General features: G+C 50.4%; 3 protein-coding genes and 1 pseudogene across 5 annotated transcripts in view; 2 read left to right on the plus strand and 2 right to left on the minus strand.

Moving 5' to 3' along the window:
* Window positions 1-11,950: 11,950 nt before the first annotated feature.
* LOC119624186 (uncharacterized) lies at window positions 11,951-14,585 on the minus strand (annotated as a pseudogene).
* Window positions 14,327-17,421, plus strand: FTH1 (ferritin heavy chain 1). Its single transcript, XM_037999208.2, has 4 exons — window positions 14,327-14,697; window positions 16,472-16,618; window positions 16,878-17,003; window positions 17,095-17,421. Exons 1-4 carry the CDS (start codon window positions 14,584-14,586, stop codon window positions 17,257-17,259), a joined length of 552 nt encoding a protein of 183 aa, XP_037855136.1. The 5' UTR covers window positions 14,327-14,583; the 3' UTR covers window positions 17,260-17,421.
* Window positions 17,422-17,517: 96 nt separating this feature from the next.
* On the minus strand, window positions 17,518-33,697 carry BEST1 (bestrophin 1). The gene is made up of 11 exons (XM_007995772.3): window positions 33,085-33,697; window positions 31,531-31,718; window positions 27,289-27,383; window positions 26,534-26,767; window positions 25,467-25,621; window positions 25,002-25,079; window positions 24,125-24,277; window positions 22,380-22,460; window positions 21,917-22,068; window positions 19,073-19,711; window positions 17,518-17,889 (listed from the first exon to the last, which is right to left on the minus strand). Exons 2-11 carry the CDS (start codon window positions 31,680-31,682, stop codon window positions 17,871-17,873), a joined length of 1,758 nt encoding a protein of 585 aa, XP_007993963.1. The 5' UTR covers window positions 31,683-31,718; window positions 33,085-33,697; the 3' UTR covers window positions 17,518-17,870.
* A 24,665-nt stretch (window positions 33,698-58,362) lies between these two features.
* Window positions 58,363-69,190, plus strand: part of RAB3IL1 (RAB3A interacting protein like 1) — a 22,776-nt gene continuing 11,948 nt past the window's right edge. The window contains exon 1 of one of the 3 annotated variants that reach the window (XM_007995800.3): window positions 58,363-58,574. In XM_007995800.3, the coding sequence (XP_007993991.2) occupies window positions 58,423-58,574 (152 nt within the window). In that variant the 5' untranslated portion in view covers window positions 58,363-58,422. Of the gene's footprint in view, window positions 58,575-61,352; window positions 61,572-69,190 lie in introns of those variants that run through there. The other 2 variants (XM_007995790.3, XM_007995819.3) reach the window with 2 other exon arrangements.

A 69,190-nucleotide genomic window follows, 5' to 3' on the forward strand; every position in this document is an offset into this window, starting at 1 on the left:
CGCCAACTCGCCAACTCGGCCACCTGGTAGATAAGGCACCAAAGCAAGTACACAGCCCCCCACCTGCCTGCTTCCTCCCCTGTGTGCCATCCATGTCTGTGTGCCAGGCCCCCTTTAAAAGCACCCACTTTCCACCCCAAAAGCAAAGTGGTACTCTTTTTTTTTTTTTTTTAAGAAGGAGTCTTGCTCTGTCATCCAGACTGGAGTGCAGTGGTGCGATCTCAGCTCACAGCAGCCTCTGCTTGCTGGGTTCAAGTGATTCTCCTGCCTCAGCCTCCCAGGTAGCTGGGATTACAGGTGCCCGCCGCCACGCCTGGCTAATTTTTATATTTTTAGTAGAGAGAGCATTTCGCCATGTTGGCCAGGCTGGTCTCGAACTCCTGACCTCAGGTGATCTGCCTGCCTCTGCCTCCCAAAGTGCTGGGATTACAGGCATGAGCCACTGCACCCAGCCCAAAGTGGTAGTCTTTTTTGTTTTTGTTTTGATTGTTTTTGTTTTTGAAATAGTTTTTCTCTTGTGGCCCAGGCTGGAGTGCAATGGTGTGATCTCAGCTCACCACAACCTCCGCCTCCCGGGTTCAAGCGATTCTCCTGCCTCAGCCTCCCAAGTAGCTGGTATTACAAGCATGTGCTACTACGCCTGGCTAATTTTGTCTTTTTAGTAGAGAAGGGGTTTCTCCATGTTGGTCGGGCTGGTCTTGAACTCCCGACCTCAGGTGATCCACCCGCCTTGGCTTCCCAAAGTGCTGGGATTACAGGCTTGAGCCACCGCGCCCAGCCCCAAGGTGGTACTCTTAAGGCAAGAAGCCTGTACCTCTTCCCCTAAGCTAGCTTTGAAATAAAAAGTCACTTGACTTATACCAGGACCTCACTGTTGTTACTTGGACTCTACAAGTGGCAAGCAACTGAACCTGTGTTTTGGTTACAATGCTGCATGCGGAATGTGGGCATGTTTTAACGTGTTTGCCCTGATGTGCAGTAGGGCCTCCCAAATCTGAGTGCTGGGCTCCTAGAGGTCTTCACACAGATCCGCAAACAGCTCTGAACTCTGAATGGTGCAGGCCTGAGGGTCCCAGCTGAGGTCACCATACTCTGGTAAAATCAGACACGGCAAGCGGCAGGCAAGCGAGAGCAGAGAGCAATTGGTAAAAACTCTTCCTGTCTCCAGTGAGCCCTGGGGCCCAATGCCATTCAGAAGTGGTCATCAACTCCATTTCCTTAATTTGCTTGAACAACCATTTAGAATCAGACACTCCAAGAGGCAGTACTGGCTCAAGCGAGATCCAGTCAGATAAAGCTCAAGACCTTTTCACAATGCTTGTGAGATGGGGCAGGGCAGGGTGTCCTCACTTTCCCCTGGAAGAAGGAAGCCTGCAACTGTGGATGCTGCTGGAAGATAGCCGGAGGATGAAGCCCTGTGGATGGGAGCAGATCTGAATCACAGAGAAACGGGGCCCAAGCCCTGATGGAACCATGTCTAAAGTCCACCTCCTCTGGGCTTTTCAACTCCACCAGCCAATAAATCCCTTGTTGCTTAATCTATTGTGGGTTGGGTTTTGTTGCTTGAAATCAAAATCATCCTGACTGATGTGAGACCTCCCAGGTGTCTCCTCCATCCACCCAGGGCACCATCTCAGAAGCCACGTTCCCTCCAGAGTGATTTTCCCTGGAGTATTTTTCACAGGGGCTGGTCTGGAGGCAACTGCGCTCAGTCCTTCCATCCTAACACTGACAGTGATGAGAGCCCATCTGAAATTCAGGACCTTTTCAGAAATATATCCTCCTTCCCTGGGAACGGCAGAGAGTAAGGGCATGCAAGAAGCCTGGCTTGGGTGGGATGTCTGTGCCAAGGACTGATCCCACAGCAAGACAGAGATGCAGCATCCAGCATTTTTATTTATTTTTTTGAGACAGAGTTTTGCTCTTTTTGCCCAGGCTGGAGTGCAATGGTGCAATCTCAGCTCACCGCAACCTCTGCCTCCTGGGTTCAAGCGATTCTCCTGCCTCAGCCTCCCGTGTAGCTGGCATTATAGGCGCATACCACCACATCTAATTTTGTATTTTTAGTAGAAACGGGGTTTCACCATGTTGGCCAGGCTGGTCTCGAACTCCTGACCTCAGGTGATCCATCCGCCTCAGCCTCCCAAAGTGCTGGGATTACAGGCGTGAGCCACCGTGCCCCGCCCAGCATCCAGCATTTTTGCATCCAGCATTTTTGTTGTTCCCTCTTATTCCCTCCATGCCTTGCTAGGGATAACCTGGTAAACAAACAGAAATCTCAAATTCAATAAGCACCCATATAATAACCATTTACTAAACCCCCATATGGGAGCCGCCATACTAGGTCCTGGGCAAACAGTGGAATGACAAGTGGATGACAGGATGGAGCCCAATGATCTGGACAGTGGGTGGGGACGAGGAGCGGTTCAGAGTGTGGGCTCTGGATTGGAACTGCAGGTGTGTGTCCTTGGGCAAGTTACTTTGTAGTTCTGTGCATCAATTTCCTCATCTGTCAAATGACGTTTGGCCTATGTAGTAAGGGGTCAAGAAGTATCTGCTTTTATTAATAAGTATTAGTTTTTATTCTTACTTGATTCATTTTAAGAAAAGAGTCTGAGTCTAACCCACCTAGCTGGGTGGAGCTTGGGCCTGAGGACCCCTGCCCTTGGAATACAGGAGTTTTGGGCTAAAGAGCTGACCAAGCTGGTTGGGCTTAAGGCAAACTCCAGAGACCAGTTCTAACTCCCGAGGCTCCCACTCCAGGCTCTTAAGGGGAAACTGCAGGACCAGCCCTCCCTTACCTGGAGTTAAGTGCAGAGAACCATCTCTCAAGGAATGAAGAGGCAGTACTGGCTCAAGCAAGACCCAGTCAGACAAAGCTCAAGACCTTTTCACAATGCCTGTGAGATGGGGCAGGGCAGGGGGTCCAAACTTTACCCCCTGCTTTGCCCTGCAGCAGGGCAAGGATTCCCCTTTCTCACAATGATTCAATCACATCCAACCAGAGTCTTAGCTGAGGCTCTGCCAGGTGCCAGGGCCTGGTCCCATTCCTGGGAGCAGAGATGAAGACCAGCTTCCTGTGAGTCTTCTATGATGCCTTCCTATGAGCCTCCCCCGTGGTGATGCAATGGCACAGGGCCTCCTGTCAGTCAGTAAAGGCCGAAGGAATAAACATTAGCAGGAATAAGAGACAAGCTCTGAATCCAGGAAGACTTCTCGGCAGAGGCAGGACCTGGACTGCAGCTTGGAGAAAGGGTGGGCCTTTGATAGATAAAAGTGAACAGCGAGGGGAGGAAAGACTTCAGCAAAGGACAGAGGCGGGGGACCAGGGGTGCTGTGGGGCACCCCAGGGGCTGGTGTGGATGAAGCAGAGGGCTGACAGGGCCCAGAGGAGGGACACCAGCGGACGAGCCCTCAGGCAGCCTCGCGAGCCTGTTTCGCCCCCGCCAGAGAGCTGAGTCTCGCACGCAGGGGTGAGTGAAGCTCCTTTGTCCTTCTCCTCTCTCTTTCTCTGCAACCCTGCCCACAAAACCAATGATAGCTGCTTGGCACAGAGCTCCCTGTGTTTTTTCATAATCACATAACCGTATGTGAGCGCTGCCAGAAGAATTTAATCTCAGGAAGCAGAGAAGCGTGAGGAAAGAAGGCTGGTGTGGGAGTCAGAAGGCCTAGGTTTTGGTCCTTGGCTCAGCCACTGACTTTCCCTGTAACCCTGATCTGGTCCCCCAATCCCTGGCCCCAGATATCATTTTCTTCATCTAACCCCAGGGGCTGGCACAGAGCTGACATTTTAAAATGTTTGAAGCCAGGTGCAGTGGCTCAGGCCTGTAATCACAAGCTTTGAGGAGGCTGAGGCAGGAGGATCTTTGGAGGTCAGGAGTTCAGGACCTGGGCAATATAGTGAGACCCCATCAAAAATTGCTTTAATTAGCCAGGTGTGGTGGCATGCACCTGTAATCCCAGCTACTCAGGAGGCTGAGGTGGGAGGACTACTTGAGCCCAGGAGTTGGTGGCTGCAGTGAGCTACAATTGTGCTACTGCACTCCAGCCTGGGTGACAGAGTTGAGATCCTGTCTCTATTTTTAAAAGAGTAATAATAAAATAAAAACATTAGTTGAGTGATTGAAAGTATTAGATAGTCTCAAAGGCTCCTTCCTGTCTTGAAAATTCTGTGACTCATGTAAGAATCAGTTGCCATTTACATGATGTAAAACAGTGGTCCCAACCTTTCTGGCACCAGGGACCGGTTTTGTGGAAGACAATTTTTTCCACAGACAAGGGGTGTGGGAGGGAGATGGTTTCAGGATGAAACTGCTCCACCTCAGATCATCAGGCATTAGTTAGATTCTCATAAGGAGCGCACAACCTAGATCCCTGTCATGGCAGTTCACCATAGGGTTCACACTCCTACGAGAAGCTAATGCCGCTGCTGATCTGACAGGAGGCAGAGCTCGGGTAGGCAGCAGGCAGAGCTCGGAGGTAATGTTCATTCGCCCGCTGCTCACCTCCTGCTGTGCAGCCTGGTCCCTAACAGGCTACGAACCGAACCGGTACCAGTCTACAGACCGGGGGTTGGAGACCCCCTGACGTAAAAGGTAAGTTGACTGAAAAATTTGTTGCAAGTGAAACAAAACACGTCTATCCCTGAATCTAGGGATGGAGGCAGTTTCCATCATAGCACATCACAGAGGTTGGAAGGAAGGAAATAGATCCCCAGAGGAAAATCTGGATCTAGTGTCCAGAAGGGAGATGGATATTGGGAAGTAGGTATGGATCTGGAGAAATCAATTCCAGAAAAAAGCAAAAAGCAAAACATCCGGATTCCTGCCACTCCATATACACAACCCCGTCCACCCACATACACACCCATGATCCCAAAAGGGCAGCTGGATAGGTGAGTAAATAGTAGGAAAAGAACGAGAGCCCCTTGGTTCCATCTAATGCTTTCAAATCACAGAAGGCAGGGATGTTTGACAGGGGGTTAGAATATCATCCGTGCAGCTGGAAACAGACGAGAAAGGTAATAGCATGTAAAGCCCCTTCCCATGGGAAGGCTCTCCTGGCTCTGACTCAGGCCAACTGGCTCCTGAGCATCAGAAGCTTTGTCAGAAAGGTGGGTGAGCCCTCCACACAGAAAACCAAGGATGGGCTAAGGCCCCAGGGGAGGAGCTGGTGTTGCCCCAGTTTGGAAGTGGGTCATCCTATGCTTCCTGGCATGTGAACAGCTTCAGCTCCAGAGGCCCCGAGACTCTTTCAGGCAAGTTTATATGGTTCTCAGATCCTACACGGGAATGAGGCACCATGAAACCCTCAGGAAAGCATCTCCCACCGCTCCCTAATATGGTGTGTCTTGTGGCTGAGCAGAGGCTGCCAACCCCTGGGAGGACCAGCCAAGCACAGTGGGAGTACTGAGGCTCTGAGGAGCCAGCCATGTTCCCTGGAAATTACATGCTCCAGAAATACACTTAGCTCTCCGGTGTGGGCCTAAGGTGTGGGACTGCCCTGCTTGAAATGCCACTGGACAGCCACCAGTCTTCAGGCTGCCCAGGCATCTCCTGGGCCTGCCAGCCATTAGCACCAAGTCCAGATAACTCAAGACCAAGTCCAATACTCTAAGCCCTACCATGAGATCCCCTGTGCCTTCCAAAGAACCACAAAACTCTCACCAAGCAAACAGACTTCAGTTACTAATCAAATCAGCCTATTAATTTCAAAGATCACCCATGATAACTTTGCTGCTAGTAGAAACACAGCAACTACTTTGAAAGCGCCCTCCGCCAACTCTGGTGGCTTGAAGCTGGCCGAAGTTGGGTGCTGGCTCGCCTTCAGGATTCAGGACTGCGGGAAGTGCTCTCCAGCTGCAGGAATATTTCAGAAGCCTAAGCAAGTAGAATCTTGGAGTTCTTCCTCCTGCATGCCTCGAGATTAAGGGTAATGTACGTGCTGAGTTTCAGAATTGCCATCATGGCTGTGTCAGGGCACCAGATTTAGAAAACTGCGCCACAATCAGAGTCCAGGTTCCCGTCAGAGCCCTGTCTCTTACCAGCTGCGCAATCTTAGGCAAGGCCGTCTCTTAACCTCTCTGACTTCCGGTTTCCTCACTGAATAAAGGGAACCTCTGCTGCCAGCACGGGCTACCTGCCCTACTTACTCAGAGGGGCTGTCAGTGTCAGTGCCAAAGGTGTCAACTTACTTTATGTAAAAATCTCCGTTATGTTTATAGAATGACAATTCCAACAATGCACTGGCCCGCTGCCAGGAAGGATAGGACGTTGTTTCGTAGTAGCAAGCCGGTTTTATACCAACCCTTCTTGCCTTCCTTCCCCATTGGTCCCTAGTGACAGCCCACAGATTCCTGCAGTTGAGGAAACACTCTGTGGCCACAAAAGCAAGCCACGGGGATTGGACCTCAGAGCCACTGAGCCTGTGACTGTGACATCGCCATCCCCGTGGCTGCGCCGGTCCCAGCCCCGACTGCCTCACAGTGGCTTCAGGTCTCTGCCTAGGAATAATCCTGAAACCCCAGAAGGACTCACTGATTCCCAGCATCTTCCACTGATTCCCAGCATCTTCCATACGGGAGGCAGAAACAGCTGGTAGTCTTAATTAAGTAAAGATGGAAAAACCAAACCTGGCCGGGCCCAGTGGCTCACGGAAGCATTTTGGGAGGCTGAGGTGGGCAGATTGCTCGAGGCCCGGAGTTCGAGACCAGCATGGGCAACATGGCAAAACCCTGTTCTACTGAAAATACAAAAATGAGCTGAGCATGGTGCTGTGTGCCTGTAGTCCCAGCTACTCAGGAGGCTGAGGTAGGAGAATCACTTGAACCTGGGAGGCAGAGGTTGCAGTGAGCTGAGATGGTGCCGCTGCACTCCAGCCTGGGCAACAGAGCAAGACTCTGTCAAAAAACCAGAAAACCTATGAGGCCTGGGGTAGTGGTGGCGCAGCCTAACACTCAGTAACAGAAAAGATGAGTAAGAGTTGGGCGAAGAGCTAAGACACTCAGTAACAGAAAAGATGAGTAAGAGTTGGGCGAAGAGCTAAGTCCAACTTAAATCCAGCCCGTATTTATCGGTAGTCTGGGAGCCTATGAAACTCTGAGTGCTTTGCCAGGTGCCGAGGTGGGAAAGACAAAGGCATGGCCAAGATAAACAGGGCAGAAGTTCCCTTGCAGTGGGGGAGACGGGTACGGAGCAGGCCACTGCAGTACTGCGTGGCAGTGGAGACGACGCGCTCGGAGCGCTGGAGGGCATAAAGAATGGAAATTCTCAGCTCCGCAGGGCCGTGCAGGGAGCTTCGGGAGGGTATTTGAGCTGGGTCTTGAAGGCTGGGTACTTTTTCATGCAGAAGAGTGAGGGGCAGGCCATCTGGGCAGGTAGACCAGCTGCGCCAAGTCCCAAGGTGTGAGGGGAACCCTGGAGGGTTAGAGAGGAGCCTGGGGGTGAGTGGCCAGGCCACACCCAGGAATTGCAATTCTATCCCAAGGGCAGTGGGGAGCACTTAAGAAGTTTTATTTTTTATTTTTTTAGAGACAAGGTTTGGCTCTGTCACCCAGGCTGGAGTGCAATGACACAACCATTGCTGACTACAGCTTCAAACTCCTGGGCTCAAGCAATCCTCCTGCCTCAGCCTCCTGAATAGCTGGGAGTATAGGCCTGTGCCATCATACCTGGCTTATTTTTGTGTTTTTTTTGTTTTGTTTTGTTTTTGTTTTTTGTAGAGAGGGGGACTCACTATGTTACCCAGGCTGGTCTCAAACTCCTGGGCAAGCAATCTGCCTGCCGCGGCCTCCAAAGTGCTGGGATTACAGGTGTGAGCCACTGTACCCGCCTCCTTTAAGAAGCTGTAACCACAAAGTGCTTATCTTTGCATTTCATAATGCTGGGACAGACGGAAAAGAGACAAGTTAGAGAGAGTGGGACTGCAGGAGGTGGTTCAGGCAGGAAATAAGGAGCCTGGGACAGTGGGAACAGCCAGAGGCTGGAGGGAGGCCTCATCCATGCTGAGGGTGAGATCTTTTGGGTCCTGACCCTCTCACAGGACACTCAGGATCTGCTGGCCCAGCGAGACTCACTAGCTGTCCTGGACTGTGCTTCTTCTCTGGGGGCAGGAAAGCCCTAGCCGCTCCTTCCGACTGCCTCTTTCTGCTGCCTCCCAGCTGGGTTAGTCCCTGGCTGCTGATCTCTCAGACCCTCTTGATCCCTACTCCCTCCACCCCGGTGCCCAAGGGACTGTGCTGTGCAGCCTTCGTTCCCCTCCACCATAGTGAGTGTCTACAAGGTGAAAACTCCTGAGGCACAGTACCCATTTCCACGAGGAGCCACTCCCAGCCCCTGGCTGCCCAGGCCTCTGGCTGCTGAGGTCCCTGCCCAGACATGCAAGACTTTTTTCTGTTTTTTCACTCTCCTCCCAAGGCTGCTAGCCATGGCTCCCACCTGTCCCCTGCGCTGAGCTGGGCCTCCCGATTTGGCCAGGGTGAGCACAACTGAGCCTGGATGTGGTGATGTGGGGATGCCGTGTGGCTGGGTCCCAGCTGACGGGGTGCAATGGGAACTGTGGTGAAGAGGGTGCCCAGAGCGGGTGCTCAAGGTAGCATGGGAGAAGGCTATCATCAGATACCGTAAATAATACAGGAATCAAAGTTCAGAGAGGCCACCTGGCCTCTTCACCATGTGCAGATCCCAGGGGCTCACGGGGAAGGATACAGCTGGGTACTGTTAAAGGCAAGACCCTTGATCTCCAGGAGCCGCTAGTCCAAAGGTAGAGAGCAGATGTTCTGCTGGGCATGACCATTCCAGAGAAGAGGCACAGAGCTGCAAACCGCTAGAACTGGAAGGACCCCTGGGCTGTACCAGGGTTGGGGACACAGCTTAAAGTTAAGTTCAAAGTCCAGCCAGAAGAGGTAAACACATAGCTGGGGCCCCATGTGATAAAGTCTCTGGCAGAAGTCTGGAGTGCAGTGAGGCCTGAGTTAGCGTTCAACAATGGGCCTTGCCTTCCATTCACAGTTGTCCTCACACATCGCAGGCTGTGGCTCTCGTTAACCTTCTGGAAGCGGGGGATTCCGAATACCTAGACTCTGAGTCTGAATGGCCTCAAGGGTTTTCAAGAAATGATTTAAGGACAAGCTCTGTGAGTATGATTGCATCATCCAGAAATGTACCAGAATACTGATTTAGTATTGTTTTTCCTTGTTCGGAATTTCAAAACTTGAATTTCTTGCTTTACTTCACTTCAGGGGAAATCCCAGACATTTAAAACATGAGCTCTTCAGTTAAAATACCACGTAACCGATTCTCTCTCAATCCTCATCTATGTCTCCAGCCCTGAGGTTTTCCTTTGCTGCAATCAGTCTGTGGAACGGTTTGGGGTCTGCCTTTTCACATAGCATTCCCGCACACACACATTAAACACACTTATTAAACACACTTACTGTATTTAATGGCCACGTGGGGTTCCGTCATGTGCCCTGTCCTAGTTTTCAGCTTGTGTTTCAGCCAGTGACTCTATGGCTAAGCCTAACCTTCTTCTGAGGCTACAGATAAGCCTCACCTTATCTGTAAAACACGATGATTTGGAAGCTCTAACGTCCTTTCCAAGCCTTAAAATTTGTGGGGGTCTATGATTTCCTAGCTGTAGATCCTAAATTGTGACCACACAATAACAATCCCTAGAAGGGAAAGAGACTCAACATCTATTGAAAATTCCCCATACAGCGGGAAGGCACTGAGTAGGAGATAGGTAGGAAAAGTGACACCGCGGCTTGCCAGCAAAAACACCATCAGAGGCCCCGCTAGGTGATCTCAGACCCCTTTGTTCCCAGTCCGGCCTCTGGGCTTTGTCCCATTAGGAAATGAGGGGAGGGGGACACTCTCCCTCCCTCCCTCCCTCCACAGTGAAGCTACAGCCCTCCAGGTCTTATGACTGCTCCTCTCCTCCATGACAAAGCACTTTTTGAGCCCAAGCCCAGCCTAGCAGAGTGCTGAGTCACGGTGGGACAGCAACTCTCCACTGCAACCCCCACCGCCGCCCCCTCCTGCTCCAGGATGTGCTGAACCTCCAGAAACCACCGGCTTGGCTCTTCTCTCATCCGAGGTCCCTCCCGCTACTCCTGGCCCTGGGAGGCGGCTGTCCTGGGAGACCAGCCAAACTCTCTGGCGCCTCCAAGTCACGAGGCGCAGGGTTGAACGAGGGTGGGGGAGGTAGAACCCTGGTCAACAAAGGTCCAAAGACCAGGCCACAGCTTCGGAAGAATCGAAAGGCTTGGAGATTGCAGTTCTGACACCTCAAGTTACCAGAAAGTAGGGGAAACAAGCAATCATATAAACACACACACACACTCACACTCCCCCACCAATAGATGCCCCTTCCATTGTTCCCAGCCAGCCTCCTCCCAGTGACCTTCTACAGCACAAGCTGTCCCTCAGTCTTGCTGCGATGTTCACTGCAGCTACATGCGTGTTTAGCCAAGCATGGAGCCAACACTGATTCAGGAAACCTACTCCCTGCAGTAGACCGACTGCCCTCCAGTGGGTCCAAAACTTCACGCTGGCTTTGTCCCTCTGAACAGCCCAGAAGCCTGGAAACTCAGCACATCTAGTTCAAAACCAAGCTGGCCTTCCCCCAAACCTGCATTTCCTCCTGCACTCCTTGGCTAAGGGAATGGCAGCAGCAGCCAGGACTACCAAATCAGAAAGCTGGGAGATCTCTTACCCACTGCCCACCCCTGGCCCCCCACTTTCGCCAATCAGTCTGTTCATTTGATCTTCTCCAGATCTGTCAAATCTGTGTTCTATCGCCTCTGCTCACTAAGAACTAAGGCTGCTGCCTCCCGACTGGTGCCCAGCCCTCTAGCCTCACTCTCAGCCATCCTCCACATTCAGTCATGAATCCATCTGTTCATGGAACAGATACTGGGCACCAAGTAACAAGCACCTTGCAAAAAGCTGGGAGTGCAGAGACAAGACAGAAACAATGCCTGCCTTCCAGGAGCTTACCATCTACAGCACCAATGCAGGGAATCAAAAGGGTCTCATAACGCCAGGTGGGGTGGGTCATGCCTGTTATCCCAGCAATTTGGGAGGTCGAGGCAGGCGGATCACTTGAGGTCAGGAGTTCGAGACCAGCCTGGCCAACATGGTGAAACCCTGTCGCTATTAAAAACACAAAAATCAGTCAGGCGTGGTGGCAGGTGCCTGTAGTCCCAGCTACTTGGGAGGCTGTGACAGAAGGATCGCTTGAACCCAGGACGTGGAGGGTGCAGTGAGCTGAGATCAAGCCACTGCACTCCAGCCTGGGCGACAAGAGTGAAACTCCGTTTCAAAAAAAAAAAAAAAGTGTGATACATATATAGCATTTCATTAAACATACAAATATATATTACAGTTCCTAATCTTCATCACTTATATGAGTTACAAATATCAACCGAATTTGTCATCTCTGTTTTACCCTTGTTGACAACATCTTTTGTCTTACAGCTTTTCATTTTTAAGTAGGCAAATCTGCCAACTGTACTTTTATGGCTTCTGACAGCCTCAGAAGAACATTCCCTACCCCAAAATTATAAAAAAAAAATCTTCTATACATTCTCCTCAAAACTTTATACTTTTTTTAAGACTTGGATTTTTAATCTATCTGGAATGTATTTTTAAATACTGAGTGAGTCATTTTTCTCCACATGACTGTCAATTGTTTCAACATAATTTGTTAAACCCATTCTTTCTTCCCTAATTTGACACAACAGTTTAGCATATCCCAACTTCTCATACATAGGTGGGCAGGACTATTTTGTCACATTAATCTAGTCATCTCTTCCTGTGCCAGTACCATACTGCTTATAGCACTTTACTGTACTTTTATTATAGCACTAAATGCAAATCTATCAACACACTGACTCCTCCAAATGAACTTTAGAGCCATTTTGTGAAGTTTCAAAAAAAAAAAAAAAAAAAAAAATACTGTCCCAGAGACAGTAATGGCTGAGGAAAAACAAAAACAAAAAACTGCCTTTTATGGAAATTGCAGTGAATTTACATTTATTTGGGAAAAACTGACATCTTTACAAAATGAAGGCTGATCAACCATTTGGGAATATGGTACCTCTTCATTTATGCTAGGCTTTTTGGATTTTTTTGGTCCAGCAGTAAGCATTTATAGTTTTCTCTATATATTTCTTGTTGACTTTATTCCAAGGTACTTTAAGCTGTTGTTGTCAATGTAACCGAAAAACACTGTTTTTTTCCATTTTTTCCCCCTATTTTCTAACTGGTGGTTACTGCTATCAAGGAAAGCTTTGGATCCTATATATGGTGACTTTGCTACACTCTTATTCTAAGAGATTTCCAGTGTAAGGTTTCTAAAAACAAAGCTAATGCGGTGTCTCTATGTTGTCTCCAGGATCAAGTTTAACCTCTTTTCATGGAACACAACCCTGCCCGACCTTGCCCCTATTCTCCACCCTATCCAGTATCCCCCAACATGCACTGTACTTTCCAGGCCAACATTCTTTCTTTCTTTTTTTTTTTTTTTGACACGGAGTTTTGCTTTGTCTTCCAGGCTGGAGTGCAATGGCGCGATCTCGGCTCACTGCAACCCCCGCCTCCCAGGTTCAAGCGATTCTCCCGCCTCACCCTCCAGAGTAGCTAGGATTACAGGTGCATGCCACCACACCCGGCTAATTTTTGTATTTTTAGTAGAGAGGGTTTTCGCCATGTTAGTTAGCCAGGCCTATCTCCAACTCCTGACCTCAAGTGATCCGCCCGCCTTGGCCTCCCAAAGTGTTGGGATTACAGGCATGAGCCACAGTGCCCAGACCCAGGCAACATACTTTCTTAAGGCAGCTTGAACAGGTCATGCATTTCCACATTGCCACACCTTTGCATATGCTCTTCACTCTGCTCTAAATTCCCTTCCCTGTTTCCCTCCTGCACTTCACCTTGCTTTTAACTTTTTCTGCAAACTTAGCTCAGGGGTCTTGCTCAGGGAAGGCTTCCCCGACCTCCTCCTATCCCAGACTGGGTAAGGTACTCCTGGTCTAGGAACATCCTTCTGTTTACCTTATTCTTGTAGCTCTAGCACCACGAAAATTTTTTTCCTGTAAGTAACATAGGTGCATTTTTTAATGAAACCGTGAAAAAGAAATCACCCTAATTCCGTCGGCAATTTGTTTTTAATATTTCAGTAGAGTTGTTTTTTTAAAGTAAGGTTTGGAAGTCTAGCTTCCAGCTGCAGGTTTGTGAGCATCCTGAAATTAATAGTTCTTCCACCGATGCGTCAAAAGATGCAACACAACAGTGGACCTCGAAGCCAGGACCTACGTAGGGGCAGGGCCTAGCTCCAGCTCTGCCACCCATAAATTCACATCCACCCTGTGCCTGGGACTCAACTGCAAGCCACACACACCGGCCCCGCCCATCCGGGGTCTCTTTCACCTGTCACCCGCCATCAACCCCGTCAGCTTTTCTCCAATGACACCCTGGGGTTGTTCTACAGGGCCGCCGAAGCCTGAAGCTCCTGTGAGTGTGACTGGTAAGAGGCCATTTTGAAAAGGCCTCAGCATGGGCTTCGCCTTTAGATCCACGTCGCTTCTCCTTTCTAACCCAAGATGTGTCCCGTGGGTGCGAAGCGACTCCAGCGATTCTCTCGGAAGCCCCGGTGGCTCACTCCCAAGACCCCCGGGGGAGGCGGTCCCCATCCCTAGGGAAACCCGGCCCGCCCAGCCTTTGTTGTAGAAACTGCACTCGGAGCCATATTTGCTTTCAGCCAAAGGCAGACGTGGTCGCCGGAATCAGAAGGGCAGGGGCGGACCCGAAACCCGCCGTGAGCCCACTTCTCCATCGCGCTCCTTCCTGGACTCCTGAGGAAGAGAAAGTGCGCTCGACCACCTAAGGCCCGCGTCTCCACCTTCCACCTTCTCAATCTGCAGCAAGATGTCACAAGGGCTTCCTCGCAGCTATGATTTTTAACACCATGCCCCGGGCCAGGAGCCTCAGGGTGCTCGTTCGGGAAAATGGGAGCCAAATCAGGATCACCCCATGCGCCCCCCCACCCCGCCCCCGCCGGTTTAAAGGCCCGGGCACACCTAGAGCGAGGGGCTCTGAGGTGGACTTCCTGCGCCTCCTCGCAGCTTCCCTCCAACTCCACTAAACGGGCCCCAGGGGCACAGAGACGACACCACTGTCCCCGAGGCAGTCCGGTACCGGTCCCCGCTCCCGAGCTCCGCCAGGGCGCGCGAGGGCCTCCAGCGGCCGCCCCTCCCCCACCGCAGGGGCGGGGCCCCGCGCCCACCGGAAGGAGCGGGCGCGGGGCGGGCGGTGCTGATTGGCCGGGGCGGGCCTGACGCCGCCGCCGCTATAAGAGACCGCAAGCTACCCGCTGCGCCAAACGTTCTTCGCCGAGAGTCGTCGGGGTTTCCTGCTTCAACAGTGCTTGGACGGAACCCGGCGCTCGTCCCCCATCCCGGCCGGCCGCCCATAGCCAGCCTTCCGTCTCCTCTTCACCGCGTCCTCGGACCGCCCCAAGGCCCCCGCCGCCGCTCCAGCGCCGCGCAGCCACCGCCGCCGCCGCCTGTCCTTAGCCTCCGCCATGACGACCGCGTCCACCTCGCAGGTGCGCCAGAACTACCACCAGGACTCAGAGGCCGCCATCAACCGCCAGATCAACCTGGAGCTCTACGCTTCCTACGTTTACCTGTCCATGGTGAGCGCGGGCGGCTCGTGGCGGTGGCGGGGGTCGGGCGCGGTTCCCGGGGCGCGCGCTGGGGCGGGCCGGGGGTGTGGCCACCCGCGGGATCCCCCGCCTCCCTGCGCCCTTCTGGAAAATGGAGGCTGCTCGAGGTTTCCGAGGACTTCTCTGGCGCAGAAAGTCGGGGCAGCTGATTCTTCTCGGCTGTACGCTGGGAAGGCTCCCTCCTAGGCCGGGGCCGCCTCTGCACACCGTTCTTTTTTTTAAGGAGAGTTGGGTGTCCTGAAATCCTGGGTTTGCAAAACTGTCAGCCCGTGCGATCAATCCTGCGGTTAGGAAGGTGGAGTTTTGCACTCCCATCTTTCCCTCTGCCTCCGGCAGTTGGCTCTGAAGCCCAGCGTTTTTTGCTTAGGTATCCAGCTCCAGTCCCCAAGGTATGGCGGGCCTGCTGGGTAACGGTGTCGAACAGCAAACCTTAGGGGCTGGCGCGAAGTGGCTTATCTTGTGGGCAGATCCCTCTGGAGCAGCCCTATCCACTTCTCGGCTCTGCTTATCTCTAAGTCCCACTTGCATTGAAGCATATCTCTAGAAATCGCCCCTTCTGCAGTCACCGAAGTGTCACCTGACCTTGCGTCTAGGGAACTTAATTTTTATCTTTTATGTATCTTACAGTAAGAGATGTGGCCTACTAAGTGAACCTCCAGTTCTTGGATAAAGTCCACCGACAGTTACTGGGCAATACATTTTTCAGTGATCAGTGGAATCAGTTTTCCCAAATCTTGGTCTTAGGCAGTGCCGTGGGAGTCTTCCTAGAATTGCCTTGTGATTGTTCAAACTATCCCAAGAATGTGTTCCAAATGGATTTGAAAACAGGCCTGTATTTCTGTGACTGTCATTGCCTTTCAGAAGCACTTGACTACATCAGATGTCTAAAACTGAAAATCAAATTTCTGTGATATAAGTATTTTAGAAGTATATTTGCATCAACATACTGCCCACATTTATCACCTTGCATGGGCGTTTTAAATTTTTATTTATTTTTTTTGAGACAGAGTCTTGCTCTGTCGCCCAGACTGGAGTGCAGTGGCACGATCTCGGCTCAATGCAGCCTCCGCCTCCCGGGTTCAAGCGATTCTCTTACCTCAGCCTCCTGAGTAACTGGAATTACAGGCGCCCGCCACCACGCCCGGCTAATTTTTTGTATTTTTAGTAGAGACTGGGTTTCACCATGTTGGCCAGGATGGTCTCCTGACCTCATGATCCAACCGTCTCGGCCTCCCAAAGTACTGGTATTACAGGCGTGAGCCACTGTGCCCAGTAGGGGTTTTTAATTTTATAAATAAATCGCGGTACAGCTGGCAGGCTCCTGAGCTCTTTGTTTTAACCATACTTTAAGATGGTTAATCCAGGAACAGGGAGGAGAAAAGGACTAAGTGCGGGATCAGTACCCCAGCACCCTCTCATCAGACAATGAAAGTTTTCTGTGCACTAATACAGATCCTTAAGACATTGCCCCAGGCAATGCCCATAATCTAAAGGTTCCTTGAAGTCCTTGAAGTAAACTTTGAAGGATCAAGTTTCAGTTTTCTATTAGAATAGAAAGATTACTGTTGGGTTCAATCCAGTAGCTCATCTGCCCCCAGTTTCCTTGGGCACTGACCCCTTCATGCTGCGCCTTGAGAAGGGAAGCCTAGGTTGACTATCTAGACCATCTTGCCTCAGTGTAGACCATCACAGCTACCTGTCTTTGGGGATCCCTAATATAACACATTCAGTGTTCTCCTTTCAGTCTTACTACTTTGACCGCGATGATGTGGCTTTGAAGAACTTTGCCAAATACTTTCTTCACCAATCTCATGAGGAAAGGGAACATGCCGAGAAACTGATGAAGCTGCAGAACCAACGAGGTGGCCGAATCTTCCTTCAGGATATTAAGGTGAACAAAAGATCCTAGAGGTGTCATACTTCATATCTAGCAGTGTTTGGGTATCAGAAATCACTTAAACTAGCAGTTGCCCTTATAAAGTGATGATACACTGGGCTTTTGCCTTTTGTGGTTTTTTTAGGCTTACCATCTAAACTAAATTAGGCAAATAGTAATGTCCCTTTTGCCAAAGCGTGGTGGTTAGAGATGACGGGCTTGCTGATTTGTAGGTTAGTTGGTAGAGATGCATTAACCTATCCTCCTCGTTCAGAAACCAGACTATGACGACTGGGAGAGCGGGCTGAATGCGATGGAGTGTGCTTTACATTTGGAAAAAAATGTGAATCAGTCACTACTGGAACTGCACAAACTGGCCACTGACAAAAATGACCCCCATGTGAGTACTGGAAACCCAGGAAATAGAGGAAATCATTTGCCTTAGGGATTGGGAAAGCTGCCCACTAACTGTCTTCCCCATTGTTTTGTAGTTGTGTGACTTCATTGAGACACATTACCTGAATGAGCAGGTGAAAGCCATCAAAGAATTGGGTGACCACGTGACCAACTTGCGCAAGATGGGAGCACCCGAATCTGGCTTGGCAGAGTATCTCTTTGACAAGCACACCCTGGGAGACAGTGATAATGAAAGCTAAGCCTCAGGCTAATTTCCCTATAGCCATGGGGTGACTTCCCTGGTCACCAAGGCAGTGCATGCATGTTGGGGTTTCCTTTACCTTTTCTATAAGTTGTACCAAAACATCCACTTAAGTTCTTTGATTTGTACCATTCCTTCAAATAAAGAAATTTGGTACCCAGGTGTTGTCTTTGAGGTCTTGGGATGAATCAGAAATCTATCCAGTCTATCTTCCAGATTCCTTAAGTGCTGCTGCTCAGTTCTAATCACACTAATCAAAAAGAAACAGAGTATTTGTATTTATTAAACGCCTTAGTTTGGGCAGTACACTAAGATATGGCTGTCTTGGATTCAGACAGGATTAAGGGTTCCTGACTCTCAATCCAGTGTCTGAGCTAAATGTTTCCGATGGTTCAGTCTAGGTTTCACAATTTTTATGAATGAAAAGCATTAAAGGCTGAAGTAGTCCTGGACTACTGATTTTATCTATTAAACTAACCATTTGATTCAGGCTGTCATAGGACATGTTCTTCAGTGTGGACAGCTGTATGGCTGTGACTGGATCGGTGTCCTGCTGGTGTACGCACCGGAGAGGACCTGGCTGGCGAAGCATCCCCGTTGGGAAGCACGTTAGGAATGTGCTTCATCCCTAGTGAGAATGGGAGAGAATTAACAGTGTGAATATGGAAGGAACCTTCATTTCAAATACTAAAATGTTGCAGTAGGAGGGCAAAGGTTGAGAGGATCCTTTTTTTTTTTTTTTTTTTTTTTTTGAGACAGCGTCTCACTCCATCGCCCAGGCTGGAGTGCAGTGGCTTAGTCTCACTGCAACCTCTGCCTCCTGGGTTCAAGCAATTCTCCCCTCAACCTCCTGAGTTGGGACCACAGGCACATGCCACAACACCCAGCTGATTTCTGTATTATTTTGGTAGGGTTTCGTGTTGGCTAGGTTGGTCTCAAACTCCTGACCTCACATGATCGGCCTGCCTCCACACCCAGCCCAAGACAAGATTCTGAAATAACATCCTTTGCTCAACAAGCCACAGATGTTTGCCAAGTTCCTGTCTAGCCCTAGAAGCAAGACTGAAACTGTTGCCCTTTTAAGTTTTCAATTATAATAGCTGGGTGTTCTGACTGAAAGTAACTGCTTGAGAATCCAGAAAAGGGAAGTTATACACTTCCTCCCCTCATGATTGGGGCTGAAGTGGGGTGTTTCCAATTGGGTGAAAGTGCCCAGGAAATCTGGAATAAAGGGAAACATCTGATTTTGTGACAGCTTTGGGCTGACCTCAAGGAAGCATGAAGTATTTTGGTGAGGTGCCCCAGGCAGTGAGAAAATGACCTAAGGGCCCTGGACACCCTCAATGTCACCATCACCATAGTGTTTGGGTACTACCCTAAATGGTTATGGGGAAGTGTTCATCTGTCATCCAGCTGACTGCCACCCCATGGTTTTGGGTCAGCCACCCTTGCTCAAAGTAAGTTGGGGCCAGTGATAACATCTGTTCAGCTAAGCCTGGCCTGTCAGCCCTGGGACAGTTCTCTAGCAGCACTCTGGTCAGCACAACCTCAGCTTCCTTCACCTGCTCCCAAGAAGTCTTCCTGGTGATACCAGGCTCTTGGGTGAAGTGAGAAAAGGTCCCGAACACTTCCCTAGGATCCCTGTGGAGGCGGCCAAGTATATACCCCAAGCCAGTGCTGGGCGTAGGTCCAGCGTGCTCTGGCAGTGATGGAACTCTAGGAAATTGTGGAGGAAGGGTAGGTTCAGAGCAAGGGAAGCTGGGGTGGGGCACAGGGCAATACAGCGCCCCTGGTTCGGGTGGAGGACAGACCTGTTTTCCAAGGCCCAATAAGGATCCACGTGATCTTTTAGTGTAGCGTGTATGTTGGTTGTTGATAGTTCCAAAGGTTCTTTGAGATGATTTTCGGGGATCTCTGGCATATCCGTCAGGTTAAACTCCACGGTTTTCCTCCTCACGTGAGATACTTCTGGGTGCTCCATCAAGGCCCCATCGCTCCCTGAGAGCAATTCAGAACTGTTCTTGGCGCCAGAACTCACAGTCTTTAGGCTTTTGTCTTTGGTGTCTATGCCTGTGACACTGTGAAGCTTTGACAGCACTGATGGTTCTGGGGGGAAGAACATGGGAGTGGGGCTGAGGGGCGTCTGTGGGGCACTGTAGTAGCCTGGCCTCTGATACAGTGGGGCAGACTTGAAGGTGTCTACAGCCTTAAGCTTCCAGGCCTTGTTGTCTTCCTGGCCCCTAACGTTCTGTTTGACTGCCTTGTGGTTTTTGGGCAGGCCCTCGTGGAGAAGGGATTCCCTCTTGGGCCACAGTAGTTTGGTCCTTGAGTTTGCCCTGGGAGGATGGTGATCATGGGACTGCAGCCCTAGAAAGCGGCCAATGATGCCAGTGTGAGCGTCCTCTTCGTCCTCCTGATTGGGCTGAAACTCCATCTCCTCTTTGTTCAGGCTGGAAAGAAGCAGGAGATGCAGGGCTGGGCCAGTGGACAAAGGACTAACACCTGGCCTTCTCCCTTATCCCCTCCTCTCTCTCGGTTGGCCCAAGCCAAGACCACACCATCTTCCTCACAATACCCCAGCTCTCACCTCTCTCCTGATCCATCCTGTACCTCCCGGTGATCCCTCCAGGCCCTGCTCACCTCACTGTTCGTTGACTCCCTCTTGACCAGAGTTAACACCCAACCCCCTCAACCACCCCTGCCTGGCATGTAAAGCCCTCCTCATCATTCACTTCCCCTTTAAAACCCCCTCACTCCAGGCAGTCAGAAACACTGGTGCCCTGGCATGAGTGGTTCAGATGAGGCCCATGAGTGACTCTGGGCAATGCCAGGGATTTGTGGTTCCAACTGGGAGCAACATCCACAAAGGGAAATGTGGCTACCTAGCAACAGGCATCCCAGGAGCCCAAGACCTTTACCCTGCAAGGGAAAGCTTATCTACCACAGAGTATGGCCTGCCCTTGCCCAAGTTCAGATTCTTCCCATGTTCCATGGCCCAGCTCCAGACCCTGCTGGAAGCCGCCTCCAGGCAGACAAAGGTGACTGTGTTCCATGTTCTGTCCCTTTCCTAGATGTCCAGTACTTTGTACCTTGTATCCACAGTTTGAGTCTTGGGTTTGAGCTCCCTCCGTAAATTGCGCATTCCTTGGAGACAAGGTCTATGCTTTATTGTTCTGTTTTCAGCTTTCCCCCCCCACAACCTTCAGCTGCTGGGGTACAGACCATGTAGGGCTCAAAGTCATCCTCCAGAAATGTTTATGACCTAAGCAAGCCTCCAGCCTTCATTTGATCACCTTCCCAACTCTTCCTCAAACTATAGACTCTAGTTAAACTCGATTGCGGTCTAGTAGGATACTTGGTTCTTACAAGAACAAGTGGCCAGGCACGGTGACTCACACTTGTAATCCCAGCACTTTGGGAGGCCGAGGAGGGTGGATCACCTGAGGTCAGGAGTTTGAGACCATCCTGGCCAACATGGTGAAACTGTCTCTACTAAAAATACAAAAATTAGCCAGGCTTGGTGGCAGGTACCTGTAATCCCAGCTACTCAGGAGGCTGAGGCAGGAGAATTGTTTGAACCTGGGAGGCAGAGGTTGCAGTGAGCCGAGACTGTGCCACTGCACTCCAGCCTGGGCAACAAGGGCAAAACTCCGTTTAAAAAAAAAAAACGGAAAGAGAAAAGAACAAGCGGAGAACAGCACTGGATACTGTGGAAGAAAACCTTGAGTATGAACCCTGACATGTGCCCAACACTCTCCAAGGCACTTTCAACTCTTGTCCTGGGGAGAAAGGACCAGCTGGGATAGCCCTTCAGCCCACTGCAGCTCAAGAGGGATTCAGATGGAATCAGGGAACTGGGACTATGTGAGGATAAGTCTGGCTGCTGTGGGTGGCCTGAGCCCTTTACTCGGTAGGACAAAGTCAATTCAGGAGGTACCTGTGATGGCCTGGCTGCCTGCTAGGATATGTTTGCTGCCCCTTCCCCATCCCAGGGAACCCCACTTCCACTTCCCATCCAAGCACCGTAGCTTATCAGAAAACATAGTTCTGACACCTATAATTCCAGCACTTTGGGAGGCCAAAGCGGGCAGATTACTGGTCAGGAGTTCGAGACCAGCCTGGCCAACATGGTGAAACCTCGACTCTACAAAAAGTACAAAAATTATCCGGTTGTGGTGGTGGGCACCTGTAATTCCAGCTACTAGGGAGGCTGAGGCACGAGAATCACTTGAACCCAGGAGGCGGAGGTTGCAGTGAGCCGAGATCACAACACTGCGCTCCAACCTGGGTGACAGAGTGGGACTCTGTCTCAAAAAGAAAAGAAAACATAGTTCTGGATGACAGGAGCCAGGTCCTAACCTTCCACTGCATCATTGATCACAGGCTGTCCTTCGAGTAGCAGATGCACCATTTGCTAGCTATGTGGCCTTGGGCAACTTACTCTTTCTGAACCTGTACTTTAATCATCTGAACACTTGGGGTAACAAAACAAAATTATTGGGAGGAAAAAATAGTTACTATTTATAAAGAGCATAGTACAGTACCTGACACTTACTGAGGCACCCAGTATGTATTACCTAGTGCTATTCTAAGTTCCTAGGCAGACCCCTGCACTAGGAGGGGCTTCCCACCCAGCCCCCTGGCACTGGCCACACCTGATGTTGAAGGTGGAGCCCATAAAGGAGGCTCGACGGAACTGGGCGGAAGCAGCTGTGTAGGGGGGGTGTGGCTCAGGCTCATTCCAGTACATGTCCGGCTCCATCCGAGGCAGGTCCTGGTGCATCTCATCCACAGCCAACAGGGACACCTGGTCACCAGGGACAGAAGAAGTCCCACAGAAAGGTCATCCCAGGCAGGACCTTGTACGTGCCTGATGACTTGGAGGAATCTCTCCCTCTCTCTCTGGACCTCAGTTTCCCTGTCTGTGAAATGGGGAGATGGGTGCCTGCCTGCAGCCTCAAAGATTGAGGTGAGAATCCTGTGAGTGAATGGCTGCAGGAGCGAGGAGGGGAAGGGGTGATCATTCACTGTGAGACCTCCCTACAGAACAGTGGAGTCCTCTCTTTGGGTCCACTGTGGGGAAGATCCATGGTATGGCCTCTCTCCCTCTCCCCATACCTGCAAATTCCTGTCGACAATCCAGTTGGTCTCAAAATCATCATCATCCTCTCCAAACGGGTTGATGAGCTGCTCTGCCACCTTGGGGACAGGTGAGGCTCTGTAAACCCTCAGGCAGAACTCCTCAAAGCCAGCCTCCCCACTTAAACCTCAGCTGCTGCCATTTCCACAGCACATGATGCCCTTCCTGCCTGACCACTTCAAAGCCAGAGTTTAGGGCTCCAGCCCCCCACACCTGTGGGCACCCACACACTTCTGGACACAGCCCCTCTAACTCTCCTGAGCCAGTCCTTCCCTGAGCACCCACAGTTGTCCCTGAGTGTATCACTCGGCTGAGTCATCACCTTTATCTCACCTCATGTATCTTACCTGGAGTTGCATAATTTTATTCATTCCTGCAACAAAGATATATACTGAAGCTGGGCTGAACTAAAGGGCGGTCTAGGCGGGCAGATTCCTGGATAGCAATCTCTAAAATGCCCTAACAAAGCCCCGAAGAGGTGGCACGCCTCTGCCTTCAGGGTCCAGGGGACATCTTGCAGGCCACTGGGGCACCTTGGAGAATTTCAAGCATAAAAGTGTGATTTGTTTTGATCTGTAGAAACCAAAGATAACTGGGGGGCAGGGGGGGATTTAGAGGAATAGGAATGCATGCGTGTGTGTGTGTGTGTGTGTGTGTGTGTGTGTGTGTGTCACAGCAACAGGAAGGGCAGAGATGGAGACTTACACCCCCACTACCAAAAAATAAAGGAAGGTAGGAAGGGAGAGAGAGTGGGTGGGCAACAGAAGGAAGGAAAGATAAAGAGTTGGAGAGAAAACTGGGATTCAGAACTCCTGTTTGGCGTACTGGCTGTGGTGGGAGGGAATACCTGGACAAGCCACTCGAGGTGAGGAACAAGACACCCCAACAGGCATCTTGAATAAGGAGAGGTGGTGCCAATCTGCCTTGTAAAGGGCGGGGGCTAGTGAACCTTAGGGCTTTTTTGTGTGTGTGTGGTTGTTGTTGTTGTTGTTGTTTGAGACGGAGTTTCATTCTTTTGCCCAGGCTGGAGTGCAGTGGTGCGATCTCAGCTCACCACAACCTCTGACTCCTGGGTTCAAGCGATCCTCCTGCCTCAGCCTCCCAAGTAGCTGGGATTACAGGTGTGCACCACCACGCCTGGCTAATTTTTGTATTTTTAGTAGAGACGGAGTTTCACCATGTTGGTCAGGCTGGTCTTGAACTCCTGACCTCAGGTGATCCACCCACCTCGGCCTCCTAAAGTGTTGGGATTACAGGCATGAGCCACGGCACCTGGCCTCAGGGCTTTGTTTTAAGCAGAGATGAGAAGTGTCCTCACCAGCAGGGCCTGCCACTGCCACTCCGATTCCATGAATTCCCCTATTCTCTGGACAAACGTTTGAAGAATATTCTCTTGAGGGAGCAGCAAATGGTTAGACGGACTGAGCTCTCCTTGTCCCTCAAGCTGCTAAGTCTGGGCCTTGGGTGCAGCCTTGGAAGCAGACCCAGGCCTCAAGAAGGCCCCGCTGGAGTCTCAGTTTCCTCATATGTAACAACATGGGAATGTGCAGACCAGAGGGCTGTGGTCGGGGCCCTGCTCGCTGCTTTCTACCCATGAGACCTTCCTTTCCTGACAATGCGTCCAGACCTTCCTTTCCTGACAATGCGTCCTCGTCTCAGGCAGCTGCTGGCCGTGACCCCTCTGGCCATGCCTCCAGCCGAGAGGGGCCCTGGAGAGGCTCACCTTCAACCAGCCAACATAGAAGAAGAACTGCAGGAATGTGAAGACGGGCACAACGAGGTCCAGCTCATGGCCAGGGTAGGCCTTGGCCGGGTTCAGAAACTGCCGCCCAACTAGACAAGTCAGGAAGAAGCTGTACACCGCCACAGTCACCACCTGGAAGGAGGAGGAGGAGGAGGAGGAGGAGGAGGAGGAGGAGGAGGAGGAGGAGGCTGCAGCAGCAAAGGACTAGGTGGGAACCCTGAAATCAGGATGCTCCCGGGGCTGGGAGTCTGAGACAGGAGACCGAGGCCTTGTTCTGACTTGCACACTCACGTGACTTAGAGTCTCTATTAACCGCCCCCCTTTTTTTGTTTGTTTGTTTGAGACAGAGTCTTGCTCTGTCGTCCAGGCTGGAGTGCAGTGGTGCGATCTTCACTCACTGCAACCTCCGCCTCCCGGGTTCAAGCGATTCTCCTGCCTCAGCCTCCCAAGTAGCTGGGATTACAGGCATGCGCCACCATGCCCAGCTAATTTTTGTATTTTTAGTAGACATGGGGTTTTGCCATGTTGGCCAGATTGGTCTCGAACTCCTCACCTCAGGTGATCCACCTGCCTCAGCTTCCCAACATGCTGGGATTACAGGCGTGAGCCACTGCGCCTGGCCAACCTCTCTTTAAAATGGGGATAATCACACCACCCCTACTGGACTGGGTCAGGCAGGAGCCTGGTCTCTAAGAACTCAGCACTTCAAAGTCTAGACCCAACTTCAAAGTGCGGACCCAACTCCTGGGGGAGCCACTTACTCAGCCTCTAGGTGAGCCCTTCCCATCCCAGCTGCTTCCTTGGTCCTTCCAGCCTCAGTTTCCCAAAAGGGCAGCCTCGCCAGCCTAGTCCTCACCTGTGTATACACCAGTGGGATACTAATCCAGTCGTAGGCATACAGGTGTCCACACTGAGTGCGCAAGGTGTTCATCTCCTGGGGGGCAGTAGGGAGGGATGGGGTTCTGAACACCACCTGCCCCCACCCTGGGCTCGCCCCCACTCTTCTCCAAGTACCAGGGCCTGGTACTCATGGTCCATTCCTGGCTGTGTGGTCATGGGCAGCTCACTAAACCTCTTTGTGTCTCAGCTTCCTCATCTATCAAAAAAGAACCAGGACCTCACAGACTCAGAGAGGAAGGAGGGGCATCTGAGGAGGGACCACCTCAGGCTGTGGAATGCTGTTGGAAAAGATTCTGCAACCCCACTTCAGGCTCTGGGAAGACTCTCAGGAGCTCGAGCCTTTCATTTGCAGGAAACCTTGTTTCCTGTGGACCACAACCCTTCCCACTCCGCGGCAGCCCTGTCTGCATAGTGGGCTCACGTTCAGCAGGCTCTGGAGCAGGATAGGGTCCCGGATTCGACCTCCAAGCCACGCCTTCATTGACAGGTTGGCAAACCACACCCAGGGCACCCAGAACATGTTGTGTGGTAAGCTCAGCTTCTCCAACTGCTTGTGTTCTGCCGGGGTCATAAAGCCTGCAGAGTGGAGTGAAGAAAGCAGTGGGTGGGAGAACCTGCAGAAGGGATGGCTGGCATCTGGTGGCCAGGCCAGGACCCGCTGACCTATAGGAACCTCAGCACTCCTTTGCCATCTTCTTTCTTTCAACAACAACAAAATTTCTGAGCACCTACTATGTGCTATTCTGGGCTAAGCATGTGGGTAGGGTATTTATTTATTTCCAGAGACTGGGTCTGGCTCTGTCACCTAGGTTGGAATGCAGTGATGCGATCCTAGCTCACTGCAGCCTGGAACTCCTGGGCTCAAGTGATCCTTCTACCTCAGCCTCCCCATACTCAGCCTCAGACTACAGGCACAAGCCACCATGCCCTGCTAATTGTTAATGTTTTTGTAGAGATGGGGGTCTCCCTACGTTGCTCAGGGGCGTCTCAAACTCCTGGGCTCAAGCGATCTTCCCACCTTCGCCTCCGAAAGCGCTGGGGTTACAGGCGAGAGCCACCACGCCTAGCCTGGATCTGTCTTATTAACCAGGACCAGTTCAGGCAAGGCTGAGGGGGAGTCAGAGACCAATGTCCCATACCTCCAGAGTGGAAACCGGAGGTCAGAAGGGGCAAGGGCAGAGGGAGGTAGACCCTAGTACCTCACCAGTTCCCAAGCCATCACCCTTCTTTCCATTATCCCTCAAGGGTCCTGAGCCCTGCCTCAGACACCTACTCTCCGAGGGTGGGCTCCTGGCCTCGCCCCACCTTCAGACATCTGACTCTGTCCCGCCCAATTGGACCCCCAAATCTTGACCCCACCCCACTCCTGGCTCCACCCAATCCCCCCAGAGTCCGGGGGACTTTGGCTCCACCCATCTTCCATTGTTGCGGAGCCCATCATGGCCCCTGGCTCCGCCTCATCCGCCCCGTTGCTCCGGATCAGCCCACCTGCTTGCACCAGGTGCTGGGCGCTGGGGAAGCGCTTGTAGACCGCGGTGCTGACGCTGCGCAAAATGAGCACGTTGCCCAGGTTGGCGTAGCGGATGAGCGTGCGCCGCAGCAGCCGGCCTTGCTCGTCCTTGCCTTCGACGAAGCCCGACACCAAGCTCATGAGGCGGTCGGGCCACGGCAGGTTCTCGTACTGGTTCCACCAGCGGGTCACGACCAGCGTCACGTAGAAGCCTGGGCAGGAGGGGCGGGGGGCGAGGGGCGAGGGGCCAGGCTGCGGCCAGAGCCCAGGGCCCAGCGCCCGGTGATGCCTCGGCTCCTCCAACTTTCTGCTGCAAGCGGGCCTAGCCCCCAACCCTCCTGGAAGGCGCTCAGGAGAGGGAGGCAGGCAGAGCCTCTCATGGAGGCGCGAGAGCTCCAAGGGTTCTGTCTCCCGGGGGTCCCCCTGCTGGTCCCAGAAATCCGCCAGACACCCTCCCCTCCCGCGCAGAAGCTCCAGGGACCATGATGTCAGCGCTTCCCTCAGAAAATGGGGTTTTCATTGCTAGCAGCAGGACGTCTTACCTAACGTCTAACTTCAGTCTCTCTGGCTGCAGTCCGCAGCTTTCCCTGAACTACAGAGAGGCGCCGACCTGCCGCTGGCGTCCCCGCTTCCCCCATGACAGCCCCTTGCCTCAGCTCCTCGTGGTCCTCCCCTGGCCTGTCTGGAGCCTGAGCGGCCACGGGGACCCAGAACAGCCAGAAGGGGAACTCACCCAGCACGAAGGAAATGGGAATGAGCTGGATGTAGCTGTCGCAATACAGAGTCAGCTTCTCAAACATCAGCTGTTGCTCTTCTGTGAGGGCCAGCCTGGGGGTGGGTGTGGGGGTGGACATGTGTGGACGCAGCGAGGAGATGGCTGAGACTGTCCCCAGGTCTAGCCCGGCCCTTTTTCAATTTAAAATGCTGTCATATATTCTGTGATTATATCTGTCCTCTATTTTATTGTTTAGATACATGTTTTTGGTTTATTGGTTTTTGTTTGTTCGTTTGTTTTCAGATAGGATCTTGCTCTGTTACCCAGGCTCGAGTGCAGTGGCACAATCATGACTTACTGCAGGAGTGGGACTACCTCAATGCTGTCCCACATTTTCCCCAGCCCAGGTCCCCTACTGAGGCTTGAGCCAGGTCCATGATGCTCCTTGTGCAGCCCCTAACCCGGATGGGCTAGAGGAGGCCCCTCCAGTGGTTTCTTGTGGGAAGAATCCTCACACTGGCCACTGGGAGATGTGTAGGAAGGAAGGTCCTGCTGCAGAGGCCAGTTTCAGACACCCTGACCCTTTGAACGCAGCCAGGGGTCAGTATTTAAAAGCAGGCCAAAACAGAGTGTTTGGGCCGGGCACGGTGGTTCACACCTGTAATCCCAGAGCTCTGGGAGGCTGAGGCAGGACCAGGAATTCAAGACCAGCCTGGGCAACATAGCAAGACCCCATCTCTACAAAAAATTAGTTGGGTGTCCCAGCACTTTGGGAGGCCAAGGCGGGCAGATCACGAGGTCAGGAGATCAAGACCATTCTGGCTAACACGGTGAAATCTCGTCTCTACTAAAAATACAATTAGCCGGGCGTGGTGGTGGGTGCCTGTAGTCCCAGCCAATCGGGAGGCTGAGGCAGGAGAATGGTGTGAACCCGGGAGGCGGAGCTTGCAGGGAGCCGAGATGGCAGCACTGCACTCCAGCCTGGGCGACACAGCAAGACTCTGTCTCAAAAAAAAAAAAAAAAAATTAGCTGGGTGCGATGGCCATATGCCTGCAGTCCTAGCCACTGGAGGCTGAGGTAGGAGGATCACTTCAGCCCAGGAGTTGGAAGCTGCAATGGGCTGTGATTGCCATTGCACTTCAGCCTGGGTGACAGAGCGAGACCCTGTCTCTAAAAAGAAACAGAGTGTTTGGCTTTAACAAGAGGGGTGAATAGGCAGACAGAGGATTTTGTTAGAGCAGTGAAACTGCTCTGCCTGATGCTGCCATGGCGGAGACATCATTACACATTTATCCAAACCCATGGAATGTACAGCCCCAAGACTGAACCCTGCTGTACGCTATGAACTTTGGGTGATGGTGATGTGCCAATGTGGGTTCAGGGATTGTAATAAGTCTGCCACTGTAGTGTGGGGGTGTTGATAGTGGGGAGGCTGGGGGCAGGGGAAGGAGCAAAGAGACACATGAGAACTCTACCTTCTGCTCAGTTTTGCTGTGAACCTAAAACTGCTCTAAAAAATGAAGTCTGACTTTTTTCAGCGTGCATTGGTGCCCAAGTAAAAACCAAAGACCAATGTGCTTTCTTTTTGGTATTATAAGTACCTCAAAAATATCGTGTCTTTGATGTTTTTGTTTTTTTTTTTGAGACGGAGTCTCACTCTTTCACCCAGGCTGGGGTGCAGTGGCTGGATCTCAGCTCACTGCAAGCTCCACCTCCCGGGTTTACGCCATTCTCCTGCCTCAGCCTCCCGAGTAGCTGGGACTACAGGCGCCCTCCACCTCGTCCGGCTAGTTTTTTGTATTTTTTAGTAGAGACGGGGTTTCACCATGTTAGCCAGGATGGTCTCGATCTCTTGACCTCGTGATCCGCCCGTCTCGGCCTCCCAAAGTGCTGGGATTACAGGCTTGAGCCACCGCGCCCGGCCTGATGTTTTATAATCCATTGTAGTCACTAGCGCTTTTTCAATTTAAAATGCTGTCATATATTCTGATTATATCTGTCCTCTATTTTATTGTTTAGATAAATGTTTTTGGTTTATTGGTTTTTGTTTGTTTGTTTGCTTGTTTGTTTTGAGATAGGATCTTGCTCTGTTACCCAGGCTCGTGTACAGTGGCACAATCATGACCTACTGCAGCCTCAACCTCCTGGGCTCAAGCAATCCTCCTGCTTCAGCCTCCTGAGAAGCTGGGTGGGACTACAGGCATAAGTCACCATGACCAGATCATTTTTTGATTTTTTTTTTTTTTAGACAGAGTCTCACTCTGTCACCTAGGCTGGAGTACGATGGCATGGTCTCGGCTCACCGCAACCTCTGCCTCCCGGGCTCTAGCAATTTTCCTGCCTCATCCTCCTGAGTAGCTGGAACTACAGGCACGTGCCACCACACTCGGCTAATTTTTGTATTTTTGGTAGAGACAGGGTTTCACTATGTTGGCCATGCTGGTCTTGAACTCCTGACCTCATGATCTGCCCGCCTCGGCCTCCCAAAGTGCTGGGATTACAGGCGTGAGCCACTGCGCCCAGCCAATTTTTAAATTTTTTATAGAGCTAGGATCTCTCTATGTTGCTCAGGTCTTAAACTCCTGGGCTTAAGTGATCCTCCTGCCTTGGCCTCCCAAAGTGCTGGGATTACAGGTGTCAGCCACTGTGGCTGGCTCTAACTTTTTTTTAAAGTACCTTGGTGCCCTAGTAAAAACCAAATGTGCTTTGTTGCTAGCATTATTAGGAACACAAGAATTTTATGTATTTGATATTTTACAATCCATGTAATCACTAATGCTTTTTCAATTTAAAATGCTATCATATATTCTGTGATTATATTTGTCCTACATTTTATTGTTTAGATAAACATTATTTTGTTTGCCTTTGAGACAGCCTGTGACTCAGGCTAGAGTGCAGTGGTACGATCACAGCTCACTGCAGCCTCACAGGCTTCAGCCATCCTCCCACCTCAGCCTCCCAAGTAGCTGGGACCATAGGCAAATGCCACCTCTCCCAGCTAATTTTTTAAATTTTTGGTAGAGATGGAGTCTCACTATATTGCCCATTCTGAACTCCCAGGCTCAAGTGATTCCCCCCACTTTGGCCTCTCACAGTGCTGGGATTACAGACATGAGTCACTGCTACTGGCCTTAGATACACATTTTAATTAAAAAATAATTTTTAAAAAATGAACCATGTGGACTGGGCACAGTGGCTGACACCTGTAATCCCAGCACTTTGGGAGGCTGAGATGGGTGGATCACTTGAGGTCAGGGGTTCAAGACCAGCCTGGCCAACATGACAAAACCCCATCTCCACTAAAAATACAGAAAAAAAAAAAAAAATTAGCCAGGCGTGGTGGTGTGTGCTTATAATTCCAGCTACTCAGGAGGCTAAGGCAGAAGAATCACTTGAACCTGGGAGGCAGAGGTTGCAGTGAGCCAAGATCGCCCCCACTGCACTCCAGCCTGGAGTGCAGGCTGTAAAAATACAAAACAGCCAGAAATCACCTGAACCCAGGAGGCAGAAGTTGCAGTGAGCCAAGATCGTGCCACTGTACTCCAGCCTGGGCAACGGAGCGAGACTCCATCTCAAAAAAAAAAAAAAAAAACTCTTCCATGCAGGCCGCATCCCTTGGACCTCCCTTCAACCCCAAGAGAGACCACTGCCCTAGCAGGTAAGACTCTACCTCTCAGAAACTGATCTCTACTGTAGAGCTGAAAGTGAGACCCTGTCTCAAAAAAAAAAAAAAAAAAGAAAAAAAAAGAAAAAAAAGTACCAAGTGGTTGACCAGGCGCAGTAGCTCACACCTGTAATCCCAGCACCTTGGGAGGCTAAGGCAGGGGGATTGCTTGAGCCTAGGAGTTCGAGACCAGCCTGGACAACACAGTGAGACTCTCTCTCTCTCTCTCTCTCTCTCTCTCTCTCTCTCTCTCTCAATATACCATGTGGGCCTATGATTCTGTGTGGGATTCAATAAAACAGGCCAGTTGAGTGGCACCAGACAAATTCTGGGCTCCAGGGCTCCTCCTGGGGTTGGAGGAAGGGTGGCTAAAACCCTGCTGGCCTGGGTTGAGCAGCCTCTCAGTCTGACTTCTTTTCTCTCCCCAGCCCCCAGCCCCAGCCTCAGCTCCAGTGCCCAGGACCTGGTCAGGAGCTCAGCTTAGTCTTGTGGTGAACTGGTACATTGGCCCCTGAGCAGGCTGGGAGGCCCCCAGGAGCTCCCAGCCCCCGCCACATCCCTCTCAGGCCCCCCACCCCAGCCCTGCCAGCTTTACCTATAAATAAAGCGGATGATGTAGTAGCAGAGCAGGAAGATGAAGAACTCGCCATACAGCAGCTTGTAGATGCTGCCCCGCCAGCACAGCAGCAGGCGGGAGAAGGAGCCTAAGCGGGCATTAGCCACTTGGCTTGTGTAGGTGATGGTCATGGCCAGGCACCTGGCTGCAGCGGGTGGGCTTGGGTCCTAGTAGAGAGGGACACGGATTGGGGGTTGGTAGGGATCAGAGACCCTGGTCAGAGCCTGTCAGGACCCTTCCCTGCTCTGGGCCTCAACTCTCCCATAGGGACCCTGGGAGGTGGATGAAGTGGTCTCCAAGGCCCTGCCAGCTCTGACTGCCTGTTGGAGGTGGAAACCCAAGAAAATCAGCCCAGAGGCTGCCCATTGCTTTGGCAGGGGAAGATGTAGATAGGCATGTGCATTGCCATGTGCCTTTAACTTTCTGTAATCACTGGGCATGGTGGCTCATGTGTATAATCCCAGCACTTTGGGAAGCCGCGGCGGGTGGATCACCTGAGGTCAGGAGTTCGAGACCAGCCTGGGTAACATGGTGAAACCCCATCTCTACTAAAAATACAAAAAATTATCCAGGCGTGGTGTGGGTGCCTGTAATCCCAGCTACTCAGGAGGCTGAGGCAGGAGAATTGCTTGAACCAGGAGGTGGAGGTTGCAGTGAGCTGAGATCGTGCCATCGCACTCCAGCCTGGGCAACAAGAGCAAAAACCCTGTCTAAAAATAAATAAATAAATAAATAAATAAATAAATAAATAAATAAATAAATTGTACAATGACAAAGGCAGTAATAGCAGCAATGTCTACACACTAAGCTCAGGTCCTCTGGGCTAGGCAGTGTTCTCAGCCCATCTTGTTCATTAACTCCCAAGCTCTCTCAACCACTCTAGTGTGAGAAGTATGGAAGGCACCAGGCAGCCCTGTCCACCACCATATTCCCATTCCCATAACGGAACCTAGCTGGTAGAGATGCTCAAACGATGTTTACTGAATGGTGGCTCCAGGGCCTTTCCACCTGCTGATCTTCCTGCCTGGAGGAAGGTCTTCCTGAGATACCCGCATGGCTCCTTGCCACTCCAGGTTCCCTTTAGAAAGGATGTTCCCAACCATCCTACCTGGAAATAGAGCCCATTGCCGCCGGTGCTCTCTGTCTCCTCACCTTGCTTGACATTTCTAGAGAGCACTTATCACTACTTGAAATTATACAGGATATCTGCCTGTTTACTGCCTGTTTCCTCCTCAGAATGGAAGCTCCTCTTGTGTTCTCATAGAAGGCGCTCGATGAAAATTTACTGAAGCAGTGATTGATGTCCCCTCCATTCTTTCCCTATGTGTTTTGCTGCAGCCACACTGACTGGCTGTGCCTGATGCACACCAAGCTCATTCCCACCTCAGGGCCTTTGCACAGACACACAGGTGCCCACACACCCACACATGTGCTGCCTGTGTGTGCACATCCCACACACATATGCAAGATGGCCATCCAACCCTGAAGGCCTCAAAGCCCCAGCCCAGTCCACCTGGGGCACCTTGTACTCACAGGTGGGGTTCCAGGTGGATCCGGTGATCCCACAGAAGGGCTGGCCACTAGGCTGGTGGGACTCCCTGGGACTCTGTGGCCAGTGCCCCTGCCCGCTTTTAGAGGCTGGCACTGCCCACGTGAGTGCTGAACCGTCACTTGACTCCCTAAGCCAGGGCCTTCACAAAGGAGTCCTTGTCTTGGTCCCTCCTTGTAATCTGCTCAGAAGCAACGGCCAGCACAGCCTGGCCACGGCCCCTCTAATTTCTTCTTGGAGGATGTTGAACTGAGACCAGGGCTGGAATTTAGGGCAACACCCCCTCTACCATGGCCCTAAAATCCAGAGGCCAAAGCATCTGCTCCACCAGTGTTCTGACCCCTGAGGCCTTGCAGAGAGTGTTGGGGGTTAGGGGGCTGTGCTGAGCCTCAACTCCTGTGCCAGGAACTCTCCAGGAAGGAGGTGCCTCTGACTAGGCCCTGGGGTCTTTGACAGCCCTCTGGGCTGTGGAAAGAATGAATACCGGGCTGCAGTCACCAGTCCTGGTTTCTGGTCCCAGCCTTGCCACCTGTGTGTGGTGACCCTGGGTGGGTTTCAGTTCCTCTCTCGGCCTCAGTGCCCTTATCTGAAAAGGATGATGTTGCTTGGGAATTTCATCACCCTAGTAAAATGACAGAATTCTGCATATACTGGTGAGGAGCTCTGATTGGCTGCTGGTGACATCATATGTTATTCTGGCTGTGATTGGCTGGCAGGGCCCATTAGTAGGTTGCTGCACAGAGATGGAAGGAGAAGCCTGCTGGGGCTGTTGTAGGGCGGTGAGAATTTGCCGGGGCTGGTGGGGGTTGACAGAACAGCCCTGAAGTTTATGCTGCTGGCTTCCAGCCAGTGCAATATGGGAATAAGTGCCCAGATCCCCACGGGCAGCTGGTGAAAATCTCAGCATGTGATTCAATAAATTTTAATACATCAATCCATACTCAAATGCTCTCCTAAGCTGTTGGAAGTGATGGGTGTCTACCTACACACTCCTCTTGTATTGTTCAATGAAGAGAGCAGAGCTCCAGGCAGCAGTGGTTCTTGGTCTTTAGAGGCCATAAGAATCGCCCAAATGTTTATCAAACGTGCAGTTTTCTGAATCTTTCTCCGGAGTCTGAGTCTGTGGCCTTAGGGATGTTGCATTTTAATCAAGCACTGCAGGGGATTATAATGTGTGTGGTCTTGGGACTACACTTCCAGAAGCCCTGATTTGTAATATGACTTTGTGCCTTAAAGTAAACCCACTCACATCCTTCCTTTCCTGTCACCCTCTCTCTGAAATGTACTAAGAGTTAACTACGCTGAGATTGCAGGTGATTTTTCTACACACCACTTTTTTTTTTCACTTTAAGTTCTGGGATACATGTGCAGAATGTGCAGGTTTGTTCCATGGGTGTACATGGTGTGCAGGTTTGTTCCATGGGTATACATGGTGTGCAGGTTTGTTACATAGGTATACATGTGCCATGGTGGTTTGCTGCACCTGTCAACTCGTCATCTAGGTTTTAAGCCCCATGTGCATTAGGTATTTGTCCTAATGCTGTCCCTCCCTTGTCCCCCACCCCTACACACCACTTTTGCCTTTATATAATTATCTGCCTAGAAAAAAAAAAAACCACTATTTCACAATGACCTTGAATACTTTTCTAATCATGGCAAACAATAAAGCCGTTGTTATTATAAGAATCTCTGTAGAGGCAGCCTTGTAGGAGTATTTACTGCCTCCCCGCTGCCCCATCGCTGTCCTCAACTGAAACGGGGAAAGAAACGGGTTCACTTCAGCCTCAGTCTCCTCGTGTGCAAAATGGGACAATGATGCCTACCTTGGCAGCTGAGTGAGAATGATGGATGCGACATGTGTTCGTCAACTCTCCGAACCACCGGTGCCTGTGCCTGACCCCTATGGATTCTCATTTGATTGGTCTGGATGGACCCAAGGTGTTGGGATTGTTCAGGTTCTCCAGGTGATTCTAATTTTACAGCCTGTGCTGAGTCATTGCTTAAGGGGTTATTTCCCTATCCTGTATTCCCTTCCCCACCAACACATCCTGAAACTCAAGAGAGAGATTTCCATTTAGAAGATGATTAATAAATATATATTATATATTTGTATATTAACATATACAAATAAGTATTAATATATGTCTATAATATTACAAATATATTTATTTATATGTATACATCTATTTATACATATAAATATATATTAATAAATATATAAAAATATATGTATCTTTTTTTGAGACAAGGTCACCCAGGCTGGAGTGCAATGGTGTGATTTTGGCTCATTGCAACCTCCACTTCCCAGGCTCAAGCAATCCTCCCATCTCAGCCTCCCAAGTCGCTGGGACTATAGGCACATGCCACCACACCCAGCTAATTTTTTTTTTTTATAGAGATAGGGTCTCACTACATTACCTGGGCTGGTCTTGAACTCTAGGTTCAAGCAGTCCTCCCACCTAGGCCTCCCAAAGTGCTGGGATTACAGGAGTGAGCCACCACACTCGGCCAATAAGTATGTTTTAAAGTTAACACACATGCCTGGCACCATGCCTGGAACATTGATGCTCATTCTGTACTCTCTGAAGGGGTAAAGGAAAATCCTGCCTTTGTGGAGACAAGTTCTTGTCTTCCCTGTGATAGCCACTAGAGGGCGTGCTCGACTAGCTGGCTCTGGCTGGGACAGCCTGGTTCACTGGTCAGGATCAGTGTAGACCACCAAGCTGGCACTCCTTCATCTCCCTGACCCCGACAAGCAGCCATAAAGCCATAAGAGGGAGTTGGAGACACTGGAGTCCTTCCTCCCTGTTCCCTGAACCGCAGGTTCCTTGGCAATATCCCAGAAGTACCACCAGGACCATCGACAGTGCATGCCCAGTCTCCCTTCCCCTCCCAGAGGCCCCAGCATGTCCCCAGCGACATTCCATGAGCAGCTGCTCCTGGCCCTGCCCCAGAGCTGAGACAGGCACACCCTGGCACAAGTCATGGTCTCTCCTACTGGGTCTCAGCTATGAAAATATCCCCAGCTAGCCAGCCACGGCTCAGGCACACAGCAAAGTCATGAATGCTGATTGACCCAAGCCGTGCCTGGAACAAGAGTCCCAGGATTGACCCCCGCAGAGATGGCACCCAACCCAGTCAAGGTCGCCCTCTTCTGCTTTCCGTTCCGCAAAGAAAATATTCACCAAACCATTTCTCCTTCCAGAACTGAGCCTAATCTGATTCCTGCCTGTACGTATTCATAGTCAAAAATTATGGAAACACTTAAGTAACTCTAACACAGAATGGCAAGGCCTAAGATCTGTGCCAAGTGCACAGAGGGCAGGAAAATTTTTACGGACCAGGGGGCATTTGGGTTGGGTCTTGAAGCAAGAGTAAGAGTTCGCGGAGCTGAGAAGAATGGAAGAGCATTACACATCAGGGGAACAACCCACAGAAAGTCATGTAGGTATTACTGAAGGATGGTTCAGTATGGCATGTTTATCCACTTTTTACAGAGGAGGACGCTAAAGCTCAAAGCCTGCCTTGTCCAAGGTCACACAGCTATAAATGGCTTGAGACTAGGAACTAGGTCTTTTGATTTTGGATCCTGAGCCCTTTCCCACTATCAGCTCTACAGTAGAGGTCAGTTTCTGAGAGGTAGAGTCTTACCTACTGGGGTAATGGTCTCTCTTGGGGTTGAAGGGAGGTCCAAAGGATGGGGCCTGCATGGAAGAGACTTTTTTTTTTTTTTTGAGACAGTGTCTTGCTCTGTTGCCCAGGCTGAGTGCAGTGGCACAATCTTGGCTCACTGCAACTTCTGCCTCCTGGGTTCAAGTAATTTCTGGCTAATTTTTGTATTTTTAGTAGAGACTGTGTTGGCCAGGTTGGTCTTGAACTCCTGACCTCAAGTGATCCACCCTCCTCGGCCTCCCAAAGTGCTAGGATTGCAGGCGTGAGCCACTGCGCCTGGCCGAATGGAAGAGACTTTGACTGCAGCAGATTCCAAGCTCTCAAGCTCCCCAGCGGAGAGCCATCTCTTGGGGCAGCAGAGCAGAGCTGGGGAGATGGGTGGAGGTGCCAGACACAGAATGCTATGACCTTCTCACCTAGGATTACCATGGCAACAGGAGCATCACAGAGGGCCTGCCATGGTGCCCTTCTAGGCCCTGCCTCAGCTGGGCAGGAAGAAGGGGACCCAGCTTGGCTGGGGGCAGTGGGCAGGGGGCCCTGGAGTGAGTCAGCCAGGCCTGGATGCTGCCTCCAGGCTCTATGTGGGACACCTGCCAGCCCACACCCCTCTCTTGGGCCAGTCACAGAACAAACAGGGCAGAGGCCAAGAAAGAAAAGGAGGGGGCTTCGCATAGCTGGACAGGGGTGTTGGGGGACACTGCCAGTCCAGGGCCTGGAAGCCAGAAGACAACAGCACCTCTACCCTGAGCTCAGGAAGCCCTGATCCCTGAAGGGTGGAGTAGACTCAACATTCAAAGAGATGGACACATAAGCCCTGGGCACCACAGAAAGACGACAGAAACCAGGGAAGGCAGGAGAGGCTGGGATACACCTAGGTCCAACTTCATCAAACCCAGTCCTGCCCATGACAACGGAATAGCATGGAATAGACCAGAGCCGGACCAACTAGAGACACGAGGCTGCGAGGTCCCCCATGGACTCTGCCACGCTGAAGCTGGCCAGGTGAGGCACTGACCCTATCCACCTTCCACCTACCCCCACCCCTCCAGCTCAGAACTGGGGCTCATGGCAGGTGAGTAGCGGAAAGGACATCATGGGTCAGGCTTCTCCTAGACAACTCTACAGGACCTGGATGCCGTCAGAGGTTCACACCCAGGGAGTAGCCTCAGTGTCTTCAGCTCGAATGGGCATGTTGAGTTTGACGTGCTGTGAAAGAATGGTGAGTTTCTCGTCCAGCTGCTCATTTTGCAGACAAAGAAACTGAGGTATAGAGAAGGAAAATGACTTGCCTGAAGTCACAGTAGGCCGCCTGTCTAGGTGAGTGCAGCATCTCCACTGCTCCAGGATGCTCCTGCGGTTCATTTCCATGGTGAGCACTGAATGCCGACCGACCGTGCTTAGCGCTGCGGTGACCACTGTGAGAGGGCAAGAACAGTAAAAATAATCGTTTCTCCCCATCTTGACCACTTACTGGGTGTCAGGCAGTGCACTAAGCTCTCTTTAGAAATGTCATCTAATCATCAAAACAACCCCTGGGGAAGAGGAAGGGTCATCCATCTGTCACAGTGGGTGGATGTGGGGGAGGACAGCACAAGGGCAGGCTGGATGAGGAGTAAGCCACATTGGCTACTATCTGTCAGGTCGATGGGTTGATGGCAGGCTGCCTTAGCTGCCTTTCCCTGCCTCAGATGCAGGCTGGCTGGGCTCCCACAGCTACAGCCTTCTCCACCCATGCTAGGGCTACCAGACTTAGCAAATAAAACTACAGGCCAGACCAGGCGTGGTAGCTCATGCCTCTAATCCCAGCACTTTGGGAGGCCGAGGCGGGTGAATCACCTGAGGTCAGGAATTCGAGACCAGCCTGGCCAACATGGAGAAATACCGTCTCTACTAAAAATACAAAAATAATTAGCCAGGCATGGTGGCACACCAAGTAGCTGTAATCTCAGCTACTTGGGGAGGCTGAGGAAGGAGAATCACTTGAACCCAGGAGATGGAGGTTGCAGTGAGCCAAGATCACACCATTGTACTCCACCCTGGGTAACAAGAGCGAAACGCCGTGTCAAAAACAAAAACAAAAACAACTACAGGACAGTTGGGCAAATAAGAATTTCAGATACAAAAGTGAGTAATTTTTAGTGTAAATATGTCCTACATTATATAGGCTCCCAGGGGAGGGGCCTGGGAGCATGGTCCTTTTCTCTGTCGGCCCCTCTGCTTTGCTTTGTCGTCCATCCATTCCTTCCTGCTACTGACTTCTACAACCTGTCTTCTCAATCTGAGGCCTGGGGCCCAGTTACATCATTTGGAAGCTTGTTACCAAAGCAGAATCCGGCCTGGTGCAGTGGCTCGCACATATAATCCCTACATTTTGGGAGGCTGAGGTCGAAAGATTGCCTGAGCCCAGGAGTTTGAGGCTACAGTGAGCTATGATCACACCACCTCAGAATTACAGTCCTGACTGGGTGACAGAGCAAGACCCTGTCTCAACAAAGGAAGGAAGGGAAGGAAGGAAAGGAAGGAAAGGAAGGGAAGGAAGGGAAAGAGGGAGGGAGGGCCCCATTCTGTACGTCATCTTTTTTACTTTCTTGAGGAGGTTCCTTGATGCATAGAAGTTTTTAATTCATTTTGAAGGAGGGAGGGAGAGGAGGGGAGGAAGATTCAGGTATACCTGCTTTATACAATTATAAGAGAGATTTAAGATTATTGTTTACACTTCAAAAGTACTAAATGCTTGTTATAAACAATTAGGAAACTACAGAGCAGTTTAAAACAAAACAAAACAAATCCCCAAGCAAGGTTATCATTTTGATGTATTTCCTTCCAGTCTTTTTTTATAATTTTAATATTGAGGTGCAATCCATGTCCTGTAAAATTCACCTTTTCCACTTATGTATGTAGTGTTTACATATTTATTTATGCTAAAGGCATCCTAGTAGGTGTGCAGTAGTATCTCATTGTGGTTTTGATTTGCATTTCCCAGATGGCAAACATTGTTAGGCATCTTCTCATGTGATTATTGGCTATTTGTTTATCCTCATTGGAGAAATGTCTACCCAAGTCTTTTGCCCATTTTTTCAGTTGGATTGTTTGTCTTCTTGTTGTTGTTAGAATCATTTATATATTCTGGATACTAGATCATTATCAAATATGTGATTTACAAATATTTTCTCCCATTCTGTAGGTCATCTTTTTTACGTTCTTGAGGAGGTTCCTTGTTGCATAAAGTTTTTAATTCATTTTGAATTTTAAAAATTAAAATTTTAATTTTGATAAATTTTGACCCTGTCAAATCCAAGGTCATGAAGACTGACCTGTACATTTTCTTCTAAAACTTTTATCACTTTAGTTCTTACATTTAGGAATTTGACCTATTTTGAGGTAATTTTTATATATCATTTGAGGTAAAGGTCCAACTTTCTTCTTTTGCATGTAGCTATCCAGGTGTCTATGTATATTTGTTGAAAAGCTTATTCTTTCCGGTTGACTTGTCTTGGCATACATGTTGAAAATCAATTGATAATATGTATATGGGTTTATTTCAGGACTAGCACTTCTATTCTATTGAGCTATGCGTCACTTCAATATTGCATTGTTTTAATTATGTAGTTATGTAGAAATTTCAAAACCAGGAAGTGTAAGTTCTCCAACTTTGTTCTTTTTCAAGATGGTTTTAGCTCTTTGGGGTCCACTGCAATTCCATATGAATTTTAGGATTGTCTTGCCCATTTCTGCATAAAACGCAGTTGGAATTTTGATGGGGATTACACTGAGTCTGTAGATCACTTAGTCATCTTTACAACATCAAGTCTTCCAATCCATGAACATCAGATGTCTTTTCATTTATTTAGGTCTTCTTTAGTTTCATTCACCACTGTTGTAGGGTTTTCAGTGTACAAGTCTTGCACCTTCTTGGTTAAAAATTTTCCTAAGTCTCTTAATCTTTTTGATAATAATAAAGTTCCATTTTGTAAGTGGAATTATTTTCTTAATTTTATTTTCAGATTGTTTATTGCTAATGTATAAAATGCAGCTCATTTTTGTATATTAATCTTGTATCTTGTAACTTTACTTAATTTATTTACTAGCTGTAATAGTTTTTGTGTGGATTCTTTAGGGTTTGCTACATATAAGATCATGTCATAATTTTCCAGGTGCAGTGGTTCATGCATGTCATCCCAGCATTTGGGGAGGCCAAGGAGGGAGGATTGTTTGAGTTTAGGTGTTTTTTGTTTGTTTTGAGACGGAGTTGCGCTCTTGTTGCCTAGGCTGGAGTGCTGTGGTACGATCACAGCTCACGGCAACCTCCACCTTCTGGTTTGAAGCGATTCTCCTGCCTCAGCGTCCCAAATAGCTGGGATTACAGGTGCACGCCACCATACCTGGCTAATTTTTGTATTTTTAGTAGAGGCGGGGCTTTACCATGTTGGCCAGGCTGGTCTCGAACTTCTGACCTCACGTGATCTGCCCATCTAGGCCTCCCAAAGTGCTAAGATTACAGGCATGAGCCACCATGCCCAGCCTTTACATTGATTTTCATATGTTAAACTATCTTGCTTGCATTTCCATGATAAATCCCACATGGACATTATGTATAATCTTTTTAACATGTTGCTGGATTGGATTTGCTAGTATTTGATTGAGGATATTTGCATCTATATTCATAAGGGATATTGGTCTGTATATTTCTTTTCTTTTTCTTTTTCTTTTTTGAGATGAGGTCTCACTCTGCTGCCCAGGCTGGAGTGCAGTGGCATGATCTCGGCTCACTGCAAGCTCCAACTCCCAAGTTCACGCCATTCTCCTGCCTCAGCTTCCTGAGTAGCTGGGACTACAGGTGCCTGCCACCACACCCAGCTAATGTTTTTGTATTTTTAGTAGAGACGGGGTTTCACTGTGTTAGCCAGGATGGTCTTGATCTCCTGACCTTGTGATCTGCCTGCCTTGGCCTCCCAAAGTGCTGGGATTACAGGCGTGAGCCACCATACCTGGCCTGGTCTGTATATTTCTTTTGTTGTGAGATATTGTCTGGCTTTAGTTTTAGGGTAATACTGGCATGAGAGAATGGGTTATGAAGTATATTCTTCTCTATTTTTTGGAAGAGTTTGAGGATTGGTGTTTATTCTTTTTTTTTTTAATAAAGAATTTTATTTAATCTTAAATTTTTAAATTTTATTTAATTTTAAAATTAATTTTATTAATAAAGAACTTTATTTTATTTAATCATTGCTCCTAATCATTTCTCTATTGGAAGTTTTTGTATTACTGATTCCATCTTGTGTTTGAGGTCTATTCACGTTTTCTGTTTCTTCTTGAGGAAATTTTGGTTTCTAGGCATTTGTTCATTTACTCTAAGTTATCTAATTTGTTGTCATACAAGTTTTCATAGTGTTCTTCTGTAATTATTTCTGTATCTCTAAGGTCGGCAGTAGTTTTTCTTTTTAAAATGTTTTATTTATTTTATTATGTATTTATTTATTTATAGAAACAGAATCTCACTTTATTACCCAGGCTGGAGTGCAGTTGTGTGACCATAGCTCACTGCCACCTTGAATTCCTAGGCTCAAGGGAGCCTCCCGCCTCTGCCTCCCAAGTAGCTGGGATTACAGGCACGTGCCACAGTGCCTGGCTAATTTTTACTTTTTTTTTTTTTTTTTTTTGAGACAGAGTCTCGCTCTGCTACCCAGGCTGGAGTGCAACGGTACAATCTCGGCTCACTGCAACCTCCACCTCCCAGGTTCAAGCCATTCTCCCGCCTCAGCCTCCTGAGTAGCTGGGACTACATGCAAGTGCCACCATGCCCCGCTAATTTTTGTATTTTTAGTAGAGACAAGGTTTCACCATGTTGCCCAGGCTGGTCTCAAACCCCTGACAAGTGATCTGCCTGCCTCATCCTCCGAAAGTGCTGGGATTACAGGCGTGAGCCACTGCGCCCAGCCTAATTTTTAAACTTTTTGTAGAGATAGGGTCTCACCATCTTGCCCAGGCTGGTCTCAAACTCCTGGTCTCAAGCCATCCTCTCACCTTGGCCTCCCAAAGTGTCAGGATTACAGGCATAACTACTATGCCTGGAGACATTTTTATTTTTAATTTTTATTCATTCATTTATGTATTTACTTTAGAGACAGCATCTTGCTCTATCACCCAGGATGGAGAGAAGTGGTACGATCATAGCTCACTGCAACCTTGAACTCCTGGGCTCAAGGCAATCCTCCTGCCTCACCCTCCCCAGTAACTAGGACTACAGGCATGAGACACCATGTCAAGCTAGTAGTAATTTTTCTACTTTCGTTCCTTACTCAACAAAGTAAGAAATAGGGCCTTACTCTGTTGCCCAGGCTGGAGTGCAGTGGCAGGATCATAGTTCACTGCAGCCTCAATCTCCTGGGCTCAAGTAATCCTATTGCCTCAGCCTCTCAAATAACTGGGACTACAGACATGTGCCACCACACCGGGCTAATTTTTTAATGTTTTATTTTTAGCAGAGACAAGGTTTCCCTATGTTGTCCAAGCTGGTCTTGAACTCCTGAGCTCAAGCAGTTCCCCCACCTTGGCCTCCAGAAGTGCTCAGATTACAGGCGTGAGCCATCCCAGCCTTATTCCTAACTTTAGTAATTTGAGTCTTCTTCTTTTTTTTTTTTTTTTTTTTTTGGTCAGTCTAAAGTTTCATCAATTTTCTTGATCTTTTTGAAGAATCAACTTTTGTTTTCATTGATTCTTTCTGTTGTTTTTCTCTTTTCTATTTCATTTATCTCCACTCTAATTTTTATTCTTTCCTTCCTTTTGCTTGCTTTGGGTTTAGTTTATTCTACTTTTTCTAGTTCCTTAAATTGGAAGTTTAGGTTATTAATTGGAGATCTTTCTTCTCTTTGATGTAGGTTTTTACAGCTATAAATTTCCCTTTGAGTACTGCTTTAGCTGTATTCAGTAAGTTTCGATATGCTGTATTTTCATTTTCATTCATCTCATCTAATTTCTCTTGTGATTTTTTTCTTTGATCCCTGGGGCATTTGAGTGTGTTGCTTAATTCCCACATATTTGTGAATTTTTCACTTTTAATTCTGTTATTTCTAATTTCATTCCATTGTGATCAGAAAGATAATTCATATGAATTCAATCCTTTAAAGTTTATTAAGACTTGTTTTGTGGTTTAACATATGGTCTATCCTGGGGAATGTTTTTTGTGTAGTTTGAGAAGAATGTATATTCTGCTATGGTTGGGTAGAGTTAGCATTGTTCAAGTCTTCTATTTCCTTATCTAGTGTGTAGTTCTAGCCATTATTGAAAGTAAAGTATTGACGTTTCCAACTATTCTTTTTATTTTATTTTATTTTGTTTATTTATTTTTAACTTTTTTTTTTTTTTTTGAGACAGAGTCTTGCTCTGTCACCAGGCTGGAGTGTAGTAGCATGATCTTGGCTCACCGCAACCTCTGCCTCCCAGGTTCAAGCCATCCTCCTGCCTCAGCCTCCCAAGTAGCTGGGATTACAGGCACGTGCTGCCATGCCCAGCTAATTTTTGTATTTTTAGAAGAGACAGTGTTTTACCATGTTGGACAGGCTGGTCTTGAATTCCTGACCTCAGGTGATCTGCCCACCTTGGCCTCCCAAAGTGGTGGGATTAGAGGCGTGAGCCACTGTGCTCGGCCAATTATTTCCAGCTATTCTTGCTGACCTGTTTCTACTTTGAATTCTGTCCGTTTTTGCTTCAAATACTTTGAGGACTCTGCTGTTAGGTGAAATATATAATTGTTATATCTTCTTGATGAATTGAGCCTTTTATCATTACAAAATGTTTCTCTTTGTCCCTTGTAACAATTTTTGCCTTAAGGTCTATTTTTTATAATATTTCTTCATGTGGTTTTGAGTTACTATCTAGTGTCCTTTAGTAGCAACCTGAACAGCTCCCTTTAGCATTTCTTATAGGGCAGGTCTACTAGTGACAAACTCTTTCAACTTTAGTTTATCTGGGGATGTCTTGAATTCTCCTTTTTTTCCTGAAGGATAGCTTTGCCAGATATAGAAATCTTAGTTATATATAGATAGGTATAGAAATCTTAATCTTCTTTTGTTTATTTCAGCATTTTCTGAATATATCATCCCACTATCTGGCCCCCATGGTTTCTGATGAGAAATAAACTGTTGATCTTATTGAGATTAGCTTATATATGATGAGTCACTTTTTCTTGTTGTTTTCAAGATTCTATTTTTGGGCAGGGAGTGGTGGCTCATGGCTCATGCCTGTGATCCCAGCACTTTGGGAGGTTGAGGTGATGGATCACTTAAGGTGAGGAGTTTGAGACCAGCTTGGTCAACATGGCGAAACCCCGTTTCCACTAAATATACAAAAATTAGCCAGGCATGGAGGAGGCAGGGGTTACAGTGAGCCGAGATCATGCCACTGCCCTCCAGCCTGGGCAACAAAGTGAGACTGTCTCAAAACAACAACAACAACAACAACAACAACAATCAAGTTTCTCTTTTTGTTTTTCAATAGTTTGATTCTAATGTATCTTGGTTTTGATCTCGTTGTGTTTATCCTATTTGGGATTAATTAAGCTTATTGAATGTGAAGACTGAGTCTTCCATTACATTTTGAAAGTTTTGGGCCATTATTTCTTCAAATATTCTGTCTTCTTCCTCTCCCTCCTCTCCATCTGGGACTTTCATTATGCATATGTTGTTATGCTCGATGGTATTCCATGGGTCTCTTAAACTGTTTGCTTTTCTCCATTCTTGGTCCTCAGATTGTTAATCTCAATTGACTTATCTTCAAGTATGCTGATTGTTTCATTTGCCTGCTCTAATCTATATTGAGCTCCTCTAGTGAATTTTTATTTCAGTTATTATACTCTTCAACTCCAGAATTTCTTTCTTTTTACTTTTTTCTTTTCTTTTCTTTTTAATGTTCCTCTTAGCTCATACTTAAAACTCCAGGATTTCTATTTGTTTTCTTTTTATAATTTATCTTTATTATAGAATCCATTTCTTGTCTGTTTCAGCTCCTAGTGACTGCCAGCACTCCTTGGCTTTTGGCCACATCACTCCTCCATCTTGTGCCTTTTTCTCTTTTGTCTGTGTCAGGTCTCTTTCTGCCTCCCTCTTGTAAGGATACATGTGATTGCATTTAGGGTCTACTCCAATAATTTGGAATAATCTCCCCATCTCACAGTCCTTAACTTAATTATGTCTTTACAGACTCTGTTTTCATATAAGGTAATATTTGCAGTTTTCAAAGATTAGGATTCGGTAACTTTGAGAGGCCATTTTTATCCTACTACAGTTATGGTCCTATCATGAAATATTACACAGTAATAAAAATGAATGTACTGGCCGGGCACAGTGGCTCACGCCTGTAATCCCAACACTTTGGGAGGCTGAGGCAGGCAGATCACAAGGTCAGGAGTTTAAGACCAGCCTGGCCAATATGGTGAAACCCTGTCTCAACTGAAACTACAAAAATTAGCTGGGCATGGTAGCACATGCCTGTAATCCTAACTTCTCAGGAGGCGGAGGCAGGAGAATTGCTTGAACCTGGAGGCAGAGGTTGCAGTGAGCTGAGATTGCACCACTGCACTCCAGCCTGGGTGATACAGTGAGACTCCATCTCAAAAAAAAAAAAAAAAAAAATGAATGAACTATAGTTACATAAAATAAGGTAAGTCTTGGATATAATGTTGAGTTAAAAAAAAAGTTCTAGAAGACTTTATCACTATCTATTTATTTATGTCTTTGATTTCTCTTTTATTTATGTCTTTTATTTTATTTCTCTTTAATGTCTTTTATTACACTGTACGCCTTATAAAGCTTAGAATGTAAGCTTCATCGGCCAGGGCCTTGTTTTGCTCATTGCTATACACCCAGTGCCTGGAAGAGTGACTGTCAGGCAAAGAAATATCAAACAAATAACTGCTGAATGAATGAACTATTAAAATTGATATTTATGAAGACTGATATAAGCAAATAAAAAAATCTTATAGTATAACAATAATTTTTTTAAAAACCAGAATCCCAAAGTGCTGGGATTACAGGTATGAGCCACCATGTCCAGCTAAGGTGGCCTTTTTCAATTTGAAAACGTATATACTTCAGTTTTGGGAAACAATCTTGAATTATTTATTTAATGCTTTACCCCCTTCATTTTCTTCTGTTCCTTCTTTATGCAGACATTGAACCTCCTAAATTGATTCTCTACTTTTCTAATCTTTTCACTATTTTCCATTTCTTTCTTTTTTGGGGGTACTCCCTCAACTGTGTCTTCCAAACTTACTCATTGTTTTCATTTCTACCATCGTGCTTTTAAAAAATATATCATTTTCCAGTAGTTTCTGTTGCTGTGTGAATGTTTACTTCCGTAGAATCAGGTTACTATTTCATGAATGCAGTACCTTCTTTTCCCACTCTGAGGTTATTAATGCCTCTCCTTCGTCCTCCTCCTTGCTCTCCTTCTCCTCCTCCTCCTCTTCACCTCCTCTTCTCCTTCTTCTTTTTTCTACAGAGTCTCTTTTTCCTGCAAGTTGCGTTTTTTCTGCTTACTGGGTTTGGTCTCTCTTAAGGTAGAAGTTCTCCCTAGTTGTCTAATAATCCTTGATTGTTCATTACGAAGAGCGAGATCTTAAAAACTGATGGCAAGCATGTTGACTTGGAGCTGGATGGATATTTTATTGGGTAACATTCGTCTTAGATCTCTCTTCCTGGGTCGGCCAGAGTCCCATAGAGGGTCTGTCTGGAGGGTAAAGGTCTGGCTTTACTCTCCTAGTGACTGAGTGAGTTGCCATTTTGGCTGACAAGTGAGAGAAGAGGGTAGGAGGGCTCAGATTTCAGTGCGTACACAATCACTTAACCCCCTTATTCAGCTGCTGGCCCAAAGACCTTCTGTTTTGCCATCTCCAGAGAATAAATCTCCAGTGTTATGCTAGACTCAGAAAGGGGCAGTTGGCCAGTGGCATGGAGTAGAGGAGGGGACCTAGGGATCAAATTGCTTATCCGTTTGCTTTGATCTAGTGCTCTATACTTCAGCTTTTACTACCAGTGCCAGTGGTCTCCACTGCCGCCAGCTCCCGGTGTTTTGCTGCCTTGATGTAGCCACAATTCAGAAAGATTTGTTGATATCTCACACCGTAATGATGGAAGTGTCTATTTCCCCTGTAGCTTTAATTATTTTTGCTTTAAATATTTTAGGCTATTTTATTAGGCACATATTAATTTAGAAGGTTATATCTATCCGGTGAATTTTTTTAAACGTCATCATTTTATTATTACTGCATAGTGACCACCTCTACCCTTATAATGTTTTTCATCTTAAAGTTTGCTATTAATTTGGTCTTTTAGAGACAGGGTCTTGCTGTGTTACCTAGACTGAGTGCAGTGGCACGATTACAACTCACTGCAGCCTTGACTTCCCAGGCTAAAGTGATCCTCCTGCCACAGCCTCCCAAGTAGCTGGGACTATAGGCCTGCACCACCATGCCTGGCTAATTTTTGATTTTTTGTAGAGATGGGGCCTCCCCATGTTGCCCAGGCTGGTCTCGAACTCCTGAGCTCAAGCGATCCTCCCTCCTCAGCCTCCCAAAGTGCTGACACATATGATTCACCATGATTCATCTTAAAGATTGGTTATTAATGCAGAAATACCACCTTGCTTTTGGTGTGACTTGTTCAAGCTCACCCTTTCCATATCCTTATGCTTAGGTGGTCAGATATGCCTTTTAAAAAAAATTTTGAACATTTTTAAGTGTATAGTTTACTGACATTAATTACATTCCCGTTGTTGTGCAACCATCATCCATCTCTAGAACCTTTTTTGTCTTTCCAAATGAAACTCCATACCCATTAAACAAATATCACCTCCCCTCCATTCTCTATTTTCTATTACTGATTTCATAGACCTTATAAGTCTATGCTTGGCCAGGAGCAGTGGCTCACGTCTGTAATCCCAGCACTTCAGGAGGCCGAGGCGGGTGTATTGCTTGAACCCAGGAGTTTGAGACCAGCCCGGGCAACATGGCAAAACCCCATCTCTACTAAAAACACAAAGATTAGCCGGGCATGGTGGTGGTGTGCGCCTGTAGTCCCAGCTATTGAGGAGGCCAAGGCAGGGGAATCACTTGAACCTGGGACGTGGAGGTTGCAGTGAGCTGAGATTGCACCACTGCACACCAGCCTGGGCAACAGCAGAGTGAGACCCTGTCACAAAAAGAAAGAAAGAAAGAGAGAAAAACAAAACCCCACGGTAGCTCACACCTGTAATCTCAGCACTTTGGGAGGCTGAGGCAGACGGATCACTTGAGGTCAGGAGATCGAGACCATCCTGGCCAACATGGTGAAACCCTGTCTCTACTAAAATACAAAAAATTAGCCAGGTGTGGTGGCACACACCTGTACTCCCAGCTACTCAGGAGGCCAAGGCAGGGGAATTACTTGAACCCAGGAGGCAGAGGTTGCAGTGAGCTAAGATCATGCCACTGTACTCCCGTCTGGCGACACAGCAAGACTCTGTATCAAAAAAAAAAAAATCTGCTTGGTTCTCCTTGATAATCTCTTGTTGTTTGTTCATCTTCCGTTCGCACATTTTTTAAAAAATATTTTTTAAAATTTTTTGAGACCAAATCTCACTCTGTCACCCAGGCTGGAGTGTAATGGTACAATCTTGGCAGCTCACTGCACCTCTGCCTCCTGGGTTCAATCGATTCTCGTGCCTCAGCCTCCTGAGTAGCTGGGACAATAGGCGCGTGCCACCACACCCGGCTAATTTTTGTGTTTTTAGTAGAGATAGGGTTTCACCATTTTGCCCAGGCTGGTCTCGAACTCCTGGGTTCAAGCGATCCACCTGCCTCAGCCTCCGAAAGTGCTGGAAGCCACCATGCCCGCCCATACATCTATATTAACAATAACTTATCATATAGGTCAAAATTAGCTTTAAGAGATGATTTGTAATGTTCCCAACACAAAGAAATGATAAATGTTTGAGGTGATGAATATCCCAGTTACCCAGATTTGATCATTATACATTGTATGCTTGGGTCAAAAGGTCACATATACCCCACAAATATGTACAACTATAATGTAGCCATAAAAATTAAAAACAAATTTTTTTTGTTTTTTTGTAAATTTTGTGTATGTTCTTTTTCTTTAAAAATAGATTCTAAAAATTCATACGTTAACCTTTCAATATCATATATAGGAGACCACTACCTGGAGTCCTGTAGCATCTAAATCTGTTGTGTGTTGTTTCTATTGATTCTTATTCACAGTGGCTAGCATCTTTATGTGCTGGTGATCTCTGTGAGCTCACTGCTTGATGCTCACTGCCAAGCTCCCAGCTTTGGATGTACTTTCCTTTGTGGGCAAGGAAGTGGCTTTGGCAGACAAGGCCTAGAGCTTGATAGACAACACATCCTCAAAGAATTATAGCTTCTTTCTAGAATTTTTTTTTTTTTTTTTTTTCTGTAGCAGGAAGGTTCCTCTCTGCTCCAAGTCTACCACATCACTAGGAGAAGAGATTCTCCAACCGATTCCACACTTATCCATAGGAGCCATCTTTTTGATATGTAAATCCGTTCACATCACACTCCTGTGTAAATCCTTCAATGACTCCTCTTTGTCTTTATGTATAAAGTTTGAACTCCTTACCTAGCACACTGTATTAGTTCATTCTCGCACTGCTATAAGAACTACTCAAGGCTCGGTAATTTATAAAGAAAAGAGGTTTAATTGGTCCACAGTTCTGCAGGCTGTACAGGAGACATGGCTGGAGAGGCCTCAGGAAACTTACAATCATAACTGAAGGTGAAGGGGAAGCAGGCACATCTTACATGGCCAGAGCAGGTGGAAAAGAGCAAAGGGGTAGGTGCTACAGACTTTTAAACAACCAGATCTCAGGCGCGGTGGCTCATGCCTGTAATCCCAGCACTTTGGGAAGCCGAGTCAGGAGGATCATGAGGTCAGGAGATTGAGACCATCCTGGCTAACATGGTGAAACCCTATCTCTACTAAAAATAGAAAAAGAAAAAAAATTAGCAGGGCGTGGTGGCAGACGCCTGTAGTCCCAGCTACTTGGGAAACTGAAGCAGGAGAATGGCATGAACCCAGGAGGCAGAGGTTGCCGTGAGCTGAGATCACACCACTGCACTCCAGCCCAGGAGACAGTGTGAGATTCTGTCTCAAAAAAAAAAACCAGATCTCATGAGAACTCACTTACTATCACAAGAACAGCAGCGGGGAAATACATAAATACATTACCACGATCCAATCATCTCGCACCAGGCCCCTCCTTCAACACTGGAAATTACAATTCAACATGAGATTTGTGCAGGGAGGCAGAGCCAAACCATACCACATACAAAGCCCCACATGATCTAGCCCCTGACTCTTTTGCCAGCCCCAACTCTTTCAATGGTCTCCCTTTCCACTCCCAAACTCCTGCCTCGCGACATTTTTCCAGACTCCTAACCCTAAGTCTAGGTTAGGAGTTCCTGGATGTGCTCCCAGATGACTTTGCACTTCCCCTATCCTTGTACCTGAACTGTGGTCCTGTGTGTTAGGCTGTTTTGCATTGTTAGAGGGAATACCAGAGACTGGGCAATTTGTATAGAAAAGAGGTTTCTCTGGCTCGCAGTTCTGCAGACTGTATGGGAAGCATGGCACCAGCATCTGCTTCTGATGAAGGCCTCAGAAAGCTTCCAATCATGGTGGAAGGTTAAGGCGGGGCATGCATGTCACATGGTGAGAGAGAGAGAAAAAGAGAGAGATGGGGGAGGTCCCAGACTCTCTTTAAGAATCAGATCTGGCTGGGTGCGGTGGCTCATGCCTGTAGTCCTAGCACTGTGGGAGGCCAAGGCGGGTGGATCACCTGAGGTTAGGAGTTTGAGAGCAGCCTTGCCAACATGCTGAAACCCATCTCTACTAAAAATACAAAAGTTAGCTGGGCATGGTGCCTGTAATCCCAGCTACTCAGGAAGTTGAGGCAGGAGAATCACTTGAACCTGGGAGGTGGAGGTTGCAGTGAGCCAAGATCGTGGCATTGCATGGGCCTGGCACCAGGCAAGAAAGAGTGATCAAATAAAAGTTTTCTGTACCCCGGCCAGGTGTGGCTCACATCTACAATCCCAGCACTTTGGGAGGCCATGGCGGGCAGATCACAGGGTCAGGAGTTCGAGACCAGCCTGGCCAACATGGTGAAACCCCCATCTCTACTAAAAATACAAAATGTAGCCAGGCATGGTGGCTCACACCTTTAATCCCAGCTACTATGGAGGCTGAGGCAGGAGAATCACTTGAACTCGGGAGGCAGAAGTTGCAGTGAGCTGAGATCATGCCACTACACTCCAGCCTGGGCGACAGACTGAGACTCCATTTCAAAAAATGAATCAGATCCTGCAGCAACTTATGACCACAGAGAGGGCACCAAGCCATTCATGAGGGAACCGAGCCCCCATGACTCACCTCCCATAAGGCCCACCTCCAACATTGGGGATCATATTTCAATGTGAAATTTGGAGGGACAAATACCCAAACCATATCATGCTGTAATTAGATGTCCGAATCCCCCTGTACACATAATCCCCTCCTAAACTGTATACTTCATGAGTGCAGAAACATGGTCTGTCTGGCTCACTAATACGCCATCAGCACTTGGCATGTGTGTTCTTAAATATCTGATGAATGAGCAAACACCTCTACTGAGCTCCCGGTGTTTTTCTTATTGATTTTTGCAAATTCTTTATATGTTAAAGATATTAACGCATTGCCATTGCCTGGGAACATTTTCCCCAAGTTATTTGCCTTTTAATTTTGGCTTTTTTTTTTTGGCAGGGAGGAGCATAAAGAAGCTTTACATTTTAATGCGGACGGATCTATTGATCTTTTTCTGTTAAGATCTCTTCAAAATGTTTCCAAGTTTAGAAAGTCTCTCCTTTGCTAGATGTGTCATAAGTGTTCACTTCTATTTTTTATGCACACGGCTGTCCGTTTAATCTTCCCAAAGCAGGGCTCTGATCATTTCTCTCCTCTGCTCAAAAATGTTTAACCATCTCCTTGGAGCCTTTAGAATAAAGTCCAAATTCTTTAACTCGCCTCCAACGCTTTTCAGGATTTAATCTGAGACTGCCTTTCCAGACTTTTTTTTCCTGTCCCCCAAATGAGCCTGAGCTCCTGGCGAAGTGAAGGGTGTTCCTCTCTGTCTGTGTTCTGCCTTTCCACCTTCAGGCCTTTGTACCTGTTGGTCCCTCTGCAGGCAATGCCCATCCTTCAGTTCTATATGGATTTTTTTTTTTGAGACACAGTCTTGCTCTGTTGCCCAGGCTGGAGTGCAGTGGCATGATCTTGGCTCACTGCAGCCTCCACCTCCTGGATTCAAGCAATTCTCCTGCCTCAGCCTCCCGAGTAGCTGGGATTACAGGCGTGCACCACCATGCCTGGCGAATTTGTGTATTTTTAGTAGAGACAGGGTTTTTACCATGTTGGCCAGGCTGGTCTTGAACGCCTGACCTCAAGTGACCCGCCCACCTCAGCCTCCCAAAGTGCTGGGAATTACAGGTGTGAACCACAGCACCCGGCTCTATATGGATATTTAAATCCTATTTATTCTTCAATCCCTACTTTTTTTAAAAAGCCTCACCTTACCCTTCCTTCCTCCTGAGGCAGTGAGTGGTGGAGCTTTGGAGTCAGACAAACCTGGGTTAAAATCCAAGTTCCTTTACTTGTTAGCCATTGGCCAAATCCTTTAACCGTTCCAAATCTCAGTTTCCTCATCTTTAAAATGGGAACAGAAAGCAATGAAGGACCACTAAGGACCATGGGGCCGCTGCGAGGATGAACGGAGTCTGAGATTGCACGTAAAGATCCTAGCAGTCTCCAGTTCACCCCACATTCTGCCACCTTGGAAGGGAGTCATCAGCTCTCTGGGGGTCACACCCTCCTCCACTAGTCATGTTTCCCCACCAAGGTTTCTGGTGGATTATCTGTTCTCTAATAATTCCAGGAGGTGGCTGAGCTTTCCTTCTGAGGAGCTGAGAGTGGGCGAACAGGTTTCATCTCTAGGAATTCAGCTCAGGCCCCAGGCACCTTGGTCGGACTCCCACACCCATCTGGGCCCAAAGGAATCCCCTCCTTCCTTCCTTCCTTCCTTCTTCATTTGAGGTCAGTTTCATTACTGGGAAATGTTGACATTTCCAAAGGGATTCACCAGCACCTCCCGCCCCTCACCATCAGCACCCCACAATATGATAAGTCAAATGGAACAAAGATAATCCTCCCAGGTTTAAGGTGGGTAAACTGAGGCTCAAACTAGCTTCCATATATTTATGTCTAGAACTTGTGGGTCTTTGCAGCCAGAGAAGGATTCGTTTCGCCTGAGGGGCCTGGGCAGCTGTGGTGGAGAACTAGGGGAGCTCTGGCCCCGGAGCAGGAGATGGACCAGGAATCCTATCTCTCAGGGCCTCTGCCTTGTCCTCAAGTAGGTTAATGCCAGTCTCTCAGAGGCTGGCCTGGAGCTCAGTATCGGTGCTTGCTTTGTGAACTGACTTTGTGAGTAGATTATTTTGCCTGCGTCATTTGGGAAAGGAGCAAAGATGAAGACTCACTGGCTGGGGCTTTATCTCTGGGGCTGAGAGTGAGGATGGAGACTTCCTGGACAGTGAAAACAGCAAGTTTAGCTTCAGGAGGCCTGGCTGCCAGCCCAGCTCTTTACCCAGCATGCTGTGCCACCTGGGACAAGTGCCTGCCCTCTCTGGACCCCAACTGCCCTCCCTATAACATGGAGATGGTGGTCGAAGGAGGTCTGCTGTGAATCTTAGTGTTCTCAAAGTGTGTCCTGGGCTGAGCCCCTCCCTGAGCCCAGACTGTCCCTGGGGCCTGGCTTCACCAGGTTGGCCTGACCAAAGCTGTGACCCCATTCGGCACCTCCACGCCCTCTGTCCTGCCCTTCCCTGAGGGACCTGGGTCTGGTCTTGATCAGGCCTAGGGAGAGAGCAGGGAGCCTTCAGGCCCGAGTTTGACCTCCTGAGTCGCCTCCTCTCTCCCTGGAGCCAGAGCCAGCGTCCTCTTTCCCTCTTGCCTGAAATCTGAGCTTAAGGATCCAGGGAGGACTTTGGCTGCAAAACATTCCATCCCGCTGTCCAAACACTCTGCACAGCTGGCGGAGGGAGGGGCAGCCAGAACCGGCTTTCAGGAGCCCTGGGGCTGTTGTGTTCATGGAAATGGGGGAACCCTCACTCTGAGGACCAGCACTGGCTGACCTGAGGAGGTTCACAGGGTCAAGGAAGGGCCCACCTGCACACATGTTCCCGGGGCTTACTGCAGCGCCCAGCCCTGCAGGGGAAAATCCAGTTGCTTCAAAGTCTGCCAAGCCAGGTGTGCGTGGCTGCCTCGAGCCTGCCAGCGGGGAGGTGTCTGGGCCGCAGGCAGGCGGATGGTGGCCTTGTGAGCCTCCCCTCGTGACTGAGCTCTATGCAGAGGCAGGGGAAGGGCAGGCAGGAATGACGCTGAGATAGCAAGCAGGGGAGGTGACTTCAGGCAGCAGCTTTTACTGACAAGATGTCCCAGACTCGGCTGCTTCTTGCTGTGACTCACCAGTGACCCTGGATGAGTCTCTGAGCCTCAGTTTCCTCATCTGCAAGAAGAGAGGATCGGGCCTTTTCTGGCTCTGCCTTTCTTCTAAGAAGTTACAGCCAAAGACAAGATCCTCACAGCTTCCCATCCAGTCCAAGCTATGTTTAAATGTCCAAAAACATAACAGGTTTTTCCATACAGTCTCCAGCAACTCTGACTCAGTTTCCCCTCTCCCCCCAACAAGAGGCTGGTGGGGCCTTGGCAGGGAGGGAACAAGTCCCACCTACACTGCCCCCAGTCAGGCCAAGCCCCTTCCCCTCCTGCCTTGTTGGGGTGATGGGGAGATCCCCCCCTTCACACATCCTGTTTTCCATTAATTGTTTCCAGGTGGGCCCAGAGGTTGCCCAGCAGAGGAAGGTGGGGACACAGGAGAATTGAGCAGGGGGATCAGAGAGGAGCAAAAACAGGAAGGGGGTGGGAGCAGGCCATGGAAAATTCATTGCCAGGAAAGGGAGGCCAGCATCTGGTTTGCATTAGGCTGAGAGAGCTTCGAAGCCCAAAGCCCAAGTGGGAGATACTGTTATCCGCTGGGCGGGGTGGGGCGGGGTGTGAGGAACTGGCAGCTTCTCCCCAGCAGGGACTCAGAGGCTACCCAGAAAGAAGAGGGAAGTCCAGGGAGAAGGGAATAGGGAACATTTCTTTCAGTCCACACTGTGGCAGACACTTCACAAATGTTATCTTCTTTTTTTTTTTTTTTTTTTTTTTTGAGACAGAGTTTTGCTCTTGTTGCCCAGGCTGGAGTGCAATGGCAGGATCTCAGCTCACTGCAACCTCTGCCAACTGGGTTCAAGCAATTCTCCTGCCTCAGCCTCCCCAGTAGCTGGGATTACAGGCATGCGCCACCACGCCCAGCTAATTTTATATTTTTAGTAGAGACAGGGTTTCTCCATGTTGGTCAGGCAGGCTGGCCTCAAACTCCCAACCTCAGATGATCCACCCGCCTTGGCCTCCTAGAGTGCTGGGATTACAGGCATGAGTCAACCCCCATGGCTGTCTTCTTTTTTTAAACCTTTTTTTTTTTTGGAAACGGAGTCTCACTCTGTCGCCCAGGCTGGAGTGCAGTAGTGCGATCTCGGCTCACTGCAAGCTCTGCCTCCCAGGTTCATGCCATTCTTGGCTGCCTCAGCCTCCCAAGTAGCTGGGACTACAGGTGGCCTCCACCACACCTGTCTAATATTTTGTGTTTTTAGTAGAGACAGGTTTTTTGGTTTGTTTTTAATAATAGAGATGAGGTCTCGGTTTGTTGCCTAGGTTGGTCTTGAACTCCCGGGCTCAAGTGATCCTCCCACCTCGGCCTCCCAAAGTGCTGGGATTACAGGCGTGAGCCACTGCACCTGGCCACAAATGTTATCTGCTTTAATACTCACTACTTCACAGGGGAGAACTGTTCCGATGTTATATAGATGAGGAAACTGAGTCCCAGAGAGGTTAAGTGACTTGCTTGAAGCCACACAGCCAGCGAGTGGCAGAACTAGGATGAGAATTCGGGCCAAATGAAGACGGGTGGCACATTCACACCATCCCACAGATGGATGGGGTCTGTGTACCAGGCAAGGGGACACTGAGAAGGGTGACGAGGATGGCCCAGCCTCTGCCCAGAGGGCCACTCAGTTCTTGCAGGAGTGTCCAACAGTTCCATGGGGTGTTTGTCATGTGCAGGGCTAACCATGTGTCTGAGGGCTCTGGTGTCTGCAGAGGAAAAAAGTAACCCACAGGGGAGGGCTTCCTAGAGGAGGGGGTGTGAACAAAAGAAAAACTTACCAGCAGAGGCAGGATGCAGTGGAGATTGCAGACAGGTGGAATAGTATGTGGAAAGAGGAGGAATGGGCACATCTGGGCAGTGGCAACTGGCCTGGTGTGCTTCGGAGGGTGAGAATCCATTTCATAGTTGGAGAAACTGAGGCACAGAGAGGCTAACGTGCTCAAAGGCACACCGTCTGAAAGTGGGGTTGAATCCGGCCTGTCTGACCCCAGGCCTGTGTTCCCGGCTGCTACTACTGAGTTGTTCCTGGGTGGTGGTGGTGAAAAGTTTTAAGGGTAGCAAGACCCCGTCTCTCCAAACAAAACAAAACAAAACAAAATTAAAAATTAGCCAAGCATGGTGACACATGCCTGGAGTCCCAGCTGCTCAGGAGGCTGAGGTGGGAGGATGGCTTGAGCCGGGGAGTTTGAGGCCGCCTTCCAGTCTGGGTGACAGAGTGAGACCCTGCCTTGAAAAATAAAAAAAATTAAAAAAAAGACAAAACTAGGAATCTCAAATCTAAGAAAAAGAATATAAAAATAAAAAGTTTTTTTGTTTGTTTGTTTTGTTTTTTGAGACGGAGTTTCGCTCTTATTGCCTAGGCTGGAATGCAATGGTGCGATCTCGGCTCACCGCAACCTCCGCCTCCCAGGTTCAAGCAATTCTCCTGCCTCCGGCTCTCAAGTAGCTGGGATTACAGGCATGCGCCACCATGCCTGGCTAATTTTGTATTTTTAGTAGAGACATGGTTTCACCATGTTGGTCAGGCTGGTCTTGAACTGCTGACTTCAGGTGATCTGCCCGCCTCAGCCTCCCAAAGTGCTGGGATTACAGGCGTGAGTCTCCGTGCCCGGCCAATAACAAAGTTTTAAGGGGATATTCAGGCTTGTGGTCACAGGCAGGAGGGCCTGTCAGGGCTCCACAACCAGCTATGACAGCTATGACAGGGTCAAGGCTGGACAGGCACTTTCCAACGCCCCAGCCTGTGTGGCAAGGGGACAAGCAGACCATGTGGGAGCCTGGCTGAAACACGGGGCCTCCTCTTGAGGTGTCGCATCTCCCCTGGCCCAGAGCCCAGGAAGGAGGGCCCAGTGTCTTCTGCTGCCTGAGGAGTCACAGGAGTTAATAATTACGGGGCTGAAGGAGATAGCGGCTGTCCTGGGAGGTGGTGCCTCCCTCCCAGGCTGCTGCTCTGAGGAGATAGCAAAGGTTAGTGTGAGGCCCAGCCTAGTGGGGGGAAGGCTCCTGCTACCTCCCTGCCCAGCACCCTCCAGAGGGACCCTCAGTCTGGCCTTCCAAGCATGGACTCTTCTGAGGAGCACGCCACGTGCCCCGCCCGAGGGACATGCCCCGTGTTCCTGGCCATGAGTGCAGGGGCTGTCCGCTACGCCCCATTAGGCCTGTGCCCTGCACTTGAGGGGAGCTTGAGAGAAGAGCCCTGGGACACAGACAGGTGAGCTCAGGACCTGCGGCATGGAGGGGAAGGGGAATCTTGGCGAGCTTCAGGGCAGCCGGTGTGAGAAGCTGGGCTCAGAGAGTCCTAGGGAATGGCTCTGACTGTCTTGTCCAATTTGGTGGCTGTAGAGAGGTGGAGACTGAAGCTCAGATAGGGCAAGACACTTGTCCTGGGTCACACAGTGAGCTGAGGTCAGACCTGTAAGTCCAGAATCAGGGCCTGGGTCATCCAGGCTGACTGTCTCCTACTCCTCAGCTGCCTTCAGCCAAGGGTCTGTGGTCAAGGCTGTCAGGCTTGGGATGTAGCAGGCAGAGGGGGATAGAGGGAGGGAGGCTCAGGAGGGCAGTGGCTTGTGGGCAGAGGACACAACCTTTTTTTTTTTTTGAGATGGAGTTTCGCTCTTGTTGCCCAGGCTGGAGTGCAATGGTGCGATCTCGGCTTACAGCAACCTCTGCCTCCCGGGTTCAAGCGATTCTCCTGCTTCAGCCTCCTGAGCAGCTGGGAGTACAGGCATGCACCACCATGCCCAGCTAATTTTGTATTTTTTAATAGAGACAGGGTTTCTTCATGTTGGTTAGGCTGGTCTCGAACTCCCGACCTCAGGTGATCCGCCTGCCCTGGCCTCCCAAAGTGCTGGGATTACAGACGTGAGCCACTGCACCTGGCCCGGACACAACTTTTATTTCTCCCTTCCCTGCCACTGGCCAGACACCTATAGCCTGTGCTCAGGAACCTCTTGCTGCCTGGCTGCACACAGCTGCAGCTGCCAGTGAGCTTCTAGTTTCTGGATGGTCTTTTTGGAAAACTGGTATAAGAGGACTCAGCCCCACTGCCCCTGGCTGTGTGATATCTGGCAAGTTCCTTAACTTCTCTGAGCCCATCCTTTTCGGCTGAGGAGCAAGTTCAGCTGAGCAGTAGGGTCCTCCCTACTGGGGGAGGCAGTGAGGCCTAGGAGTCCATGGTAGCAGGAAGCATGGATGACAGGCTATTTTTGGCTATAAATTGAGTGTCGGTGCTTTCTGAGTGGTGACCACACACTTGTCCTTCGAGACCTCGCTCAAGGGCCTCCCCGGTCCACCAGCTGTCCCAGGCTGAGGACTCTTCCTCCAGGGACATAGCCCTGAGCTGACGCCTCCACCCGCTTTATCTCCCACTGGTCTGGGTTGCCATGACTTATCTCCTCCCGGTGCTTGTGAAGACTTGGAGGGCAAGGGCCCTGTGCTGGGTTCCTTTTGTGTCATTTTCTCCTCCTTCTCTAAATAGTGAACAAAACAAGGGCCAGGAAGACAACAGTTGCTCAAGACCTACTGATGAGGGATTCAAGCCAGCAAACACATGTGGACATCTGCTTTGGGTGGGCCAGACCCTGAGCTGGGCTGGGGGCGGGGTGAGGGAACACAGCTCCAAGAAAGAGAGAATCCCTGCCCTCTGGAAGCCATGGCCATGGAAACAGCTGCCCTGCTGCGTGGTGGCTATGGGACGCCTGGGCTGAACGATTCTAGAAAGTTGGAAGGGATGCTATGGAGAACTGCCGAGGTTGTTCACTGCACAAAATGCTGGCCAAGGGAGCAAGCAAGGCATAGAATCCAGCCTCGCCTCCACTCTCCAGATTCCGTACCTTGGTGTGCACTATGCCCAGTGGGGAAAGAGCATTGTTGTCTATTTGTACCCTGGACATGGAGGTCTTAGAGAATACCTCCCTCATCCTCTATCCTCCATCGTGGAGCCCCAGGAGGGCAGAGTCTATGTCTGTACAGTTTCCTTCTGGGTCGCCAGCCCTTGCATGGCCCATCGTCTATGCTCAGATGGAGTGGCTGAACGTATGAATGAGCTGAATGAATGAATAAAATGTGTCCTCAAATGAAGATCTGACTAACTTGAGCCTGGGGTCTGAGTCAGTGGGCCTGGAGGGGTTCAGCACTAGGACCTCTGGTAGCACCTAGAAGGGGAAGTACCTCCCCCCAAGCTCCCAGTCCTCCCCCAGACAGGGAAGGTGGGAGCCATGGTTCCTGGTGGGAGAGAAGAGGGGTTCTGCTCTTACTGGTCCAGTCCCAGGCTGAAGTTGAGACCGATGATCAGGACTCAGAATGGGCGGGACAGAGGAACTGAGGGACAGGTAGACCAGTGGTCTGGGATTCAGGGGAAGGTTTCACGGAGGATGTGGAACCAGACAGGTGTGCGTATGTGTGTGTGTTGGTGGGGGTGGGGTGGGGAATACTATCCAGAGGGCAGATGGTGGGTAAAGGCAGGGATGGGCACAGTGTGTTAAGAGGCAGGAGGCTGGGTGAGGAGAGTTGGACCAGAAGTGGAAACTCCTTCAGGATAAAACTCAGAGAGTAGGACTCAGAAAACTTGTTTCGGGTTTGTCCCCTCCCCTTCCCAGCAGGCAGGATGTTGCACAGGGGCAGGCACTAAGCAGATAGACTAGGGAAGGAGTGCCGGTGAGGATGGGGGAGGGTGTCTGCTGGCCTTAAGTGACAATCTGTGTGAGAATCCAAGAGCTGAGAGCCCGGGAGCCATTGTAGGTTCTTGAGCAGGGGTGGCCCAAAGTGGGTGGTGCAGAGGGCGATTGGAGAGGACGAGTCAGCTAGGGAGTCTGAGCGCGGCGGGGGCCGTGGGATGTTGGGGGCCGGGTTCCTTCCCCGCGCCGCGGTCTCCCTGTCCCAGCGCGGCGGGCCGGGTGGGGCCGGGCCCTGGGAGCGCGCGCCCGATCCCAGCTACCGGCCGGCGAGGGGCGGGGCCGGGCACGTGTCCTCGGGCCGCCCCCCTCCGCCACGTGACCCGCCCAGGGCAGGGTCGGGGCTGGGCTGGGCTGGGGGCCGCGAGTCCAGGCAGCTGAGACCTACTGACCGGCCGCGGGCTGGGCTGACAGGCGGTGGGGCGGCTCGGCCCCGGGAGGAGTCGGCGGCGGGCGGGGACGCGGCGCGGGGAGGACGCGGCGGCGGCGCTGGGAACAAACGCCCGGGCGCCCCGAGGCGCCGGGATGTGGAGCGGGTAGGTCCGCGCGCGCTCGCGGTCCCGCGCCGGGTCTGGGCCGCGGCTGCCTCCCGGGACAGAATGATTAGGGGGGTCCCCGCCGGATCTGCGCCGCCACCCGGAGGTGCTGTGCGCCCCCGCCCTGCCTGCAGGCGAGCCGACTTGCAGCCGGGAGACTCCGGGGGAGGGGTCGGGAGTCTCTCTCGGGGTGCAGGATGCGAAGGGTGGGCAGCCGACCGTCCCGGGGTGACAGCGTCAACTCCTCCTAGATCATCAGGAGCGCAAGTGAGAAGAGTCGGGGTATGGGGAAAAGTGTGCACGACTCTGGGGCATGCACCTAGAGGAGAGACCCCCAGTCCACCCTCGCAACCCGTCCCTCAACCCCCTCGGCTGGATGAACTCTTGGAAAGCGGTGTAGCTGGGAAAGAGGGGCTGGGTCTCTGCCAGGGCGGCTCCCAAGTTGAGGGCAGAACCTCCTTTTGGGGCTCCCGAAGTGCGGAGGCTCTCAGAGGTGTGGAGTGGGATCGCCCTGCAGCCTGGAGTGGGGTAGCACAGATTCCGGGTTCTGGATTAGTGGCCCCAGTGGCTATGTCTGTTCAGGCCATTGGTTCTCAGGGCAATTGCAGTTCCTGGCCCATCTGATGTGGCACCCCCGCCCTGTATGTGCAGAAAGGTTGTGTTTTTGTGGAGTTGGGCAAACACTCCCCAGTGGCCTGGAAAGACCAGGTCCTGGAGGAAATGGGGCCCGAATGGGTGACAGGTTGTATTCCTGTGCCCCCTGGGTCAGATGAGTGGTCCCAGGAGAGGGCTACTGCCCAGCTACAGCTGGGGAGTGAGCGAAGCCCCCCCTGGAAGGGCAGGCAGGATCCACTTCACTCCATGGCACCTAGCAAAGGTTGAGCTGCGATGCTAGGGGAGAGATGGCCTTTCATCCCCAGCAGGGGTTGCAGAAGAGAGTGGGCTCCTGGTAGGGGTGAGGTGTGGAGAGGCTTGGGACTTTTTTTTTTTTTTGAGACGGAGTCTTTCTCTGTCACCTAGGCTGGAGTGCAGTGGCGAGATCTCAGCTCACTGCAACCTCCGCCGCCCGAGTACAAGCAATTCACCTGTCTCAGCCTCCTGAGTAGCTGGGACTACAGGTGCACGCCACCACACCTGGCTAATTTTTGTATTTTTAGTAGAGACAGGGTTTCATAATATTGACTGGGCTGGTCTCGAACTCCTGACCTTAGGTGATCCACCCGCCTTAGCCTCCCAAAGTGCTAGAATTACAGGCTTTCACCACCATGCCCAGCCCTAAGGCTTGAGACTCTTAAAGGGAGAGAGTTGAAGGCCACCAGTGTATTCGTTGGCATTGTGCTGGGAGAAAGGAGGCTGGCTTAGGAGAAAGTGCTTGATGTGGGTTTGTGATACCTGGAGAGGTTAGGGCAGCCCTGCCTGGGGTGAGTTGTGTTTGGGGAGTAGCTTCCTCTGCAGGAAGCCTGTGTCTTGTGCTGGGTGGACTCAGGCGACACAGCCACTGAGTTAGTTGCTGTGTGACCTTGAGAATGTGGACTTCCTTCTCTGGGCCTCTAGGTAAAATAAGTGGTTTCTGGGGGTGGGAATGATCTCAGGTCAGAGAATGTCCTTCCCTGGAGGCATCCAGGCCAAGGCCAGACACAGCTGAGAGCCACGAGTAGGTGGATGGTTGCTTCGAGGAGAGTCAGAGAGCCTTAAATCCTGGGCAAGGACCCCTCCCCCCGATCCAGCCCCCTGCCATATTCCCAGCACCACTCTGGATGAGCCAGCTGCCAGGCTGACCCCCACAGAATCCTCAATGTGGCTCACTTCCTGCATGCACCCCTGCACCCCTGGGGGCCTAGCTGGGTGCTGGGCTCGTATCATAATAGGTGCTTCATAAATGCAGATGGAAAGGATGAGGGGCAGTGAGGAGCTGGGGGAAGGGGTGAGGCAGAGCTTGGGGGTTACCTTGAGCTCTGTATTTCAATGGCCCCCTATATGGGTGTGGAAACAGGAATTTAGAGTCAGGGGCCAAGCCGCCAGCCCCCACTGGGTGCTTGGTGTCCTAGGAGCTCACCCAGACCCCAGCAGCAGTTGGGAGGGGTCCTGTTCAGAGTCATACTTGCCAGGTGAGTGACCAAGCTGATGACAGCTCTGGCAGGTGTATATTTGGAACTGCTGATCTAGAATAGGAGGAGCTGGGATTAAGAGTCGGTGACCTGGGCGGGGTCAGTGATGTTTCTGGGCTTGGTTTCCTCACCTGTGAAATGAACTGAGCTCTGTCTCTTGGTGGCTGTGCTTTGTTAATGGCCGGGTCCTGGTCATGGCCCCAGCCCTGGGCTGCTCTTCTGGGGTGGGCGGCAGTGGCTGGACTCTGCAGCAGCCTGGGTGAGTTCTCCTCCTTGGGACTCCTGAGCCTGGGCCCTGAACTCCAAACCCAGAGGCAGCTCCAGTCTGACTTTAGGTGCTCCCCAAACTGGGCTGCTCCCCTTCCAATTCCCCACAGTTTCACACATTCATAGTTTTGGGTGCCAAGCCTGCTCCAAGGTGACGAGGTGAGGACAGCGTCTTGAGTACTTCTGTATCTAACACAGTGCTGGGCACTTGGGACTTGGCCAGCGGAAGCCAGCGTTTGAGTTCCCACATGACACTGTTGTAGCTCCCCACCCCCCACCCCCGGTCTCAGTTTCCCCAGAGACGGGGCTTATCATGCCTATGGCTAGAGCGGGCCAGGCGTTGATGGGTGGCTCAGGAGTGAGATGAGACCACTCCAGCCTCCCAGGAGCTGGGGAGCATGTTTATGCGGCAGGCAGAGCTTCGGGGGCCATCAACTGGCTGTGTGATCCTGAGCAAGTCACTTCCCTGCCCTGGGCCTTGGCTATTCTAAGGGCATGGATCTGTGAGCTCCTGCCTGTAAGGCCTAAGTCACGGGGGACTAGAGGCCATGAGACAGAGTCTGAAGTATGGCTCGAGGGCTCCAGGGTCAGACACGCAGGCCTCTTCGTTGGGAAGGGGTTGTATAACCCTCACTGTTGCTGCTCCCTGGAAGCCCTCCATGATCTAACTGCCTGCCCTACCCCTCAACAGGTGGAGATCTTTCCTGCTGTTCCGTAATCAGGACATGGGTGTCGGGGGCAGACATCCTCATTAGAATCCTGCTTGTCCTAGACCTTCCGAGCTCTGCACAGGATTTATGCCCAGTAGGTCTTGGGAAATGAGGTAGCGGGAGGGAGATGCAAACCAAAATAGGATGTGGTAAGAAGGGGGCCGCCTGGTCGTGCAGACTGGATGGATCACGGCTGGTGGGGTGCCTGGCACATAATGGGTGCTCAGTATACACGCTAGCTGTTGGAGGCCTTCGGTGTCAATTCTTGGACTGAATGGGCAGGGTCGCCACAGGCAGATTTGAGGATGTACTGCATGCCCGGCCCTGTAGCCGAAGAGTAGTGAGATGCGCCCCCACCTAGGCCCTGTGCTGGCTCCCGTGGAGAGACAGGGCTGGATTCCCCTGCCAGGGCTGGACTAGGCTGGCCTGGCGGCCTGACTCACCTGCTTTGGATGTTCTGGTCTGCTTCCCATCCCCCGCTGCTCCTGACCTCCTCTCCCCCTCCACCATGGTCTCTACTAGGACGTGCTGTTGTGCCCTTCTGCCCACTCTGGCTCCCCCTTCCCCTGTGGCCCAGGCCCGCCTTGGTTCCCACCTGTCTGTTTGTCCCCTCCTTGCTTTGAGCTCATTGGATCCTGGCTCAACTCAGTGAGACTCATGACGATCTCTTTCATCCCCGGGTCCTGGACACTCTTCAGCTCCAGTGTCCAACACTCTTGTCTGTTCTTCCGGCTAGCTGTCAAGCCCTTGTCTCCGCTGACAGCCCGTCATCCAGGCTCAGGTTGCGGCTGCTTTCCAAGCCAGTGCCACTTGACAGCGTCACCCCATCCTGCCTATTCCCCCTCAACTGCCTACGGGACATGCCACTTCCCAAATGCCTCAGCCACCCACTTTCCTGTCCCTGAAAGACCCCCTCCCAGTTCCTCATTCCCAGCATGGGCACCACTGTTCTCAACTTTCACCTTTTCCTTAGTTTTGAATTATCTTAATTAATTACTGCTTTTTCCTGCCCCCTATCCAGCTGCTGGTCCTCCCACAATTCCCCCTTCCCATCTTTTGTTTCTGTGTGTCCCCTCTGCTGTCCCCTCCTAGCCCAGGTCCTGCCTGGCTGTACAGCAGTCTTGGGTGGCACCCCTAGTACTTGGGCACTGTCTCAGACTTCCTCAAACCCCATCTGCCTCCTGCCTCACTTCTCCGAAACCGCCATTCATCCCGTTTCCTCTGGGTGACAGGCCACGTGATGTGCTATGCCTGTACTCTGAGTTCAGTTCCCATCCTGCCGCTTCCTTGCTGTGTTTTCGGGCCAGGTTACCATCCCTCTCTGAACCTCAGGGGCCTCATCTGGAAACCAGGTGGAGGAGCACATCTCCCTGCAATTGTCCCGAGCTTCCAGGCCACGGCACCTGTGGAGTGGTGTGCTGGTGCGGATGTGGCCAAGCGCTTGGGAACCTGACATGCTTGTGTGTTGGGGGCTGAAGACTTGGCTGCTCTTTAGGGGAGCTGAGCTTTGCTGGCCTTGCAGGCAGGCCTGAGAGCTAGCCCACCAACCCTTTCCTGGGACTCCCTTGGTCCCTGGGTATGAGTCACATGGCTGTCAGCCTCCATCCCCTCAGCCTCACTGCACAGGCAGAGCGTGAGTCTGAATAGGCCCCTGTGCCATGGCACTGCCCCCAGGAGCCAGGCCCTGGGTTGGGGTTTCTGCAGCCTCCCTAGAGGCCTGGGCCCTGGCAGCACGCTGAGTGGTCCCAGTGTGCCCTCCCAGCCCTCTTCTCGGCCCAGTTTCAGAGCCACCTGTGCTGTCCCCTCCCCTGCTTATTTAATGAATCCACTGTGCGCATGACCAACAGAGGTCTTTAGTTCCAGGAGGTAACTGGACAGGGTCATCTTGGGCACTGGTTGAGGGATAGGCTGGTCTGGCCCTGCTGGCTCAGGGAGATGCTGAGGGCCGCGGAGTCTAGGTCTCCTTCTTATTTTGTGGGTCGGGGCAAGAGCCCTGCCGGCCGTCCTAGGGCGGGCCTGGTGGGGTGAGGATTGTGGTTGCTGCGTTTTCTCTTAGCTGTGTGTTTCCTGGGGAAGTGACCTAGGGGGCCTCTCCTGTGTGAACTGCCCGGGGGCCTCTCGGCGGTGGGAGCTGGCTCTGGGATGGGGGACGTTGGCTGCCCCATCTACGTCTGACCTTGACTCCTACCCTCTGAGCAGGCCCCTTTCTAGAGGCATCTGTGGCTCATCTCAGATGCCAGGCTCTGTTTCCGCAGGGAACGGGGACTGAGGAGGTTTGTACAGAGAGCGGTGGACCGGGACTGAGGAGGGTAGGGACGTTGGGCAGCAGAACCCTAAGTGGTCCCTGCTTGTCCCAGGACTGAGTTCACCACTGACTTGGGTGTTCACAGCCGAGTTTTCAGGCCTCTGGTCTGGGAGGCCGAAGTATGTGTGAGATCGGAGATTCTGGCTTCGGCTGGACCTGAGGAGCCCAGGGTCCCTGCTTTGAAATTTCGGAGTCTCAGGAGTGGGCCTTGCAGCCCAGAAATGAGGGGGAGGAAGGTCTGCAGATTCCAGCTACCCTCCAAGGGTAGGTCAGGCCCTTCTTCCCCTCCTGCTCCTGCCACCTTTGGCGTTGGGGAGTTGGTGGCTACCGGGTGGTCCCACTGTTCCCATGTCCCACACTTCCTGCCATTAGGATTGGGCTTTGGGCTCTTCTACTGAGGGGGATGGGAAGGGTGTCACAGACTCTGTCTCAGGCCTCCTGGAGCACTGTTTCCTCTGGCTGCAAAATTGGGCCCTGTCCCACTCCGCCCCACAAGGCAAAAGTGAGTGCCTGTTGGGAAAATGGCGAGGACAGCCAGCCACACCTCCAGCCCATGTGCTTGGGACCAGCAGGAGAGAGAGTTAGTCTTTCACTGTGGCCAGAGGCCCAGACCACACTGGTGGATGAAGCTCGGCCCCCATGGGAGGGCCTGCAGTCTGCTTCTCCTCGGTCAGGGCGTAGGCAATGGTGAGTCTTCTGTCCTGTCCTGTGCTGTCGCCTCTTGCCCTTGGCCTGCAGTGAGCAGCCTCCAGCCCAGCCTGAGTGACTATGGCCATCCTGTCCTACCTGAGGGCTTGGGCCGTGATGATTAAGGTGGGGACACATCTCTCTCTCTCCATCGACAGTGTCTATGCCACACAGGGCTCTCTCCTAACCCCTCGTTTGGGGAAGTCTTGTTGGCAGGGGTCCCCAGGCCTCCAGTTTAAGCCGCAGGACCCAGAGGCCAGGCAGGCTTCGTGGGCGTCTCAGCCAAACATGGCTGTGGATTGAACACGATTCACCCAGCGCCCGGTTGGGACTGCTCTTAGAGCTCTTGATTCTTAGAGCCCCTCCTGCAGGATTTCAGCTCCTCTCCCTCAGGTGCGGAAGCAGGTTCAGAGCATTTCAGTAGCATTCCCAGGGGCTCATGTGTACCCCAGGTCAGAGGCTGACGTGGACCCCAGGCTTGCCCCATCTGGCCTGTTCTCTCTGCCACAGCTCCCCCTGCCCAGGCCTTCCCTTCTGGAAAGGGAGTTTCTGGGCCTGCGCAGAGTCTGAGAAGCCAGTTCAGGCCAGAAGTGGGTCAGATTTCCCTACTGCAGCCAAAGAGGAGCCTCCGAGTCCCCCTGGGCCCAGCAGCCCTTCATCTTGAAGCAGATGTGCCAATTCCGACACTCACACTCCCCGCCCACCTGCCCTTCCCCTGCAGTGGGGAAGCTTTGGGCCTGGGCTGAAGACCTGGCCAGCTGTCCCAGCACTGTCACTGAGCAGCTGCATGATGCCCAGCAAGTGCCTTCACTTTGTGAGCCTCTGTCCCCTCATCTGTAGAACGGAATGATGCCACGAGTGCCGATCAGAGAGTTTTTTGTTTGTTTGTTTGTTTGTTTTGAGACAGTTTTGCTCTGTCGCCCAGGCTGGAGTGCAGTGGCACAATCTCGGCCCGGCTAATTTTTGTGTTTTTAGCAGAGACGGGGTTTCACCATGTTAGCCAGGCTGGTCTCGAACTCCTGACCTCAGGTGATCCACCGGCCTCAGCCTCCCAAAGTGCTGGGATTACAGGCGTGAGCCACTGTGCCTGGCGGCTGTTGAGAGAATTTTAAAGGAGACAGCGTGGTTAGAGACCTGTGTAGAGTCTGGCAGTGTGAGTCCCCAGGGCACAGACCCCAGCCCAGGGCACCACTATAGCTCTCAGGCTGCGGGGGACCGTTGCCAATAAGACTTCCCCAAACAAGAGTATTAGGAGAGAACCCTGCCTGGCATAGACACTGTTGATGGAGTGATGGATATGTGTCTCCACCTTAATTCTCAAACCCACATCCCTGTCAGGCGGGACCCAGCTTGAGGAGCCAGAGCGGAGGGCAGGTGGAGCCGGGCAGCTGGACGGATCTGTGTGAAGGGACTCACTGCTGGAAGTGGGCTCTTGCTGGAGTCTCTGGGGACCCATTTTCTGTGTGTTAACCAAGGGAGAAACTGAGGCTCAGGGGCTGCTTGGTGACCTTCCCAAGGTCCTGAGGACAGGGAGGGGAGACT

Source organism: Chlorocebus sabaeus, chromosome 1 (assembly GCF_047675955.1).
Source record: "Chlorocebus sabaeus isolate Y175 chromosome 1, mChlSab1.0.hap1, whole genome shotgun sequence".
Taxonomy (NCBI): domain Eukaryota; kingdom Metazoa; phylum Chordata; class Mammalia; order Primates; family Cercopithecidae; genus Chlorocebus; species Chlorocebus sabaeus.

What these genes read in the sequence shown, in the direction of transcription:
- BEST1 (XM_007995772.3), bottom strand. Translation starts at nt 31,682, where the DNA reads ATGACCATCACCTACACAAGCCAAGTGGCTAATGCCCGCTTAGGCTCC. An exon ending in TCCCATTTCCTTCGTGCTGG is followed by an intron (nt 26,768 to 27,288) that starts GTGAGTTCCCCT and finishes CCTCCTGCCCAG; the next exon opens with GCTTCTACGTGACGCTGGTC. An exon ending in GGCTCCACCTTCAACATCAG is followed by an intron (nt 19,712 to 21,916) that starts GTGTGGCCAGTG and finishes GCTTCTTTCCAG; the next exon opens with CCTGAACAAAGAGGAGATGG.
- FTH1 (XM_037999208.2), top strand. Translation starts at nt 14,584, where the DNA reads ATGACGACCGCGTCCACCTCGCAGGTGCGCCAGAACTACCACCAGGAC. An exon ending in CCTACGTTTACCTGTCCATG is followed by an intron (nt 14,698 to 16,471) that starts GTGAGCGCGGGC and finishes TTCTCCTTTCAG; the next exon opens with TCTTACTACTTTGACCGCGA. An exon ending in TCTTCCTTCAGGATATTAAG is followed by an intron (nt 16,619 to 16,877) that starts GTGAACAAAAGA and finishes CTCCTCGTTCAG; the next exon opens with AAACCAGACTATGACGACTG.